This window comes from Triticum aestivum, chromosome 1A (genome assembly GCF_018294505.1).
Source record: "Triticum aestivum cultivar Chinese Spring chromosome 1A, IWGSC CS RefSeq v2.1, whole genome shotgun sequence".
Taxonomy (NCBI): Eukaryota; Viridiplantae; Streptophyta; class Magnoliopsida; order Poales; family Poaceae; genus Triticum; species Triticum aestivum.
The window spans coordinates 507,760,333-507,831,831 of NC_057794.1; the positions used below are offsets into that span (position 1 = coordinate 507,760,333).

Here is a 71,499-nt window from a genome sequence, read left to right on the forward strand (position 1 = left end):
CAAGCATTTGTTTAAAGATTATCTCATCTATTTTGTTTCTTTCATTTATATGCATATCATTTTGATGGTCTAGCAAATATTGTTCTAATGGATCAGTAAGAGGCATGAGAATAGAAGCAAGACCAATAATTTCATCCTTACTAGATAATTCTTTATAATGAGGTTGTCTACAAAATTTAGAGAAATTAAACTCATGAGACACATCACAAAAGCTTACACTAACAATTTCTTTCTCACAATCTATCTAAGCATTAATAGTGTTCAGGAAAGGTTTACCAAATATAATGGGACAAAAATCATCTTATGGGGAACCAAGAATGAGAAAATCAGTAGAGTATTTTATTTCTGGGATAATTGATTTTATGCCCCTAGTTGGGTCACACTCGGCTGGTTTACCCCTAGTATCCGAAAACATGTGTTCCTGCCCTAATCACTTTGCTCGTCTTATACTTTTGCCCTTTGAGCATTTGACCGTCATTTTGAAAATTTCATAACAAATTAGAATTAAATCAGAAAAATGCAAATAATATATCAAAATGTTCAGAACAACATCACCTATATGTTCATGACATTTATATTCATAAGAAAAGTGTTGGAAAGTCCCCATCACAATTTTAGCTTATGTAGGTGATGGGACTTTTCAACACTTTTATCGTGAATGCAAATTGCATGCACATATAGGTGGTGTTTTTTGAACATTTTGATATCTTATTTAAATTTTTTCGAGTTAGTATGAATTCTTTATGAAGTTTTAAAAGTAATGGTCAAACAGTCAAAGGGCAAAAGCATAAGACGGGCAAAGTGGTCTGGACAGGAACGCGTATTTTGAAAACTAGATGTAAGCGTCTGAGTGTGACCCAATTAGGGACATAAAACAAATTATTCCTTGAATAAAAGGAGCAGACGCTGGGAGGGGGGGGGGGGGGCAGACGCTCGAACAAAGAAGCTGCAAGTTTCAGCGGCAGCAAACTTAACGACGATTCGTGTGTGTTGTTTATTATGGTCGTACTAAGAGCCAGGGCACACGCACGGCCCGTTTCAGTGTCACATCAGTGGAGCTTTTCCTTATCGTGGTATACATGGATGCCATACCGTGTCATGTCAACTTTAGAATTGCATTCCTTGGACCGCACAGTGATGGTTCTACCTGGTCATGTGCTCGATCAGACATGACTTGCAGCAGCCTGATTTCAAAATGGTGGCGCCAACTGTTGGATTGCATCAGAATGAGCACAAAAAGCTCAATAACGGAGTGCTTGGTCACAACTACACACTGCTAGATTAAACCTTCTCAAGGTGAGATGTTCATCAGACCCCCACTAACTAACTAACTAGATTAGCCGAGGGCGGCAATAATTAGAGTGTGATGCACGTGCGGGGAAGAATAATGGAGGAGTGTGTCCAATATCCAGTGAACAAAGGTCACAACTCGGTAAAGCCACGGAGACGCGGACCGCCGGTACCGGTTCACTCGGTCGTTGCTATTCTCAAGATGAAGCACAAACAAGTTGGCATCCACTTTCGTGTACTGTAGTCTGTAGTAAAAATGTACTGTGCCTTCAAAAAAAAATGTACTGTATCAATCAACGGAAACGAGAGTGTACTGCCATCAGACTTTCTTTTTCCACCGGCTGCTAACGGAGAGGGCCTATCCTGGTTGGCAGGGAGGGAGGAAGCTGCTGGCCTGCCGCTCATGCACCACGCATCAGCGTAAGCCATTAGGTGCCAAATGACCTCGGCCGACACAATCGTTTAAAAAAGAATACTCCTGCCACCAACGGCCGGAGATCACACTGCCGGCAGCACGCACAAGCTAGTACTAGTACAGCTACGTCCGTCTCGCACGCACTGGAGGCACGCACATGGGCCCCGGCCGGCGGCGCGGTGGCATAGTGGGCGGATCAGGCAGCCGCGGATCTGGTCGCGGGCGCGGCGCGGAATAATTCGCGCGAGCCGTGGCCGGTGGGGACCCGGCCGGAGAGGGACAGCCAGCGGTCGACCGGCCGCCCCTGCGATCACGATTCACAGGCGCACGTACTACCTACTACGTACGACGACTACGTGCCCGCCTCCCGCCCCGTGGTCGCTGTCCGCATTTCCGCCCGCCGCCGGGCCCCCACGCGGAGAGGGACTTCTGAGGTGCCGGCGCCGCGCCCGTGGTTTGATTTATTCCATCCACCTTCCCGGCCACCTCCAGCATCCAGCGAGTCAGTGGCACGTCGCCGTATGCCCGCCCGCCGGGTCGCCGTCGTCGTCGGCGCCGAGCTCCAGCAAAAGTCGCCCGGTCCTTCTCTCCACGCCGCGCCCGTCGTTTGATGGATTCGTTTTACTTTCTCTTTCGTTTTCCTGCCACGCGCTGCGGCTGCTGATGGATTCGCCGGATCGTCTACGCTACGCGTGCAGCCGTGGCAGCGCCAGCGGCAGCGGCAGCTGGAGTTTCTCCTGGGTTGCATGTTCGTGCACGCGCAGATTCCGTTTCGGGAGGCCTGGTTGGTCAGCGACACCGTGTGCTCTCGAGGTCAGTTTTATCTTTGTTTAATCGATCACGATCAGCCCGGCGTACGCACGCGTCGTGTCAGTCCAGGGGAAGGAGAACGCTCCAAGAATCACACATGTCAGCGAGTAGTGCCGGTGGTGGTAGTCTCGTGACTCTCGTTGACCGACCGCGGGCACGATGCTTCGCCGGTCTGCTACTCCGCGTAGTAGCAGTGGTAGGTGGAATCTGCGTCAGTCGTCGCGTGGACGCAGCCATGCAGGTGCGGCGCCCAAGCTTTATCGTTGTTTATTACGAGTACAGTTACAATTACTTGGACGAGCCATGGCCTGGAGTCGTGTCCGGACATATCCGGAGATGCAGGCGGCCACATCCGTTTGCCCCATCCTATCCGTTAGGGCCAAAAATGCTCATATTTTCATCAAAACTAGTTTTCCAACCCAAATATTTGTCTAAAAATTAAAATAATTTTACAATTCAATTGAAATTGTCTTTAATAAAATAGTTTTACAACCAAATCGAAATTGTCTTGACTGAACATAAAATGAACCAATACATATATTGGTTGCCAATGTGATCCCACGCGTGCTCAACCAAGACATTTTGAAGATTCAAATAACTGTGCCAATCACGCATCTCACGGTGGAATTGGGCAAATTGTTCAAATGTGGCCGGGTCTTGGTGCAGGGGCTCAATATTTTCACCTTGATAATTAAATCCTTGGTCGAAGATACTCTCATCACGCTCGTCCTCGACGATCATGTTGTGCATGATCACACAAGTAGTCATTACCTCCCAAAGCTTCCTTTCATCCCATGACAATGCAGGGTTTCGAACGATACCCCACCGGGATTGAAGCACACCAAAAGCATGTTCCACATCCTTTCTAACACTCTCTTGCATTTAGGCAAATCTCTTTCTCTTCTCACCTTGGGGTTTCGAAATTGTCTTCACAAAAGTTGACCACTGAGAATATATACCATCTACTAGATAGTATCCCTTGTTGTACTGGTGGCCGTTGATCTCAAAGTTGACAGGTGGGGAGTGGCCTTCTGCAAGCCTCGCAAAGACTGGAGAACGCTACAGCACGTTGATATCATTGTGAGAACCTGCCATGCCGAAGAAAGAATGCCATATCCAAAAATCCTGCGATGCCACCGCTTCTAATATGACAATGCACCCGTTGACATGCCCCTTTACTGGCCCTGCCAAGGAAATGGACAGTTTTTCCACTCCCGGTGCATACAATCTATGTTGTCAAGCATGCCTGGAAAGCCTATAGCTGCGTTGGTCGCCAACAATCTCTCTGTATCAGCGGCAGTTGGCTGCCTCAAGTACTCTGGGCCAAACACCTCGATCACAGTCTCGCAAAACTTGCATTTCTGGTAAGAGGAGAATCCAAACTTGCCAAGGGCATCCGTCTTGCACTCGAAGTATCGATCATGAGCAACCACTCCCTCTCGGATACGATTGAACACATGCCTTGCCATTCGAAAACGGCGAGGGATTTATCCGGCTTGAAGAGCGGGGTGTTGGCAAAGTAATCAGCAGAGAGTAGGGCGTGGCCTCTCTCCCTGTTGCGGTTCAGGTTGGGAGCACGGCCAGGGACTGACCCCCTGTATCGAGGAAGGTGCCGTTGAATGTGGTCGTGAACGACCAGTGCAACAACCACAAGATCTTCATCATCCGACAATGAATCGTCCGATGAACAAATGAAGTGATGGAAGAAAAACTCGTCTCCACTGTCCATACCTTTGTGGGCAAAATGTCGAACACCTTGCGGTCGTGGTAGCGAAGAGGCCGCGATGATTACCTCGACGCAGCAGGGGTGGTTGCCGGCCGGCTACTGGCCGCTCTGGAGCTCTCCTCGGAAGCTGCCGAGGCCGCCGTGGTGCGTCGCCGGCGGTCCTGTCCCCTATGTGGCCGGCAAAGACGGCGACGGCCAAACCTCCGATCGATGGCCAAAACTACGGCCAAAGCACGGGCGTGGTGGCGGCCATGTCGAGAAGTGGTTTGGTAGGGTCGGCCGGAGGCTGCGCGGTGAGGAGGCGGCCGGAGAATAGCGGCGGCGGCGGCGACGGGGCGAGGCGGGAGAGAGTGGGTGGAAGCGTTGGGAGCGGAGGGACTGCGAGTGTCCCCGACAGGCGGGCCACGGGGGGGACAAGGGCGTGCGCCCAGGCCGTCCGCGCGAGTCCGTTTCACCTCAAACCGAGCGCAAGTTTGGGCCAAGGATGGATCAAAAACGGATAGAATCCGAACATTTGTCTGTTTAAGGCGCGCGCCGGGCCGCGCTATTTGTCCGTTTTATTTCAAATGAACAGGGTCAAATAGGATAGGGTCGCGCGGTGGAGTTGGCGTGATGGCCAACTACTGTCGACCGACTGCGACGGTGAGGTGAGCGAGCCGCGTGATGGGCCGTGGGGACGGGCGGACGTACTGCCACTCCACGCACGATCGCGGGCGGCGGGTGAGGTAAGCTGGATTTGGATGTGTCCCCTCCGGCGGTGTGACGGCTCGTGCTCGTGGGCCTCCCGCGCCCGACGCGGTCCAGTGACGTTTCAGATTTCGGCGGATACGATGCGATGCCCTCTTTCTCTCTACGTGCGCACCGCGGTCGATCGTCCGCGGCTTCCGCGACCGCAACGCGCCGTGTGGTTCTCCGGTGGTGGTTGGTCGTGAAATCTGGAGGAGCGGCGCGTGATTTGCTGTCTGCGTGGTGAGCTCTGGAGAGGAAAGTGGCTCTGAGCTCCTGATCAGTTGTCTGCCAGTGGTGTGTTAGCTTGCTCTGCATTGACCAGACCGGAGATGCCGCGTGAGCAAGCAAGCAACATCCTGCCTGCCCCCTCCGGAAAAGCACACACGCAGACACGCTCCACGCTCAATTTTCAGCAAGACGAACATAGATAACCGGGAAACCGAAATAAGGACCGACCGTGCCGTATCGGCCGGCGGAGCAATGGGAATCAAGCCCCTACTGGTGTAAGCACACTACTAGCTAGTAGTAGTAGCTAGGATTAACATGGAGCGTGCTCCTTTTCTTCTCGCTCACTGCTGCCACTGATGGAGGGGGACTGGGACTGCTCCTCTGGTCTTGGAGAGAAGCCGGGTTCAGCAAATTCAGAGCGGCAACGAGGCTGCATCCCTTGCACAGGGAAAAAAGAAAGAATGACGGAAAATCCTTGCCCGAACTGGAATATTCTGTCGTGTGCAGCTAGTAATAGTATGCATGTCATCTCATCACTGATCCAAGGGTTGCAGTCCACACGGAATTGACTTGAAGCACTATTTTTCTTTTCTTTTCTGTTTTTGTTTTCTTTTGCCAGAACGGCTGCATTCACGGAACAAAAAAATAAATAAAAGAAGAAGAAGAAGAACCGGGTGACAGGTGAAGTCTTCACTCTTCACTGCAGCTCGCGCATGGAGACCGCAACAACGTAAGGATGGCCCGGTGCCCATGACATGATTACGAGGTTTCTGGACAGTTTCTGCTGCAGTTCATGTCCCCGGTGTGCCTTTTGCGCGGTTGCGCATGTGCTGCAGCTGTGGTTTAGTTTGGCTGGTAGGCGCGTTTGGATTATTAGTAAGGAGCGATGCCTGTTTGATGTCTGTTTTTTTTTTCTCAACCAAGAATCATAGACAATCGTACTATGATAAAATTATATGGATGTGTCTAGATCTCTGTTGACTGAGACTTAATCAGTCTAGTGATATAATATGTAAGAAAAAAAAAGAAAAACATGAATGAAATTTTTGCATGATTCGCCTGTTAAACGTAGCATTGTAGAAATAGACTAGGGATAGATGTTTAAATGGTTTCGGTGGATATAACCGAATCCTTCCTCTCTCTTATCCCTTCTTCTCCAAGCAATGTAATCTTAACAAACTCTTGTATGCGCTGTTATCCAAGGAGGTGCGCCCCTACCATATAAACATACAACGCGTCCCTCCAACGAGGTAAGACGCTTCCCGCATATCGCATATGGTAATCAGAGCCCTTCCTCTCTCCATCTAGCTATCCCAATTCCATCTAGTACCATAGCCATGTCTTCATCCGGCGCCTCCCAACCTAGCCTCAATGGCCAGGTCACCGAGAAGCTCAACCGCACGAATTACGTGCTCTGGCGCACGTAGGTCACACCCCACCTGCGGGGCGCCGGTGTCTTCGGCTACATCGACGGCACCTCGCCTGAACCGGCCAGACTCCACGTCACCAAGGACAAAGACGACAAGGAGACTTCGGAGCCCAACCCTCTCCACCCGCTTTGGGTCAAGGAGGACCAACAGGTGCTCGGCTATTTGCTGAGTACGCTGTCCAGGGAGGTCTTGGTCGCGGTCACCGCGATCACCACGGCGCGTGAACTTTGGTTGGCTCTGGCGGGCATGTTCTCGTCCCAATCCCTCAGCCGCGTCAACAACATCCGAACTGCGCTTATCAACGCGCAGAAGGGCAACCAGTCTGTTGCCTCCTACTTCGCCTCCCTCCGCGGCCTCGCTGATGAGCTCGCCGCCACCGGCAAACCCACCCAGGACGACGAGTTGATCTCGTACATCCTCCATGGGCTGGACGTCGACTACCAGCCGCTCGTCTCCGCCCTCGACGCCCGCGTCACGCCTGTCACCCTCGATGAGCTCTATGCCATGCTGAGCAACTTCGATCAGCGCATGGCTCAATTTCATGGCTCCTCCGGCGGCTACAAGTCCTCGGCCAACGCCGCATCTCGCGGTCGTGGTCGCGGTCGTGGCTCTCCCCGCACCAAAGGGCAGCCTGGCGGCACCATCAACGGTGGTGGCTCCTCCAACTCCCGCGGCGGCCGCTCCCCCAACTCCAAACCTCGCCGTGGCGACAGCTCCGCCAGGTCTCGTCCGGATGCCCCTCGCTGTCAGATCTGTGGCAAGCTTGGGCACACGGCCAAAGACTGCTGGTACCGCTACGATAAAGATGACAATGACTCCCAAGACGAGGACAAAGTTGCTGCAGCTGCGGACGGCTCCTACGGCGTCGACACAAATTGGTACGTCGACAGCAGGGCCACTGAACACATCACCAGCGAGCTTGAGAAGGTGACCACACGGGAGAAATACCGCGGCAAGGACCAGATCCACACTGCCAATGGTGCAGGTATGAGGATTCGTCACGTTGGTCATATGGTTATTAAAACTCCCCATCGCAACCTTCATCTAAATAAAATCTTGCATGTCCCTAGTGCTAGTATGAATCTTCTCTCCGTTCATAGAATTGCCATTGATAATCATGTCTTTCTCGAGTTTCATCCTTCTTTCTTTTTGATCAAGGATCAGGCAACGAAGAAAGTGCTTTATCGAGGTAGATGCGTTCGAGAGCTCTACCCATTGCTTCCGGAGTGTCAAAGATTAAATAAACGAGCCTACAGTGTTGCCAAGCTTTCGTCAACCCGATGGCACGATCGATTAGGCCATGCCTATTTTTCTTTAGTTGAAAGATTGCTTAGGAAAAATAAGCTCCCGTTTGTTGGTGAGCGCAATATTGAAACAGTTTGTCATTCATGTCAACGTGCTAAGAGTCATCAGTTACCCTATCCTTTATCAACTAGTGTGTCTAAAAAACCATTGCAATTAATCTTTTCTGATGTCTGGGGTCCTGCCCCTAGCTCTGTTGGTCGACACACTTACTATGTAAGCTTTATAGATGACTACAGCAAATATTCCTGGATCTATCTTCTTAAGAAATGATCCGACGTCTTTCAAGTCTTTCAAAACTTTCAAGCTCTCGTTGAGCGCAAGTTTGACAGCAAGATTATTACTGTTCAATCAGACTGGGGGGGAGAGTACGAAAAGTTGAACTCTTTCTTCCAAAATCTTGGTATTTCTCACCATGTATCATGCCCTCACGCTCACCAACAAAACGGCTCTGCAGAACATAAACACCGACACATTGTTGAGGTAGGACTAGCCCTCTTAGCCGGCGCCTTCATGCCCCTCAAGTTTTGGGATGAGGCTTTCCTAACGGCTGTCCACATCATCAACATGCTTTCTAGTCGTGTTATCAATAATGAGACTCCAGTAGAGAGGCTTCTTCATGTAAAACCTGACTACAAGTCACTTCGTGTGTTTGGCTGTGCGTGTTGGCCCAATCTTCGTCCCTACAATAATCGTAAGCTCATGTTCCGCTCAAAGCAATGTGCGTTTCTTGGCTATAGTCCACTTCATAAAGGTGTCAAGTGCCTTGACATCTCCACCGGCCGTGTCTATATCTCTAGAGATGTGGTCTTTGATGAAACCAAATTTCCTTTTGCTGATCTTCATCCTAATGTCGGCGCTAGACTCCGTCAAGAAATACTTCTTTTGCCACCTCATCTATCCGGCCTTGATCACGGGGGAGAAAATAATTGTGATGATCCAATGATGACTAACCCTCCTGACCATGCACATGAGCTTTGTGATGATGCAGGAGAAAACGGAAGTGAAAACAGAGAAGAAAATGATGCACAGATTACTCCCCAAGTGTCATATTTCATGTGTCACGATGGGGGGAGCAAATCTGCCTCGGAGTGCGCTGGATCCGCCTCGGGATCGTCGCAGGAGCAGCAGAACAGGCAATCTTCGCCGGGAACTGCGCACGCTGACGCGCCATAACCGACAGCGGGTCCGCCCGCCCGTGCGACCGGCAGCGACTCCGCGCGTGCCACGCGCCCGTCCGCAGCTGGAGTTGACCCCGCGCGTGCCCCGCACCACTCAGCACCCGGCAACTGGCAGCATCCGGGTGGTCGAAGCGGCGCGCGTTTTCCGGACGAATCGCGCTGCTACAAGCGGCGCGTTGAGGTGCGACTGACAGGCGCTAAATCCGGTGCAGATTCGAGCAGGCCCGTGCAATCGCGTGCGCCTGACGAGTCGGTCGGGAGGCCGGGATCTTCTACGGCGCATACAGCACCTGGTTCACGGGCCGAAGCCACAGAAGATCCGGGGCGAGCACGAGGCGAATCTGCCTCGGAGTCTGCAGCGCCCAGATCTCCTGCAGTGTCCGGAACTCCTGTTCCTGGCCCAGGATTTTCTGTGGCTGCCGATTCTGCTGCACCGTTACAACGACAAACATGACTACGACAAGGTGTGATCAAACCTGTTGATTATAAGCATATAACAAAATATGGCCTAGTTTGTTCTACAGGTGAACCAAGTGAGCCAACTACACTTGAGCAAGCACTTGATGATGAAAAGTGGAAAAAGGCAATGAAGGAAGAATATTTGGCACTTGAGAAAAATAAGACGTGGCATCTAGTCCCTCCACACCAAGGTAAAAACCTTATTGATTGTAAATGAGTCTTCAGGATAAAAAGGAAATCTGATGGAACCATAGACCGGTACAAGGCAAGACTTGTTGCCAAAGGTTTTAAACAACGGTATGGAATAGACTATGAGGACACCTTTAGTCCCGTTGTTAAAGCTGCAACCATACGCTTTGTTTTGTCCATTGCTGTTTCTAGGGGCTGGAGTCTCAGGCAGCTAGACGTTCAGAATGCGTTTCTGCATGGCGTTCTGAAAGAGGAGGTCTATATGAAACAACCTCCTGGGTTTGAAGATGAAAAAGCACCCTCATTTGTATGCAAACTTGACAAAGCACTTTATGGGCTAAAGCAAGCACCAAGGGCATGGTACTCACGCCTCTGTCATAAGATGCAGACGCTTGGCTTTGTTCCTTCCAAGTCTGTCACGTCACTGTTCATTTACAATAAACTGAACACGTCCATATTTGTTCTCATTTATGTTGATGACATTACTGTTACAAGTTCATCTGATGAACACTAACTGCATTGTTGAAGGATTTGAGTACAGATTTTGCTCTTAAGGATCTTGGAGATATTCATTATTTCCTAGGGATTGAAGTGAAGAAACACGATGATGGACTTCATCTCTCTCAGGAAAAATATGCCACTGATTTGGTAAAAAAGGCTGGCTTGCAAGGTTGTAAACCCTCACCCACTCCTTTGTCAAGTTCTGAAAAACTGTCTCTTACAGAAGGTACATCTCTCAGCAAAGAGGACAACACTAAATACAGGAGCTTAGTTGGTGCATTACAGTACTTAACTTTGACACGACCTGACATCTCTTTTGCTGTCAACAAAGTATGCCAGTTTCTTCATGCACCCACCACTGTTCACTGGACTGCTGCTAAACGTATAGTTCGATATGTCAAAAATACTTTGAGCATTGGTCTTAATTTCAGCAAGTCACCATCTACCTTGGTTAGTGTCTTCTCTGATTCTGACTGGGCAGGCAGCCTGGATGATAGGCGTTCCACTGGTGGATTTGCAGTGTTTTTTGGTCCCAACTTCATCTCATGGAGTGCAAGGAAACAGGCAACTGTGTCTAGATACAGAGGCAGAATATAAAGCATTGGCAAATGCAACAGCAGAAATTATATAGGTTCAATCTATTCTTAAGGAACTTGGTGTGAAAAATACCAAAGCTCCATGTTTGTGGTGTGATAACCTTGGTGCTACCTATCTGTCTACCAATCATGTGTTTCATGCCAGAACAAAACATATAGAGATAGATTTCCATTTTGTCAGAGAAAGGGTTGCTAACAAGCAACTTGACATTCGGTTTGTTCACTCTAGAGATCAAGTTGACGATGGATTCACCAAGGCTTTGCCCACATGGAGTTTCGAAGATTTCAAGCATAATCTCAACTTGATGAAGTTGTGATTACGGGAGGGTGTTAAACGTAGCATTGTAGAGATAGACTAGGGATAGATGTTTAAATGGTTTTGGTGGATATAACCGAATCCTTCCTCTCTCTTATCCCTTCTTCTCCAAGCAATGTAATCTTAACAAACTCTTGTATGCGTTGTTATCCAGGGAGGTGCGCCCCTGCCATATAAACATGCAACGCGTCCCTCCAACGAGGTAAGACGCTTCCCGCATATCACACATCTCCATGTAAAATCCCATAAATATAGCATCGACTGAGACTTGGTTAATTCTCACTCGAGTGAGATTTAGCAATCCCATAACTATATATTAATAATAAAAAGGTACAAATGAACAAGTGCTACAAAACAGCCCACAAACAACTCTAGCCAATACAAGTTGTTGGAAAACAGTTGGAAATCATTAGAAATCAATTAAGATTTTGTTCAATCCAGGCAGAGTAATTCTCCTGATGCTTGAGCTTGTTTGATCATGAGAAGATTAACCCTTAACTGTCTTTCCCATGCATTGATTGAAATGGCAGGGCATTAGCTTGATCTGCCATTTGATCATGAGAAGATCAACCCAATGTCACCGCCGCTTGACTCCTCCCCGATCCTCTACCTCACATGTCGTCCTCCGCCACGGCCACCGCGGTGCCCTAGTGTGTGGCTCCCTGTGGCGCACCTCCGCTGGTGCCGGGGTCTGGCAGGCCAACGACATGGCCTCCTCCACCGCATGGTTCCTCTAGAATGACCACAGACGCCGGCACGGTGCTCGTGCATCTGTATGGCGTCGACAACTCCATCCATCCCCTATTTGTCAATTTTACCTTGTTTTTTTTGTATTGGATGAGTACTTGTTGTAGATTTGATAATTTTGAGAATATAAGAATGATTTTATCTTGATGAGTAATTGTCACATGATTTTTCCTGTGCATGTTCAAATTTATTCACATGTGTAAGGATTTTGCTTGATAGAAAAATAGTGACAATTTCGATGGAAGGTGGTCATTCATGTTCAATATGATCATTGAGAGTCTCGGCTTGAGGGAGATTGAACTCTCTGGTAGACAATTCACGTGGGCTAATTCCTTACCAATTCCTACGTATGAGAAATTGGACATGGTCCTTACTACTGTTGAGAGGGAACAGAAATTTCCACTTGTAACGATTCGTGCTCTACAGAGAGCCATTTCGGACCATACCCCTTTGCTGGTTGATTCTGGGGAATCGACCCATGTGGTCAATAGAAATACGTTCTCTTTCAAACTAGGATGGTTCAAGAGGGAGGGATTCCTAAATCTTATTGCCACAGAGTGGGCCAGGGAGTCTGGCGGGACTTCTCATGTGGAAATATGGCAAAACAAAATTAGACATTTGCGCCAATACTTGAGGGGATGGGCCAAAAATCAAAGTGGTATTTACAAAATTGAAAAGCAGAGGCTAACACAAATTATTAATGAACTTGATGTGAAAGCGGAATCCACCCTTCTTAATATGTCAGAGCAAGATATTAAGAATGAGGCCGAGAAGAAGTTACAAGCCCTTATGAGAGAGGAGGAAATGAAATGGGCGTTTAGAGCAAATGTGTCTAAGATCGTCCAAGGAGATGATAATACAAGGTTTTTTCATATGATAGCTAATGGGAAACATAGAAAGAAGAAGATAATACAGCTCGAACAAGATGAGGGTACAATTGTAGGACATGAGAACCTAAAATTGTACATCTCTGAATATTATAAGAAGCTTTTTGGAGCGCCAGAAGAAAGTTTCGTAGCTCTAGATGAGAGTTTGATCGGGGACATACCTCAGCTTAACTTAGAGGAGAATTAGTTGTTGTCTGCTCCGTTCACTGAGAAAGAGGTGTTTGATGCAATAATGCAAATGAAGCATAATAAAGCCCCTGGACCGTACGGGTTACTGGTGGAATTTTATCAGAAATGTTGGCATATCATAAAGGGAGATCTTATGCCTATGTTCCATGATTTGTTCGATGGCCACTTAAACCTCTTTCACCTCAATCTTGGAACAATCACGTTGTTGCCAAAGAGGGTTGAGGCTATTTGCATTGAGCAATTCAGACCGATCTGTCTTCTCAATGTAAGCTTTAAGATTTTTACAAAGGTTGGCACGAATAGGTTGACACAGATAGCCCATTCGGTTGTGCAACCAACACAAACTGCTTTCATGCCAGGACGACACATCCATGAAGGGATTGTGGTCTTACATGAAACACTACATGAAATCCATACGAAGAAATTAGATGGTGTTATCTTCAAAGTGGATTTTGAAAAAGTGCACGATAAGGTCAAATGGCCCTTTTTGCAGCAAGCCTTATGTATGAAGGGGTTTGATGAGTCTTGGAGATATATGGTGGATTCATTCATACAAAAAGGTAGTGTCATAATAAAAGTCAACGACGATACATGACATTTTTTCAGACACGGAAGGGGTTACGACAGGGAGATTCCATGTCTCCAGTGTTGTTTAACATTGTAGCAAATATGTTGGCAGTACTAATTGGCCGAGCCAAAGAGAGTGGCCAAGTAGGAGGACTCGTCCCACACCTAGTAGAGGGGGGAGTCTCCGTCCTACAATACGCGGATGACACAATTATATTCAAAAGCTAGGAATATGAAGCTTGTATTGTGTCTTTTTGAGCAACTGTCTGGGCTCAAAATCAATTTCAATAAAAGTGAATTGTTCTGTTTTGGGAGAGCCAAAGAGGAACAAGATGACTATAGAAATTTGTTCGGTTGTGAAATGGGATCCTTACCTTTTAGTTATCTAGAGATCCCAATTCATCATAGACGTTTAACGAATAAGGAATGAAAATGTATAGAAGATCGATTTGAAAAGAAACTGAGCTGCTGAAAGGGTAAGCTCATGTCATACGGAGGTCGGTTGGTTTTGATAAATTCGGTTTTGATGAGCCTGCCGATGTTCCTTCTATCCTTCTTTGAGGTACCGATATGGGTACGAAAAAAACTTGACTTTAATAGATCCCGATTCATTTGGCAAAGTGATGAGGCCAAGAAGAAGTACAAGTTGGCTAGATAGGATATTATTTACAGACCAAACGACCAGGGCGGGTTAGGGATCGAAAATTTAGAGGTCAAAAATAGATGTCTGCTTAGCAAGTGGCTATACAAAATATCTAATGCGACCGAGGGTATGTGGATACAAATCTTGCGAAATAAAAACTTACACTCTAAGACTTTGGCCCAAGTTACCGTTAGGCCAACGGACTCACCCTTCTGGATGGGATTAATGAGGACGAAAGCAACTTTCTTCCAACGAGTGAAATTCCTAGTTGGTAATGGTAATACTACTAGATTTTGGGAGGATACATGGCTTGAGGAGACGCCTTTGGCTTTGTAATATCCATCCTTATATAATATTGTGCAACGTAAGGGGGATTATGTTGCCACAATATTAAACTCGATACTGCTTAATATCCAATTCAGGAGATCCCTAGTAGGGGAACGTTGGAATGCTTGGTTGCACCTGGTTCGTAGGTTGATGGAAGTTCACCTATCTGATCAGGCGGATACAATTCGCTGAAAGTTAACCACGAATGGAATCTTCTCAGTGAAATTCATGTATTCAGACCTAATTGATTCCGGGCCATTGTCGAGGTCGTTACATATCTGGAAGATTAAAGTCCCGCTTCGTATTAAAATATTTATGTGGTTTGTCCATAAAGAGGTTATTCTAACCAATGATAACTTGACAAAAAGGAATTGGGTTGGTAACTCTAGGTGATGTTTTTGTGATCAAAATGAAAAGATTAAACACCTCTTTTTCGAATGTCCTCTTGCACAATTATTATGGCGATCAATTCATGTAGCCTTTAACGTTCAACCTCCAAGGAGCATACACACGTTATTTGGAACGTGGCTTAATGGAATGGACATACATTTAGCTAAACATATTCGGATGGGAGTATGTGCATTGTTTTGGGCTATATGGAACAGTAGAAATGATATGATTTTTAATGGGACACAATTCACCAATTTTTTGCAGGTTATCTACAAAGCTACGGTTTGGATCCGTATATGGTCCTTACTCACTCATGCGGACTTCAAAAAGCCTCTGGTTATTGGGTACAACCGTTGGGAGACGGTAGCACGGGCTACCTTCAGCCGATTTGGGTGGCGAGCGAATAATAGGTTAGGTGTGTAGGCATTGTAGCTTATTATTCTATCGCCGGATGTGGCACTTTTTTAGTTCTATATCACCGGGTGTGGTGCTTTTCAGATTTATTTGCTTTCGACTACTGCTGAGTTATGAGTTTTTTGGGACCTTATGACCTTGTTACATTTTTATTTAATAATATGGCTGCATGCATCGATTGATGAAGAGGCCGGGGGTATTCCTCCTTTTCGAAAAAGAAAAAAAAAGATGTTTGCAATAATGCTTATGGGGGCAAGTGTTTACAAATTGTAGTTAGAATTTTCTCATTCATATGTGTGTGGTTGGAACGACGTATGAGTTGCAAGTTGTTCGTATTAGACGTGAAAATAACCAACTGCTAACAGTCCAACACTCGATTCTAATTTAGAGGTGTTACAGACATTTCAGCACACAACTCATACGACAATCACAGGTTGAAATCACAGAAAAAAACTGGACATATGAATCTGTAGGTAGACGATTCTGTGGGCAGTTTGTTAAAATCAGATTCTGGAAAATCATGAGGCGAAAAGAACTGGCCATAGTCGATGCTCGTACAAAGAGCAACGCACACGTGCGGCGCGTTTCATCAGCGGAACTTTTCTGCATCGTGGCATACATGGATGCCATACCGTGTCCTGTCAACTTTAGAATTGTAATCCTTGGACCGCACAGCAATGGTTCTATCTGTTCGTGTGCTCCATCAGATGCATGACTCTCAGCAGTGCGGTTTTTTAATGGCGGATGCCAACCGTTGCTGTTGGATTGCATCAGAACGAATCAAAGGGTCAGTAAAGGTGTGCTTGATCACAATTATATACCACTGCTACGTGCTAGATTAAACTTTGTCAAGGTGAGATGTTGGTCAGACCCCACTGGTAACGGACTAGATTAGCCGAGAGCGCCACAATTAGAAGTGTGATGCACGTGTGGTGAAGGATAAGGGAGGGTATCCAATATCCATCCAGTGAAGAAAGGTCACATCTCGGTAAAGCCACGACCGGAGACGCGGGCCGCCGGCTCGGGCATCTGAATTCTTTCCTGAAGAACATGTACTGTAGATGGGGCATACTAATATACCGCAGTACTGAAGAACATGTACAAGTTGGCATCCACGTTCGTGTATTACTGTAATATATACTGTACGTATCAACCAACGGAAACGAGAGTGTACTGCTGTCAGAGTATTTTTTTCCTCCACCGGCTGCTAACGGAGAGGGCCTCTCCTGGCAGGGAGGGAGGAGGAAGCTGCCGGCCTGCCGCTCATGCACCACGCATCAGCTCGCCGCCTCTTAAAAATAATATCCATGTATCCCCTAATTCGCTCCCGGATCAGGTTAGATTAGGCGCCAAATAACCTGGGTCGACACAATCGTTTAAAAAGAATACTCCTGCCACCAACGGCCGGAGATCACACTGCCGGCAGCACACACAAGCTACTAGTACCACGTCCGTCTCGCACGCAGCAGTCACGCACATGGGTCCCGGCGGGCGGCTTGGTGGCATCATAGTTGGCGGATGGCGGATCACGCAGCCAGGGATCTGGTCGCGGTTGGGCGCGGAATAATTCGCGCGAGCCGTGGACCCGCCCGGAAAGGGACAGCCAGCCACCGGTCGACCGGCCGCCCCTGCCTGGGGTACGTACGTAGTACGACGACTACGTGCCCGCCTCCCGTCCCGTTGTCGCTGTCCGCATTTCCGCCCGCCGCCGGGCCCGTGCCGCCCCCCCGACGCGGAGAGCGACTTTTGAGGCGCCGGCGCCGCGCGCGCCCGTGGTTTGGTATATTCCCTCCGCTCCACCTTCACGGCGGGTCAGTGGCACGTCGACGTATGCCCGCCCGCCCGCCGGGTCGCCGTCGCCTTTCCGTCGGCGGCGGTGAGCTCCAGCAGAGTCGCGGATTCGTTTCACTTTCCCTTTCATTTTCCTGCCGCCCGTGGATCGCATGACCCCGGATCCGCCGGATCGTCTACGCTACGCGTGCAGCTGGAATTTCTGCAGGGTTGGGTTGCACGTTCCTGCGCATTCAGATTCCGTTGGAAGGCGTGTCCGGTCAGCGACACCGTGTGCTCTCAAAGTCACTCTTATCTTTGTTTAATCATATCGTATCTATCAATCACGATTAGCCATACCTGCGCGTCGTCTCACTCGTCAGGGAGATGGATCCTGCACACATGTCAGCGAGCACGGGCGCTGGTAGTAGTGGTAGTCTCGTGACTTTCGTTGACCCACCGCGGGCACGATGCTTCGCCGGTCTGCTGCTGTCTGCACGCAGTAGCGGTAGTAGGTGGAGTCTGCGTCAGTCATGGTGTGGAGGACGAAATTACTGTTTTGATCTTTTTCCTAACTTAATCAAGAATTGACCCGGTTTGCAAAAGAACTTTGAATCTGAACTTTTTTAGTCACGCCAACATCCCTAACGTTTGGCTTGCACGGAAGACGCCATGAAGGCTGGCGTTTGGGCCTGACCCACATTTGTCCAGCTGGCGCCGAAGTCACAGAGCCAAACGCCATAGAGCTCGGCGTCTGGAGCAAACGCCACAAGGCTTGGCGATTTGAGCCCTTCCATCGGGAGTAAACAAGAAAAGCCTACTGAGCCCGTTTGATTATTCTGGTTTGGTGTTCGTTAGTGTGGCTGATTAACTATGTGAGGAGCTGGAAAGCCAAAGTATTATGCCGTGCTTTTTCTTCCCTGACTGTTTTCTTTTAAGAAATACATGCAGTTCGGATGGATTAATCCCGTGTTAAGTGGCCGTGTAACTAACTTATTTAGCACAGCCCAATAAGCAACAGTGTAACCATATCTATTTGGATGGTTTCATATGTTCTAGAATGAAAGCGTACTACTGATGTTTTTTGCTAAATGAAACATACTACTAATTCTTTTTAGTTCCTTTTTTTTGAACCAATTCTTTTCAGTCCCCTGATAAGACTAATTAACCTACTACCAATTCGTTCTAAGTTTGAATTGACATAAAAAAAATAAAGTTCATGCGTTTTTTAGAAAATAATATGGCTCTATATCCACCACAAAATGTTATGCTAAATCGTCGGAGAAGAGAGCGTCAGTGCCCTGTTCTAGACGGAGACGATCTTAACATCAGATTTGGACCTGTGCATATATTGATCCAACATCAAATAAAAATCATGAGCTAGCTCATGCTCCAAATTTAGCTTTGTGTACAAATCTAATATAATATACGAACAACATAAATATGTGGTTATTCTTTATTAGGGGGGGGGGGGGGGAGGGGGGATGTGTGGCTGTTAATATATGTGTTTTTAGAAAGCACATTAATCATTAGTTCACATAATACATATGATTAAAAATATTATACCGCATATTTTTATATTTAGCATAACATTTTGTGGTGGACATGGAGCCATATTATTTTCTAAAATAGACATGAACTTTAAATTTGCTTCTATGTCAATACCTTCATCTTTGGTGTAGGCAAGTCCTAGCCAACAAATCAATCCATGCGCGCCCACAGCAAACCGGAAAAGTAGGATCTAGGCGATCAAGGAGGCGAAGAGGGATCCCTTGCGCGCCGCCGGTGACGCCACCGGTTCCCTCTCTCTCCGTCGGTCGCTCCGGCGGCGGGAGGGAGAGGGAACCTCGGGTCTGTTCGCTAGGTGGGTATGTGGTAGGGTTAGGGTTGAGGGAGACGCTGCCGAGGCCGTTGCGGTGGTGTCGTGTCGGAATAAATTTCTCCGGGCTCCGTTCGCGGTCGGGCGAGGCTTTTGCCTTCGTCTAGGAGCCAGCGGTGTTGGGAATCCCCGGATCTCGTCGAGGTCGCGGGCTATGGTGCTTGGAGATCCATCGACACTAGCTGTTTGGATCCTCAGATAAGGCATGGGTTTGGTTTATTCCCTCCGCTCCACCTTCCCGGCGGGTCGGTGGCACGTCGACGTATGCCCGCCAGCCCGCGGGGTCGCCGTCGCCTTTCCATCGGCGGCGGTGAGCTCCAGCAGAGTCGCCCGGTCCCTCTCTCCACGCCGTGTGATGAGGTGCACCGATCGACTTGATTCGTTTTACTTTCCCTTCATTTTCCTTCCACGCGCTGCCGCTGCCCCCGCATGACTCCGGATTCGCCGGATCGTCTACGCTACACCTGCAGCTGGAATTTCTGCAGGGTTGGGTTGGGTTGCACATTCGTGCGCATCCAGATTCCGTTGGAGGTGGAAGAGAGTGTCTGGTCAGCGACACCGTGTGCTCTCAAAGTCAGTCTCATCTTTGTTTGAGCTATCTATCTATCAACCACGATTAGCCGTACCTGCGCGTCGACTCACTCGTCAGGGAGATGAATCACACATGTCAGCGAGCGGTGCTGGTTGTAGTGGTGGTAGTCTCGTGACTTTCGTTGACCGACCGCGGGCACGATGCTTCGCCGGTCTGCTGCTGCCTGCACGCAGTAGCGGTAGTAGGTGGAGTCTGCGTCAGTCATGTGTGGACGCAGCCATGCAGGTGCGGCGCCCAAGCTTTATCGTTGTTTATTACGAGTACAGTTAATAGTACATGGACGAGCCATGGCCTGATGGCCGGCCACTGTCGACCGACTGCGACGGCGGGCGGGCGAGCGGCGTGATGGGCCGTGGGGACGCACGATCGCGGCAGGTGAGGTGGATTTGGATGTGTCCTCTCCGGCGGTGACGCCTCGTGCTCGTGGGCCTCCCGCGCCCGACGCGGTCCTGTCACGCTTCGGATTTCGGCGGATACGATGCGATGCTTTCTCTCGCCCTCGACGTGCACACGGGCGGCGCCTCGGCGGCCGATCGTCCGCGGCTTCGGCGACCGCAACGCGCCGTGTGGCCGGCTTTATTTTTCCTCTCTGCTTTCCGGTGATGGGAAGATTGGGTATCGTACGGTTCTCCGGTGGTGGTTGGTCTGTGGCTTCTTTTTCCTCTTCTGTCCTGCGAGATGTGTGCGCAGCCCGGGCTCCGATCTCCTGATTTGCTGTTCTCCGAATCATTTATCGCACGTACGAATGTATCTAGATATATTTTAGTTATAGATATATTTATTTATGTAACGAGTAATTTGAAACGGGGGGAGTAGCAGTGTTTATGCTAGCTTGTTCGGCACTGACCAGACCGGAGATGGCCGCGTGAGCAAGCAACATTCTGCCTGCCTCCTCCGGAAAAGAACACACGCTCCACGCTCAATTTTATTCAGGACGAACATAAATGACCGGGAAAACAAAATAAGGACCGACCGTGCCGTATAAGCCGGAGGAGCAATGGAATCAGGCCGTATCGGCCGTACTCGTAAGCACACTAGTAGCTAGGATTAACGTGGAGCGTGCGTGCTCCTTTTCTTCTCGCTCACTGCTGCCGACCCGAGTTCAGCAATTTCAGAGCGGCAACGAGCTGCATCCATTTTCAGAGGGGGAAAAATGAGAGTGAACGGGTGACAGGTGAAGTCTTCACTGCAGCTCGCGGATGGAGACGGCAACAGCTTAAGCCTTGTTCGGTTGACAGGGATCTAGGAGGGGTTTGGCAGGGATTGAGGTGGATATAATCTCCCACAAGTCAAAATCCACTCAAATCCTCTCCAATCCTCTTGAGAAGAGGTGTAACCAAACAAGGCCTAAGGAGCAGTGTCGAGGCTGCCTGATTGTATCGTTTTACACCAGTTTGAGGGCGTCTGAATGTATCGGTTTTCGCCGGGTTTTTCACGGTCAGCGGAATAGCAATGTTGCCCTGGTTTCGGAAAACAAAATAAACCCGAGCTCAGTGCAAAACTGGCCAAGGAAAGGAAAATGTTGCCATGCTGGCCTCCATCCCTCTGCACGTGTAGCATCCATTCAAGTTTACTCCAATAAGCAACCCGCAAAAAAAAAGTTTACTCCAATAAGCAGATAGCTGCCGCCGGACCAATCAAGAGGCAAGACATGTTGCCATGCTGGCCTCCATCCCTCTGCAAATCAAGAGGCAAGATCATACAGCTTCAGTGCGCAGTGCCGCCATATCTTCAGCCTACCTGGACCTTGATATTATGCATACAAATAAGGAAGATAGGAATTGATGTATGTGTTCTGATTTATTTGGGTGTCCATGATATGAAGCTCCACAAATATAATAATAAGCAAAATAGAAGAACATGTCCTGAATCCTCATAATAACTATATAGAGATAATGAACAGTTTGACCACAAAAGTTCTGCAAGGAGAAAGGAGCGATAGGATGTCTTTTACTTATCCTGAACCAACACAGCTCGTCGCCCTTCAAACCCCTTAACCTCGAAAAAAAAATCAAGAAACACAAACATGGGATTATTTCCCTGCATAAAGAGATGAACAGCTTCATGAGGCCTAGGTCCTCCTTCCCAAGAAGAAAACCCTGCTAAATCACACATTTACAGTTACAAATAAAGATGCCAGTCAGGTCGGGTTCCAGTCTACTCCATCTACAAAATTACCTATAAATAACTCCAATCTCGTAAGCATTTTGAGATGGAGCAGTGCCTCTGGGAAGTGATATACCAACAAGATAATCATGGAGATCAAGGAAGATAAAAGCATCTGACCTTTGGGTAGTAATACATTATTACAATCAAATTGATTGAATCAATAGAGTATTCAAGTTCAAAAATAAAATAAAACCACCAACACCAAATCCAGACTCTTACAAAAATGGTGGTGGACTGATAGGCACTGTAACTGGAAACAAACAGGCATCAGATGGCTCTTATTCACCGAGAAAACCAGAGAACCACACCAAAGAACAGCATATCGCAACGAATCAATTAAGGCAGAGCTTCCACTGGTAAGCAAATAAGAAGCCAAGATTACGGCATCTTATCATAATCTTGACGAGGCAAGACACGTCGTTCGCCACTGTGTTTAACATGGGGCGACAGTTCTACAAACATGCTCATTGTAGAAATAGGAAATGGGCGGTTAACAGCAGCCATAGTATATTAAGCTCTGCACAATAGCGCAGCTGCAAACTAAAATCAGGCACATCAGATTGGTAATGCAGAAACGGGTTATTTCCAACTGTAAATAAACAGACAATAATTTCTCAGGTTATTCATCCGGTACTCCCTCCCACACCCCCTGTTTCTGGTAGATCAAATATTCACATGGTTATAAAATGATGGAGATTGAGGAAGAAAAACAACACTGAAATTTCTGACCCTCAGGTAGAAATACATTACTAGAGAATTCAACATGGGGCAATCGTGGAGTAACCTGGCATCCATACTACAGACTTGGTAATCTGGCAGCTCCAACAGCTCACAAACAGACTGCCAGGCATCAGACTGGACTAGTGCATCAAGCTCTGCACCGAGGAGCAGCTGCAAGTGAGTAAGCAAATGACACGAACGACATATGGGTGATATTGACACCGGGCTATTTCCATGTACGTATAACGATAGAGTATGATTTCTCAGATTATTCAGCTGGTACTATTTCTTGGGATTCAGACATGGATGCGCCGGCAGCAGCAGCTTCATGAGGCCTTGAGCGTCTGCAAGGAGGTGGATCTTCGCTCCCAGGTATCTGGTAGATCACATATTCACACTGTTATAATACCTCCAAACTTTCATTGAAGAACAATATAAGACTAGAAAACCATGGAGATAACAGGAACATCACAGAACAAAAAACATAAAAACCTTCCATGGCTAAGCAAATAAGCGTAAAATTGAAATGCAGAGTAGAAATGGTATCCATAAGCACCATTTAAAAAAAAGGTTTCGCCAGTGACAATGGTGACCTGGGAAGTCGATGGAGGGGCACCGGCATTTCCTTCACTTGAAAGCTCCATCCTCTGCAGCCTCTCCGGCAAGGTCTCCATCCCTATGTGTGATAGCAGCAGCCAGACATAAGTGAGGAGCTCAGGGCCAGTGCCCAGGCTCTTTCCGTGTAGGTATCCTCAGCACCTACTGGCTGAGAAGCAGAGCATCTCCACCCACACACCTTCGATCACTTCCCATGTCTTGTTCTCATCACCCAAAGACAACAGCGCTTCAGAAATCTTACAGGCATCACGGATAAAACAACCTTCCTGTGCAGTTGGATATTTCTTTGCACCAGGTGGCGAATGTGTGTGTTCAACAACTTGTTCTTGGCATTGTGTGGGCTGCACCTTGCCAATTATTCTCTGCGTAAATTCTCTTTCGATTTCATCGAGCAATGGCTTTCTGCCTGTGAAGAACTTCAGAAATGGCTTACTGCATCCGAGGATCTCCATGAGCGAAGGCTTGTCACCCTTGATGATCTTCTCGAGCGACAGATCTTCATCCTTGAGAATCTCCTCCAGTTCGGCATTAGCGGTGATGAGCAGATTCCGCCTAGAACCCGAGAGTAGCATCTCAGGGTTAACAAATACTCCCTCCATTCCACAATGTAGTGCTTCCTCTATCCACGTGCTTCAACTTTGACCGTAAATTTAACTACCAAGACCAATTGTGGCGGGAGCAAAAATTATATCAGTGAATTCGTATTCGAAAGAAGTTTTCAATTATATAATTTTTTCTCCCGCCGCAGTTGGTCTCGTTGGTTAAATTTATGGTCAAAGTTGGACCTCGGGAAGCGCGGGCTCACTATATTTTGGAATGGAGGGAGTAGTAGGTACATCAAGTAGTTGGACATCTCCCGGCACCCGGACGGCTCTACCGTGATGATGAGATCTTTCACACCAAACAGCACAACCATGGCCTTCACCTGATGCATCTTCAATACACTGAGCAGTGGCACATTGGTGATCTGCTGATGCGCCCAAGTGGTAGAAGCAGAAATCCGTGGCGATGTGCCAGAGAAGGACGCTCTCGTCAAATGGACTCCTTAAGCTCCAACCCAGGTCTTGATCGCACTTGTTAGCCTCAAGAGTCCATTGCCCCCTGCGGTCATTGAACTTCCAGTAACTGCCAACATCTTTTATCTGATCTTCCCACCCTTTCTTTACATACTTGAGGACTAACTCTGTTATTGCAAAGGAAGAGTTGCAGGGCTTCATGAACCAATGTTGGTGAAAGAAGTCGTTGCAATTCAAAAAACTCAGGATGCTGGTCATCTTGGTGTGCTTTTTGTTGTGGACAAAGAACCCTACAAGAGCATATTGGCCTACGAGGCTATCTTTGAGTGCACCAATGCTCATGATATTTATTAGCTCACTGATGGACAGGGCATCCTTCTTTCTTGCCCACTGAAGCTTGTACAGGATGGTCCTTTGCCACTGGAACGGGGGAACTGCACTCCCTCGCCGTTGGGCATTCTCTAGCTTTATCCTTGCAACTTGGTCAAGCGCCCATGTTACCAATTGTACTGCCCAATCCCCATCAGGCGTCCTAGAACTCGAATGGACTTGCCTTTGAGCCTTTGAAGAAATATGACTAGTTGAGAAAAACCTGCAGAAGTACTCCAACACTGCGGTACAGCAGAACAAGACATATGTAACCTTGACGTCGTTATCATCATAACCTTCTCTGTGGCTATTGTGGAAGAGGGCGAGGGCTGCCCATGGCAGTATCATAGCTGGTAGACGTATGAACAAAGCACCAGGATTCATATCTGGTTGTTCCCCCGTTTCGTCACACAGCTCGATCATCTTCTTTTTCGGGTATAAAAGATTAAACGTATTGGATAGCCTATTTTGCAACAAAACATATGCTTGCTTCTCATGAAGCAACCCAAAGGATTTTAGGATGCCAAGTCGATCAGGATAGGGCGATGCAAGGTCCACAAATAGCTTATAGACCTCAAGGTCCACATTATAGTCATCAACTTGGGCTCTACTTGTCCGTGTGCTTTGCGTCTGAGATCCATGGTCGGGCTCAAGATCCACCACATCATCTTCTCCTTGTGCTTGATCAGGAAGATGGTTGTTGGCCTCAAGGTCCACCATCCCTGGTCCTTGCGTGATATCTCCAGATCTCACTCAATCATCAGTGAAGTCATGCACGCACAAAAGTGAGAGTCCGATTCGTTGCAACCTAATAACTACGGCGTTGTCCACATGTTTTATATTGTACCACTTGACTCTGTGGGCTTGTCTGATCTTGTGATTTGCATCTAATGGCCACTATTTATTTATTTCTATGACTGACTTCAGGCCGGCCCATCAAACCTATCGAATCCTTGTGTTGGTTATTCTAGTCCACTCTGCCCTCTAAGATATTCATGGGTGGGAGAACTGAAGTCTCAGTTCTGTTTCTTGTCTTGGCCACACCTCGATACCACGAAGGAAGCATCCAAGTAGGCGAGTCCAAGCAAAGCAAAGCGAAGCGTGGCGAGTGGTTGGTCACTAGTAGGGGTGGTGGAACGGATGGGGAATAAACACAAGCACCTGGCGGGCGGACGAAATCTGATCTGGTGCCGGCGGCGCTCCCGGCGGGCGTCCACCGTGCCCTTCTGTGATGCATTTCGCCTGGCACACGAGGCCGGCGATCCGCCGCTTGGCAGCTGCGGGTTGGCGTCGACGAGGCCATCTTCTCCGGCTGGAGTCTCCATACATACGACCGCCGCGCGGTGAGCAGAAGAGGGAGGAAGAACGGGTTGATTAACGGTGATGGTGGGTCTTTGCCGGTCTGACTGCAAAAACCTTGAACCAGCTCTTTGCCCAATAACCAACTAGACTAGTAATACTTCATGATTTGTTAATGATTTAGATTCCATATTATGCATATTAATTTGATGTGAGGTCAAATTTTTGAATATTCTGGTTTTTTTATCGCAAATGGACCAATGAACCGACAGTCCGACCAATAAAAACCTAAACCGACAACCTCGCCTGTTTGGTGTTTTAAATTCAATAATGCCACACCTACATAATTGGTGTACGAAACTTACGTAAATCCATTCATCGCTAATTAAACGCCCCCCCCCCTCAATTTTCAGGATGGGCCCGTGCGTGCAAGTAATTACCAATAAAAAACTGCCAGATCGGACAGTACGTAAGATACATAAAAAGAGTTACGTAGGTGTAAATTGCAGGGCCTCCTATATGGGCACCCGCCCCTAAGGCCAACTCCACCGCACGATCTTAAATATATACCTATTTTGTTCGGATTTTGTCTGTATGGGATAGAAATAGGGAGAACAAACGCCGGACAGAGGCCGCACAAACTCGCTACACGCATCACTACTACCCCATTTTCACCCCATACGTCGTGGTCGTTGATGCACGTGGTGGGCCATGTACAGAAAAGGAGAGAGTGACATGTGGGGTCGAGGCGGACACAGACAGACGACGAGGACGCGAAGACGTTCGCTTTCTGTCCGCTTTGGCCCCAAACCGAGAGCAACTTTGGTCTGGAAATGGCAAAAGCGGACACGGACCAAACAAAGCGTCCGTATGCTCCCATGCGCTGGGTCGTTTGATTTGCCCGTTTTACCCCAAACGGACACAAACGGACGATTTGGGGTAGAAATGAGTCACGCGGTGAAGTTGGCCTAATGACAGCGGACGGAAAATGCCATGTCAGAACTAGCCGGAAAAATCACATACTAGAGCGACCTGATACAGTTGATGTTAGGCAATAAATACCAATTGCTCATGAAAATATTGGGTTGCATCAACATAGGGCCTGTTCGGGAGCCCTCCACTCCACAGCTCTGCTCCTGGAGCAGCAGGAGCGGCACCGAACAGATCAGCTCAGCGATTTCCTCGTTCCGGAGCGGAGTGGCCAGTAGACCATTTTCTGGGAGTCGCTAAAGTGGCGCTCCGCCCGCTCCGCATGTCTCACTGTACGAGATTGTCCCTGGAGTTCAAAGTTTTCTACCCACCTTTGCCACAACTTACCGGTTCGACAACCCAACAGCACACTGACGGACGACTCTCACTTTAACTCCTGCCGGTTCCTTCAATAGAAAATACAGGTGAGGAGTTGGAGTTGGCTGCCGAACATGTTGCCAAATTCTAAAATTTGCTAATGGAGCTGGGAGTTGGGAATCGAGGAGTGGAGTTGAGAATTCAGAGGAGTGGATGGTTGCCGAACAGGCTCATAATGTAGCAATTCGGCAAACGAAAACTAAGCCTGATGGGACACAGTTAAAAAAAGTTCATTTGCATTTCACCCTTTTGGATACTTTGTGCTGGCTGTAAAAGTATCCATAAAAAACAGTGAAATGCTCATCAGTACTCTACATTTTGAGACCCTGTAAGAACAAGCAATATTACGGGCAATTCATTTGATAGGCACATATATACCTTTCTGAACAAGCCACAACTTCTTTTATTCAGAAAACTAGAAGCAAAGTGAGAGCCGCCATCAGCTCTGCACCTAGCAGGAGACATCACGAAGCAGCAAACTTCAGCAACTTTCGAGGGAGACTACAAAGTTTGCATGAAATAGAAAAACCAACACTACTGAAGAGTACAGCAGTAACTTGCAAGAGTGAAATAAAACGGTAATCAACGTAACAACCGTACTATCTGCATCCGTATCTCGCATCCCTAACTAGCTAAACCCGTGAGCAAAAATGTTCGACATAGAACATGTCCTTGGCTCACAGGGTTGGCAGAACCGTGAGATCCTAAATAATTTCTGCCTGATTTTCAGCGTGACTATCGTGCTAGTACCAATCAAAAACATCCAGGTCAACATCATCAGCATTTCCAGCTGCAACATCCTCCCCTTCTTTGACCTCAGATTGGTGCGTGCCCATTTCTTCATCTGACAAATTCGAAACATTCTCAACACTGAACGTGTTAGTTTCAGAAATAACATCATTTCCAGTGTTCCCTTCAGTTGATGCAACCTCTTGTTTTTGTGTAATGTTGATGTCTTTGAGCGAATCTTCAATGTTGAGCTGTTTCATTACTTGTTTTAAATACAAGTTATCTGTATACAGTTGTAAGACAGAAGAGTTAGGTTAAGCAAAATCAGAAATCAGAAATCAAAATATATGGGCTGGACCAGGTATGAAGCAACCGCTGACCTCTCGAGCGATGAAGTATAGCATCGTGGACTTGCATTGGATGCTTTTTGTCCTCACTTTTAAACTTTTGCCGTACCTGATCACGGGACTTATCTGGGAATAGTTGCTGTATCATTGCAAAATCACTACCAAATTGTTGAAGACCCTGGACCAGAACAGATAAAAAAGTTGAAGTTTCCCATAGGCAAGCCAAAACGTCAGCATGACAGTGTCAAAAAACATCTTATACTATTAAGTTATAGAGGGTGTAGTTGATTTCCAAATACCTGGTAAAACAAGTCAGTGTCAGATTTTGTCCATTTGGCCCGTGTCTTTTTGTCCATATACGAATGGTAATTCAGTTTAGTAGCACTTTCTAGCGCCTGATTCTCTGTTCTGTCATTGTCATAGTTATCTCCAAAAGGATCAAAATCGTCAGTATCTCCAAAACGGGAGCTGCTGTGAAAAGACATCAACAAAGAACATGACAGGCGAAAGTCAGTGAAATCATGGTTAAAGCAGCATACCAACTCATCAAATTTAAGAATACAAATTTAGATGCTGGAATAAAAACTGCAGCAGCAACGCCAACTTCAAATACCCTATCTGAAAAAGTGAAGTATCTATATGATAAAATAGAAAGCTTGCAAATAGAACTGTAGCATTGTTGTCAATGACTGGTTATTTTACTACACTTTAGGTAAAAATATCCAAACAGAAAATGCAGAATGGTAGTTAAACAAGATACAGAGAAAATATTCATAAATAATATTTTAAGTTGGGAAAAGAGCCTACCTTTGATTAGAGGATGATGGTCCTGACGGTGTTTTACTCTAGGAAAGGCCAAAACAAAAATCATGAGCAACAGCATAATACTCCAATAAAGAAGGTAGACCCAGCAAACGTGCACAACTCACCTGAATACGCTCTCTGGCCTCTTGTAACAACCTGAGATGCGTCACACTTAGCTTCATGCGATCTATCTCATGATCAGGTTTTTGAAGTAACGTTTGCACTTCTATAAAACAACAAAGGCCAAAAATACAAGAGTCAAGAGCTCATAGCATGTTAAATTGATGCTTTGTTATTTGGGTACCGTTGTTATTTTAGCCAGATACCTTGAGCTCTTTTTTGACGAATTCTGTGAGTAAGATTCTTCTCAGGCTGTTCTGTCATTGTATCTTTCAAGGCTCTCTTACAACCGCGTGACGATACTTCACTTTTATTTTTCTGCTGGTTCGGCTGTGATTTTTCCGAAGTGGATTTCGTCGAGGTGCGCTTGGAACCCCTCAAAGGTTCTTTATTTGGATCTTTCTTCCTTGACTTTCTTGGTGCCTTCTGCTTTCCTCCAGCAGTGTTCTCGTCGCTACTATCATTATTTTGTTCGGCTGCTGAAGGTTCAACAAAATCTTCATCAAGATGATCGTCAACAATATGCTCAGATAACCCAACCTTCTGAATCTCTGTCCTGCTTCTTAACTTCATTGATAATTCTTGTTTTCCAACATCCAATTTGGATTGTTGTTCAACACCATGATCTGATCGCTCCCCCTCATAGTACTGGCTCTCCCTATCAGTATATTCCTGATCGTCTGAATGTTCTTCAGTAAGACAATGCTGCAAAAATTACCAATGAGACAAGGACTTACCTTTTGAGGTGCTAAGAAAATTCTAATCACAAGTGTAGACTTCAGCAAGGACTTACCTTTTGAGGTGCTTGCTGAGGCAAGGTGTTCAAATTTTCATCAGATCCTATGTCATTATGGTTGGTATCTGTTGCAGCGACCCCCTCATAATCATCTGGTAGAACAAATGTTACTGATTTGCCTTTGCTCTTTTTCTTTCCAAGATCAAGTAGAAATGTAGCAGCAGCTTCAGCTGTACCAGAAATATGTTTGCTCATTATGAGTAAATAAGCAGGAAAGCTAGACGAAGCAATATAAAGTGATAAGTGCAGCCAACAACTCATGACATACTGTATGGTCAGAATGAGCGTTATGCCAGATGTGCATGGAAAAGAAGTTCCACAAGTAAATCAAACACGCACCTGAGGGTTCTCCAAAGATCGGTTGAGTATCATCAGTATGAGGATTTATCAGCCCATCTTGAGAGTCTATATCAACACTAGCATTGATATCCTAAAAGCAATCAAAAGCAGAGCATCAGCATATCATATTTGTGAACTTAGTTAAATTTCTAACAGATTTCAACCCTGACCTTTAGATTAGCTGCTGCATAATCATCACTAGTCCCAACAGCCTTGGATGAAGCCCTGCCAGGTTTTCTTTGTGATTTAGGGCATAACTTTGCAGCCGTTTCCTCTGGACCAGGCTCTTCAAGGATGCGGTTGTGGTTAACAAAATTGTCAACTGTACCATCATCAGTTCCCAAGGGTGGCTGAGAATCTGAGGTCTGTACATGTTCTTCATGTTGAGCTTGTACCTGCTCATCGTTGCATCCTCTGACATCATCGTTACCATCCTCTTTATTTTGTGAGACCACGTCTACAGTTGAAGCTGCCTTCTTTTGGCCAGTCTTTCGGGACTTGGATGCTGCCTTGCTGAGTTTCACCTTAATTTTTAGCTTGGACTTTGCAGCGTTTTCCTCTTCAGAATGTGTGTCAAATAGTTCCCCAAAGTCAGCTAAATCATCAACTGTCTTGCTAGTTGGATGGGTGGATGATGCTTGGGTATCTGAAACAACCAAGCTTTCTTGGAGCGTAACTACTTCAGATGGATCATCATGAGGATCGTCATTTTGTGAAACCCTATCTACAGAAGAAACTGCCAGCACATCATCAGAAGGTGTGTAAATAGTGCCCCCACAAACTTCCGCACCACCAATCGTTTCACTACCATGAACGGCCGAAGATGCTATTTCTTGATTCGTAGCAAGTCCTTGAGACAAATTATCTTGACTTAAAGCTAGAGCCTTCTCATCACTTGTTTCCACTGTACGATTGGGTACAACAGATCTTGATGGCACAGATTTCTTCCGAAGCTTGCCCCGCAGCTTATTAGGATGAAACTTTGCAGCAGCTTCCGCTTCTGCAGGGGCATCAGTGATGTCGCCAAAGTTAGCCTCATCATCAATCATGTCCAAACCCCCTTTGAGGCCTCCAGGAAGTTGTTTCGACCTGCCAAAGTCACTTTAGGAAATATTGCAGGTTCAGACAGCAGCAGCAGCAAGCGAAGCATGTTATATAAGAAAGAAATGGACAATATATTATCTCACATAGAGATAACAAAATAAAAGGAAACGGAAATCCTTGTTGGCACTATTTTTCTAAGGCCCCATAACATCTTATAGGCCCATCTTGCCGTGCAAAAGAAACTTATGGAGACCAACCATATTTTCCAGGTTCTAACTGGCATCACCAACACAACTGCATTCAATTGTTGCAAGATTAAATGATCATACAAATTTAGCAAATGGCACAAGAAAAGGCAGTACCGCGTCAACCAAACGAGGAGCTAACACAAGCGCATAGGACACGAGGTATGGACATTAGCTACCAAACGAACAGTTAAAATTAAATCTGACTATTTGATTTAGTTCACAAGAAAGCATCAGGCATGCATCAACGACCGAATTTCTAAGACGTTTCAACAATTGTATATATACGGTTCATCAACAAGAAATAGACAACACGCCAAACATTCTGTGCAGAACAACAGAAATCAAATAGTGACGTGGAGCATTAAATCTTTACCTGGTGACGCCACGAAGGTGCTTCCCCGGTGACGGCGAGGATGAACCTTTTGGCCCCTCCTTGAAGAGGCCGAGGTTGCCTGCGGCGCGGTTGAGAGGAGGGGGGCAGCGGCGGAGAAGCACGGACTGGGTAGGGCGGCGGTGTCGGGGGACGCACGGAATCCGTAGCCGGTGGCGGCAGGGAGGCGGCGAGGTGGGGAGGCGCCCGCGGGGGAGAGAAGGGCACGGAGAGGCCGGCGGCGGCAGGGGAGCCGAGGGCGGAGAGGCGGCGCGGCGGTTGCCTTCCCCCCAGTTCGCACGCCCTCGCCGCCTACGGAGACAGGAGTCCAGACCCCTGACGAGGCCTTCAGCAGGGGCGAATCCTAACGCGCGGAATAGTCGCCCCCTCTGTGGGCCGAATCCTAACTAGGCCATCTCTTGATTTTGTTAGGGCCCTTTACTTCCGGCCCTTTTGTATTCAGTTCTCGCAGGCCATTTCGTGGTATTTTTTGCCTATCATAATCTACCTGTGGGTCGCAGGTTTTGGTATTTCCCTTTCTACGTGTCCCCCATAGGCCATAGTTGATCCTGCTGTTTTTACATGGATTTTTTTCACCTATATATGCTTGCTTTCTAGGGCATAGTGATGTCGTAGCTGTTTTCGTTATGCTAGATCTGTCGATTCCAGACTACTGCCAATATCTCACTTTTTTTACCTATGCTTGTCTGTGCAGGTTTCGATTGAGTAGGGGAGGAGCGTTATTCAACATTTTAGTTTCTTTTCAGAGGTGTAGGCAAACCGGTTGCTAACTCTCTCCTCTTTCCATCATCGTTTTTTTCCTTCTGATTTACTACCATCTGATTTCATGTACGAAGAAAGATGAAGATAAAAATGTTTGAGAATTTGAAAAGGTGTTCATGAATTTGAAAAATATCCATATCTTTTAAATGTATATGAATTGAAATTATGCTTATGAACTTGAATAATTCTAGTGAATTCAGAAACTGTTCATATATTTGCAAAATTATCTGTGAATTCAAAAATATGTTTGCCATGTTTAAAAATGTTCCTAAATTTCAAAGGATTTACGAGTCTATAAAATGTTCGTGAATTATAAAAAAACCTTGAATTTAAAAAACTTGATAAATGAGTGCTAAAATGAAAATGTTCATAAATTAAAAAAGATTTTCTGGTATTAAGATTTGTGAATTCAAAAAATGTTGATGAACTCAAAAACTGTTCGTGAATTAAAAAATGTCTGCAAAATTGAAAAAATGTTTGTGAATACAAAATTGTTCATGAAATTGAAAAAATGATCGCCCAACTTGAAAATGCTCCTGAATCTGAAAATTATTCGTGATTCAAAAAAGTAATTGTGGGTTTGAAAAAATGGTCATGAATTTAAAAAAGTTCATAAATTCAAAAAAATACTCAAATTTGAATATTATTGAATTTGATTTTTAACAAATTCAAACATGTTCGCGAGTTCAAAAATTGTTTATTAATGTCCGTTTGGTAATCCGTGTTGGAAATGCCCTTAATGCATACAGAATAAAGGAAGTGAGACAGTAACTGAAGTGCGCATCTTGGATTTCTGAGTATTCATGATAATCTTTGAACCTGGATGTTTCTTTATCAGCTAGCATCTCTGACGGACTAGGAGCACACTCTCCAACTTAAGAAACATAACTGGAAAAGAAACACTCTCCGGCTACAAAAATATAACTGGAAAAGAAACTCCGTCAGAGATGGCATAAACGTGATATAATTCACATCCACCAAGAAGCTATAGAAATAAAATCACTATTTCTATAGCTTCTTTTCAGTTTCTACTATATAATTCACATCCATCAAGAAGCTATAGAAATAAAATCACTACATCAGATCATGGCATAAACGTGGCTGCAATTTTTTTTTTACATAAACGTGGCTACAACAGTTAGTACTACTACTATTACAATTTTGTTAGCTGATGAAAAGAGAATCCGCAGCGCTACAGTACATAGTCTTAGATGTTGACGAAGGGAGCGCCGGTAATGAACTCGGTGGCGGCGAGCGCGACGAGGCCGAGCATAGCGAAGCGGCCGTTCCAGAGCTCTGCGTCGGCGCTCCAGATTCCGCTCGACTTGCTCTCGACAGTCTGGCCCTGCAGTAGCGGCACCAACGATGCCGCGGAGAACACCCCCGCGGTCACCAGGAACCAGCCCAGCCCGGCGCCGCTGCCGGCCTGGTCGAGGAGCCCGCCGCCGCGTGCCGCCTCGACGGAGAGCGCCGCCACGAAGCCCACCATGGCCAGCCGGCCATTGATGCGCTCCGGCGCCGGGCCGCTGAAGGCGAGCGCGTCCCAGACCGAGGGGTTAGCCTTCTTGGTCATGGGCTTGGGTGCCGCCGGGATCGGGGTCGGGGTCGAGCTCGTGCTCGGGGAGGAGGAGGTCGATGCGCTCGTCGTCTCCTTGGTTGAGTCCATGCCAGGCTGCACATACACTGTTAGACTATGTATAACTTCTGTACCTATGTACGTATTGTAACACAACCATTATCTATAATAAGATAAGCCATCCCTAGAGGGTTGTACTGGTTCCCAAAACTTATTGTCTTACATGGTATCACGCTAGGTTATGATCGCTTTCGCTTCTAAACCCTAATACCCGCACCGCCGCCGCAGCCACCGCCGCCTTCACCGCCGCCGCCGCGCCACCGATCGCGCCGCCGCCATGTCGAGCGCCGCCACCACCGGTTCCACTGCTGCGGGCTTCCTCCCGGCCTCTCTTGCGGCTCTGCTCAACCTCCCGCTCGATGCCGTCTCCGTTCCGGCTCCGATCGGGACAAGGAGCATCGGCTCCGTCTTCTCCACGCCGCCGGCGCCCTCGCTCGGGCGTGACCTCATGGTCCACACCGCGGCGCCGCCGTCCGCTGCGGATTCCGCAGGCGTCGTCCCGCCGCTCCTGCCGCGAGCGGATCACACCGCCCCGCTGGCGGGGTTGGCGGCGCCCGCCCCGGCCGCGGGCCTTGCGGCGTCCGCACCGGCCGTGAGCTTTGCGGCGCCCGCCCTGGCTGCGGTCCCGCCTCCTCCCGCATCGGCTTCGGTGCCTCCGGCTGCCTCCATGGTGTTTGCACCCCAGGCAGCCTCCTCGATGGGATCGTCTTCGCCGCCGCCGTTTCACTTCGGTCATCTCATCACCATCATGCTCTCCGCAGACAACTACATCTTCTGGCGTGCGCAGGTTCTCCCGCTCTTGGGGAGTCACTACCTTCTAGGCTACGTCGACGGATCGCTTCCCTGCCCACCCGCGCTGGTAGACAGCGTGCATGGTCCGGTCTACAATCCGGCCCATCGCGTCTGGACGGGGCAGGACCAGGCGAACCTCTCCTCCATCCAGGGGTCGCTCTCGCCGGCAGTTGCCGGCCTTGTTGTCTTCGCGAAGACGTCTCATGAGGCCTGGACCATCCTTGAGCGCACCTTTGCAGCGCAGTCCCAGGCTCGTGTCTCTGCACTCCGTCGTCAGCTTGGAGAGTGTCAGAAGCTTGACTCCACGGCCACTGAGTTCTACAACAAGGTCAAGGGCCTTGCCGACACATTGGCCTCCATTGGACAGCCCCTCACCGACTCCGAGTTCAACTCGTTTATTGTCAATGGTCTTGATGAGGAGTATGATGCCTTAGTCGAGATCATCAACGAGCGGGGTAACTCGACACCCATGTTGGCACACGAGGTTTTCTCTCGGCTTCTTCTCACTGAGCAACGGGTCGAGACTCGCCGCACCAGGGGCACTGGCTCTCTCTCGGCCAACGTCGCCACCAAGGGTGGCCGCTCTTCTTCATCACCCCCGGTCTCCCTTGGGGCTGCCACCGTCGCCCGCGTCGGCCCCCCCACCTACTGCGACCTTACCGGGGCTGGCGGTCCACGTGTGTGTCAGCTTTGTGGCCGCGATGGGCACTGGGCCTCCAAGTGTCATAAGCGCTTCCAGCGAAGCTTCCTTGGTCTTGGCAATGACGGCAAAGATACACGCAACAATGCCCGTCAGGTCGCCATGGCTGATCGTCCCGCGCCGCAGAAGCACCAGGGACACACTCAGTCCTACTCCATCGATCCACACTGGTACATGGACTCTGGGGCGACAAAGCATCTGACCAGCGAGATGGGGAAGCTTCACACTCATGAACCCTATCATGGCTCCGACAAGATCCACACCGCCAATGGAGCAGGTATGCACATCTCTCATATTGGTCAAGCATCTCTTCTCACTAGACATGCCAATAGGAGTCTTCAGCTTCGCAATGTTCTTCGCGTTCCATCTGTGACCCGCAATCTTCTTTCAGTTCCTAAACTCACACGTGATAATAATGTGCTTTGTGAATTTCACCCTTTTGATCTTTTTATTAAGGATCGGGGCACGAGGGACATTCTTCTTAGTGGGCGGTTGTGCCAGGGTCTCTACCGTCTGGAGCATCCTGGCGTCGCTCGCGTTTTCAGTGGAGTTCGGGTCTCTCCGTCACAGTGGCATGCTCGTCTTGGTCACCCGGCCACACCTATTGTCCGTCATATTTTGCGTCGTCATGAGCTTCCTAGTTTGTCTAGTAATAAAGATGTAGCAGTGTGTGATGCTTGTCAGCAGGGGAAGAGTCATCAACTTCCTTTTTCGGAGTCCAGTCGTGGGGTGAAACATCCGTTAGAACTTGTGTTTTCAGATGTATGGGGTCCTGCTCAGACTTCTGTCAGTGGTCATAATTACTATATCAGTTTCGTTGATGCTTATAGTCGATTTACCTGGCTTTACCTTATTAAACGCAAATCTGATGTGTTTGATATTTTTGTTCAGTTTCAAAAACATGTTGAACGTCTTCTCAAGCACAAAATTGTTCATGTCCAGTCGGACTGGGGGGGGGGGGGCGAGTATCGCAACCTCAACTCCTTCTTTCAGTCGCTTGGGATAGCTCATCGTTTAGCATGTCCACATACACATCAGCAGAATGGTTCAGTCGAACGTAAGCATCGTCATATTGTTGAAGCTGGTCTTACTCTTTTGGCCCATGCATCTGTTCCGTTTCGATTTTGGAGTGATGCTTTCACCACTGCATGCTTTCTCATCAATCGTACTCCTACTCGTGTTTTAAACATGAAGACTCCCATTGAGGTTCTCCTTAATGAACAACCTGATTATACCTTTCTCAAGGTATTTGGGTGTGCTTGCTGGCCGCATCTTCGTCCATATAACAAGCGCAAGCTTGAGTTTCGTTCTAAGAAGTGTGTTTTTCTTGGCTATAACTCTCTTCATAAAGGTTACAAATGTCTTCATGTTCCCACTAATCGTGTCTATATATCTCGGGACGTCGTGTTTGATGAGCATGTTTTTTCCTTTGCCAACCTTCCTGTGTCCACTGTCGAACCACCATCCCTGCATTCATCCTCTGTTGCTTCTGACCAATTTGATGATGTTGCATACTCTCCTTTGCTGTTACCTAACCATGGTGCAGGAACCGGACGTGGAGCTCGTTTGGAGCTGTTGGAGGATTCACCATCATCATCGTCGTCTTCTGGTGGGCATGTCGATCGCCCTCTGTTGCATGGCATCGATTCGCGTGCCCATGCATGGTCACCCGACGAGCCCGTCGCGCCGAGCATCTCCACTGCTCGGTCTGCTACGCCAGTGATCGCCGAGTCTCCAGCGGCTCGGCCTTTTTCGCCAGCGGCCGCCGAGTCGCCCGTGGCTCGGCCCGTCACGCCGTCTTCGCCCGCGGCTCGGGTCCTCACGTCGCCTTCATCAGCGGATCGGCCCGCGACACCGGCCGCGCCACGGCCCACTATGCCGAGCTCGCCATCGGCCCGGTCTGGGATGCCGGAGTCGCCAGCTGCTTCGTCTGCTCTGCCGGTTTCGCCGGTGGGCCGGCCTTCTTCGCCGACTGAGTCCGAGGCTACCGTGCCTGGCTCCTCGTCACCGGCTGACTCGTCAACGTCGCCGTCCTCCAGCCCGTTGCAGGCTGCTCCGTCGACCTCGGTGGTTCCTGTGTCTCGACCACATACACGCAGTCGCAGTGGCATTTTCAAACCTAAGGAACGTACGGATGGTACGGTTGCTTGGTTGGCTGCTTGTTTGGCTGCTGCTGTTGCGGATCCATCTTCTGAGCCTCGCTCATATCAGGCTGCCCTGCGCATTCCACATTGGCGAGAGGCTATGGAGCAGGAGTTTCATGCTCTTCTTCGTAACAAGACATGGACTCTCGTTCCTCCACCACCACGGGTAAATGTTATTGACTCAAAATGGGTATTCAAAGTGAAGAAGCATTCGGATGGATCTATTGAGCGTTACAAAGCGCGACTTGTTGCTCGCGGTTTTCGGCAGCGTCATGGTCTTGACTATGAGGACACCTTCAGTCCTGTCGTCAAGCCTACCACTATTCGGCTTCTTCTCTCCATTGCTGTTTCTCGTGGTTGGTCCCTTCGTCAACTTGATGTGCAGAATGCTTTTCTACATGGATTTTTGGAGGAAGAGGTTTATATGAAACAGCCGCCTGGTTTTCTCTGATCCTGATCGTCCTGACTATATCTGTCGTCTTTCCAAAGCACTATATGGTTTGAAGCAAGCTCCTCGTGCCTGGCATGCCCGCCTTGCCTCTGCCCTTCGTGCTCATGGGTTTGTGCCGTCCACTGCTGACACTTCATTATTTCTTCTACAGAAGCCAGAAGTCACTATGTATCTTTTGGTATATGTCGATGATATTATCCTTGTCAGCTCTTCTCAGTATGCTGCTGATGCTCTTGTCTGCTCTCTTGGTGCTGATTTTGCGGTCAAAGATCTTGGGAAGCTTCACTACTTTCTTGGAGTTGAGGTCACTTCTCGTGCTACTGGTCTTGTCCTTACGCAGAAGAAGTACTCCTTGGAGTTGTTACAAAAAGCCGGCATGCTGAAGTGCAAACCGACCACCACACCCATGTCGTCTACCGACAAGATAACAGCTGTTGATGGTGAGCTTTTGTCTCCTGCGGATGCCACAGAGTACAGAAGCATTGTTGGTGGACTTCAGTACTTGACGATCACGAGACCAGATATCTCTTATGCTGTTAACAGGGTTTGTCAGTATCTTCAGGCTCCCAGAGATACTCATTGGGCTGCTGTTAAACGCATTCTTCGTTATGTTCAGTTCACCCTGACTTTTGGTATGCATATTCGGCCGACTTCCTCTCGGGTCCTTTCGGCCTTCTCTGATGCAGATTGGGCTGGTAGCCCAGATGACAGGCGATCCACGGGGGGTTATGCAGTATTCTTTGGCTCTAATTTGATCGCCTGGAGTGCTCGGAAACAGGCTACTGTGTCACGTAGCAGTACTGAAGCTGAGTACAAGGCTGTGGCTAATGCTACTGCAGAGATTATTTGGGTGCAGTCTTTGCTTCAGGAGTTGGGTTTGTCTCAACCACAACCTCCTATTCTTTGGTGTGATAACATCGTTGCTACATACCTTTCTGCAAATCCAGTATTTCATGCCCGAACGAAACACATTGAAGTTGACTATCACTTTGTACGGGAACATGTATCACAGAAGCAACTTCAGATCAAGTTTATCTCGTCTAAGGATCAACTTGCAGATATCTTCACTAAGCCTTTACCACTGCCACAGTTTGAGGCTTGTAGGCGCAATCTTACTCTTCTCAGTTCTTTAGAAAGTGACTAAGATTGAGGGAGGGTGTTAGACTATGTATAACTTCTGTACCTATGTACGTATTGTAACACAACCATTATATATAATGAGATAAGCCACCCCTAGAGGGTTGTGCTGGTTCCCAAAACTTATTGTCTTACATACACAAACAATCTCACGTCGAGGTCGAGTCTCCAACTAGCCAACATGCGATGCAGTCAAGTGTGTGACGTGAAAGCTCACCTCGGTCTGGGCCCTGACGACGAGGGTCCTCCGGCGCGGGGCCGCCACTGGAGAGCGGGCGGCGGACCGGCTGACGACGGTGAAGGAACTCAAAGCCACCATGGTCGCCATTACTCAAGGCACGAAGAGAACTGAGAAGTTAGTGCTGGCTTAATGGATGGACGATGTCACTTGGCTGATGCTGCTTTGCTGTGTCTCTGTGAGCGAGTAGCTGATGCACTTTTATAGCGGCCGTGAGGAGGTCGCCGGTGGACGCGGCCGTGGCCACGTGAACGAGGTGCAAGAGCTGTACGTGGACGGAGGGAGGCGGCGGGCTCACATGCATCGACGTGTACACCTAGGGCGCCATAACTCGCTCTCGCCAAAAAGTGAACCCAGCGTGTACGCGGCGCCCCTATTTCACGCTTTCAGCGAGACTAGGTTCTTACTCGCTCAAGGGGGGCGACCAAGATGGACCAGCCCATGCTCGCGGGAGGCGACAGCCTCTTTTCTGTTTCTTTATGTTTTCTGTTTCTTTTTTGCTTTATTTTTCTACCTTTGTTTATACATCAGAAAATTCTAAATATATATACTATAAAAAACCCTATACAATTTTTCTTGGAAAATGTTGAACAAATATTTGAAAAATGTCGAACAAGTATTTGAAAAAATATTGATCAAGCATTCAGAAAAATATTGAACATGAATTAAAAATATGTTAATCAAGCTTTTAGAAAATGTTGAACATGTTTAGAAATATTGTTGATCCTGTATTAGAAAAATGACGAATTTTTTTGATCATGTATTTTAAAATGTTAATCAAGAATTTGAATAAAAATGTTGAACAAATATTCAAGGAACGCTATTCAAGCATTTGGGAAATTTTAAATGTGTATAGAAAAAATGTTGATCATGTATTAAAAAATTGATGAAAAAATTTAATCATATATGTATAAGTGTTAATAAAGCATTTGAAAAAATGTTCAACAAGTGTTTGAATAATGTTAATCAAGCATTTGGAATATGTTAAATGTGTGTAGAAAAAATGTTGACCATGTATTCGAAAAAATGTTAATCTTTTTATTTGGTAACTGTTAATCAAGACTTTTTTAAAATGTAAAGAAAAAATGTTAACCATGTATTAAAAATGTTAATCTTGTATATGCAAAATGTTAATCAAGAATTTGAAAAAATATTAAAAAATGTGTATAGAAACAATGTTGATCATATATTAAAAAATGTTAAATTTGTATTGGAAAAACCTTAAACGAGTATTAGAAAAATGTTGTTGACATATGCAAAAATGGACAATTAAAACCAAGAGAAATAAAAAGAACTAAAATAATTAAAAACCGAAAAAGAAAACAAAATAAACCAAATAAAAAATAAAACCGAAGATGCATATGTAAAAAGAATGAAAAAACAGAGAAGAAAAGGGAAAAAACAAAATAAAACAAAAAAGAGAAGAAAAACAAAAAAACCATAGAAAATCGGCTCTTTTACCTTAAAGGAGGTCGTGCCTTCAGTACATCCAGGAGACGAGTGTTCGAATCCTGGTTTCAGTCACTTTTTCTCCCCCTTTCCTTTCATTAAGCGGGCCGACCCAGTTGCTACAGTAGAGAAAAGAATCCTTCAGCGAGAAGTACTACTGTCTCGCTTAATGCGAGACATAGCTCTCTTGTGTATGCGCACGATGTACTGCAGGCGAGAGCGCGCCGCATGGGGCCACCGGCGGCAATGGCCCAAGCCTGAACTTCTGAAGAACTTGTCAGCTGATCGAAGTTTAGTTAAATTCAAATATGACGTCGCTCTCGTCGGTGTTTGTGTTGTGTTTTCTTGACTTTTTGATGTTTTTATATGGCTTATTGTACCTTAGATTATTTTCACTGAGTTGAAACCAAATTATTTCTGTGATAAAAAACATCTTAGTTGGTGGGCAGGTTCACCAAATACATACACTTCATTTCTATGATGAAACACCCAATAATTATAAACACCATCGCTAAAGCTTTCGCTGAGAATATTTTTAGTCCTCGCTTGGAATATTGGGTGCAAAACTTTACACCTGTATTTATTTTATAGGTGTAAATTATAGGTCAACTTTTGATTCCTGCATGGGATGAAAACGATGGGAGAGGGTCTGTATCCTAAACCAGCCAGAAAACGAGCTGAAACGCTAATCCAAACGGAGCCTCAAGCTGTATGGTATTCCAACTGTGACCGGCTGACAGGGATAGAATCTTCACGTGCCACCTTTGGCAAGAAAAATGTGAGTTAATTTGCACTTTATCAAGCAATATCAATATTCTCAGACTTAAATTAAGAAACATAAACTTTTTGAGGATTAAATAAACGATCAAACAGGCTGGTTACAATCTTTTTTTTGAAGGAAACGCAGGAGAGCTGCGATTTCATTATAAGATGAAAACGGCGAAGGAACGCCAACTGTACAAACGCGAGCGAGCTCGCAGAAAAAACGAAAAAAGAAAAAAAAGAGAGAAAGGGCGCCTAGGTCCTACTCTCGCGGCATCAAGTGCTTCCCGCCTGCCCACGTCCAGGTTGTGATCTCATCACCAATGGAGTCCAGCGCTCTCTCGACAGACCGCTCTTGGCCTCTGAAAATCCGGTTGTTTCTCTCGCCCCAGATCGTCCAAGCTATGAGCAGAGAGATGGACCTGGCCTTCTTGGCGTGTGCTGCGTTGATCGTCAATCCCAGGAGCCATTCTGTTGTGTCAGTCGTCGTACTCCAGTTATCTGGGTGGCATGAGGGTAACTGAAAGCGGTCAGCCCCCATCGCCCATAGACGTCTCGTCCATGTACATTCTTGGAACAGATGCATGTTGGTCTCCAGGTTGCGCATGTAGAGAGGGCAAAAGTAGCAATTTGGCCATTTCCTCGCCATCAGCCTGTCCGCTCTAAGGAGCCGGTTGATGGCAAGAAGCCAGGCGAACAGCTTGATCTTTGCTGGCGCCCATGCCTTCCACACTGCCGCCATGAGAGGTGATCTCGTGGATCCCAAGAATTGCATGTGGTACACCGAGCTTGTGGAGAAGATGCCTGATTCCGTCAGTTTCCAAGAGAAGACATCCTGTCCTGTCGACAGTTGGCCAGTTACCGTCACCCTCGTCCAGAGGTTGACAAATTGAGGCAGCAGCCCCGTGGTCACCCGCCCCTGCACATCACGCACCCAGCTGTTGTCTCGGAGCGCCGCATGTACCGTCTTGTTTTTTCGGCGCGCCAACTGGAAGATGTTAGGTGCTACTAGGAAGGGTGATTCCCCTTGCATCCAGCTGTCGTACCAAAAGGACGCCGTCTTCCCGTCTCTGACTTGCGTCGTCGTTGCGGCCGCAAACAGAACTCTCTCTTGTAGGGTGCAAGGGACAGGCAAACCTATCCATGGCCTTTCCAGTGCCGTCCGTTCAAGCCACAGCCAACGTATATAGCCTCAAGGCATGTCCGAACCGCACTAGATCCAAGATCCCGAGGCCGCCTAGCTCCTTCGGCCTACAGATCCTCCCCCAAGCAACCTTGCAGTGACCACCATGGCATTCCTCTTGCCCACGCCACAGCCAAGCTCTTCTGGCCTTGTCAATTTGGCGGCGCACCCACGCTGGCATGTCTTGGACAGATAACCAGTAGGTGGTGAAGGCGGTCAGGACCGAGTTGAGGAGCACCAACCTGCCTGCTGCCGCGAAAAGTTTAAGTTTCGAGCAAGCCAGTCGTGCCAGCAGCTTGTCGAGCAGGGGTTGGAGGTCAACCTTGCGCCATTTTCTGAGAGACAATGGTAGTCCGAGGAATTTGCATGGAAAGGCCGCACAGGGGCCCCCCAAAGGTTCAGTGACATGCTGAACATCAAAAAGTTCACCCTAGATTGGCAGAATTGTGCTCTTCTGGAAGTTCACCTTGAGGCCGGTGACCTCCCGGAATGCATGCAGGATCTGGTGCAGCGTTTCCACTTCTGTTCAGATGGGGTTGACGAAGATTGCCACGTCGTCCGCATACATAGAGGTGCGGAAGGCAGGAACTTGCCCACACAACCGGCTCAGTGTCCCATCATGGACTGCTTGCACCAACAGTTGCTGCAGCGGCTCCATCGCTAGGATGAACAGGAATGGTGATAGCGGGTCACCTTGACGGAGGCCATGCTGGTGCCGAATCGGCCACCCCGCTACTCCATTGACGAGCACCCGGGAGGAGGCCGAGGCCAGACACAAGGCAATCCAATCACACCATCGCTGTCCGAAACCCCTGGCCCTCAGCATGTCGAGGAGGTATGTCCATGATACCGTATCAAATACTTTGGCAATGTCGAGCTTGATCAGTAGCATCGGCTTCTTTGTGCGGTGGAAGTGGCGTGCCATCCCTTGCACAAAAAGAAAGTTGTCTTGTATGCACCTGCCTGGTTACAATCTTTGAGCAGAGTCTTTCTAAGCTCATCCGGCATTGCGGCCAACAGAAAGAAGTCGCCCGTCCTAGAAGCCAAAGCAGCAAGGCCATGGGTGAGCTTGTTCCGGTCCCTCTTCGCGCAACCAATCAGGTGAGACGCAAACTTTTTTTCCAAGGAATACTTTATCCACAACAAAAGGGAATGGATTTTGTGGCAGTCTGCATTACATGTGATCTCCTACAAGGCGCCCTTGCAATAGGAGAGAATTATTACTAAATAATATAACAGACTAATCAACATGAAGCCTCATGAATTGTGAAGCCCGGATAATTGAACTACAGTAATTTCCTGCTAATGATGTCATGTCATCATGATTACTGTTATTAAACTCGCGATGTTTCAAACCCACCTTTTTTTCAAAATTCAAAATCAAGTCAAACAAATAAAGTTTTTAAATGTCAAAACTAAAATGTTCAGAGTGTGAAAAATATTCCATAACTAAATATTGGTGATGAACCAACTTTTTATAAAGTGGTTTATTGCCCTAAAATAAATGAAACAGAAGCAGGAAAATAAAAAGGGAAAAGGGCTAAAGCAAAAAAAGAAGGCCCCAACCCCTCCTGGGCCTAACCCCCTGCGCGGCCCACCTGAGCTGGCCTAGCTCCTCCGCTGTTGCCTTCCCTTTCCCTGTTCAGCCGACCGACGCCCGCGTCGTGCGTTGCCGCTGATGTCTACTACACAACCTTCTTCTTGTAGACGTTGTTGGGCTTCCAAGTGTAGAGGTTTGTAGGACAGTAGCAAATTTCCCTCAAGTGGATGACCTAAGGTTTATCAATCCGTGGGAGGCGTAGGATGAAAATGGTTTCTCTCAAACAACCCTAGAACCAAATAACAAAGAGTCTCTTGTGTCCGCAACACACCCAATACAATGGTAAATTGTATAGGTGCACTAGTTCGGCGAAGAGATGGTGATACAAGTGCAATATGGATGGTAGATATAGGTTTTTGTAATCTGAAAATATAAAAACAGTAAGGTAATTAATGATAAAAGTGAGCACAAACGGTATTGCAATGCGTTGAAACAAGGCCTAGGGTTCATACTTTCACTAGTGCAAGTTCTCTCAACAAGGATAACATAATTGGATCATATAACAATCCCTCAACATGCAACAGAAAGTCACTCCAAAGTCACTAATAGCGGAGAACAAACGAAGAGATTATTGTAGGGTACGAAACCACCTCAAAGTTATTCTTTCCGATCAATCCATTAGGCTATTCCTATAAGTGTCACAAACAGCCCTAGAGTTCGTAGTAAAATAACACCTTAAGACACAAATCAACCAAAACCCTAATGTCACCTAGATACTCCAATGTCACCTCAATATCCGCGGGTATGATTATACGATATGCATCACACAATCTTAGATTCATCTATTCAACCAACACAAAGAACTTCAAAGAGTGCCCCAAAGTTTCTATTGGAGAGTCAAGACGAAAACGTGTGCCAACCCCTATGCATAAGTTCACAAGGTCACTGAACCCGCAAGTTGATCACCAAAACATACATCAAATGTTCTCAAATCCTTAAAGACTTAATCTGATAAGATAACTTCAAAGGGAAAACTCAATTCATCACAAGAAGATAGAGGGGAGATCCAACTATAATAGCAAAGCTCGCGGTACATCAAGATCGTGCCATATCAAGAACACGGAAGAGAGAGAGAGAGAGAGAGAGAGATCAAACACATAGCTACTGGTACATACCCTCAGCCCCGAGGGTGAAATACTCCCTCCTCCTCATGGGGAGCGCCGGGATGATGAAGATGGCCACCGGTGATGGATCCCCCCTCCAGCAGGGTGCCGGAACAGGGTTCCGATTGGTTTTTGGTGGCTATAGAGGCTTGCGGCGGCGGAACTCCCGATCTAGGTTTCTTTTCGGGGGTTTCTGTATTTATAGGAATTTTTTGGCGTCGGTCTCACGTCGGGGGGGGGGGGGGGGGTCTCCGAGCCATCCACGAGATAGGGGGCGAGCCCAGGGGGTAGGGCGCGCCCTCCACTCTCGTGGATGGCTCGGGACTCTTCTGACCCAACTCTTTTACTCTGGGGGATTCTTTTGGTCCGTAAAAAATCATCAAAAATTGGCACGTTAATTGGACTCCGTTTGGTATTCCTTTTTTGTAAAACTCAAAAACAAGGAAAAAACAGAAACTAGCACTGGGCTCTAGGTTAATAGGTTAGTCCCGAAAATCATATAAAATATCATATAAATGCATATAAAACATCCAAGATAGATAATATAATAGCATGGAACAATCAAAAATTATAGATACGTTGGAGACGTATCAAGCATCCCCAAGCTTAATTCCTGCTCGTCCTCGAGTAGGTAAATGATAAAAACAGAATTTTTGATGTGGAATGGTACCTAACATATTTATCTATGTAATTCTCTTTATTGTGGCATGAATGTTCAGATCCGAAAGATTCAAGACAAAAGTTTAATATTGACATAACAACAATAATACTTCAAGCATACTAATAAAGCAATCATGTCTTCTCAAAATAATATGGCCAAAGAAAGCTTATCCCTACAAAATCATATAGTCTGGCTATACTCCATCTTCATCACACAAAATATTCAAATCATGCACAACCCCGATGACAAGCCAAGCAATTGTTTCATACTTTTGATGTTCTCAAACTTTTTCAACTTTCACGCAATACATGAGCGTGAGCCATGGACATAGCACTATAGGTGGAATAGACGGTGGTTGTGGAGAAGACAAAAAGAGGGAGATGGTCTCACATCAACTAGGCGTATCAACGGGCTATGGAGATGCCCATCAATAGATATCAATGTTAGTGAGTAGGGATTGTCATACAACGGATGCACCAGAGCTATAAGTGTATGAAAGCTCAAAAAGAAAAACTAAGTGGGTGTGCATCCAACTTGCTTGCTCATAAAGACCTAGGGCATTTGAGGAAGCCCATCATTTGAGATGCCTATCTATAATAAAAAATTCCCACTAGTATACGAAAGTGACAACATAGGAGACTCTCTATCATGAAGATCATGGTGCTACTTTGAAGCACAAGTGTGGTAAAAGGATAGTAGCATTGCCCTTCTCTTTTTTTTCTCTTGGGCCTTCTCTTTTTTTTTTCACATGGGACAATGCTCTAATAATGAAGATCACCACACTTTTATTTACTTACAACTCAAGAATTAAAATTTGATACTTAGAACAAAATATGACTCTATATGAATGCCTCCAGCGGTGTACCGGGATGTGCAATGAATCAAGAGTGACATGTATGAAAGAATTATGATTGGTGGCTTTGGCACAAATACAATGTCAACTACATGACCATGCAAAGCAATATGACAATGATAAAGTGTGTGAAGAAAATATGCCCTAGAGGCAATAATAAAGTTATTATTTATTTCTTTATTTCATGATAAATGTTTATTATTCATGCTAGAATTGTATTAACCGGAAACATAATACTTGTGTGAATACATAGACAAACTAAACGTCACTAGTATGCCTCTACTTGACTAGCTCGTTGATCGAAGATGGTTATGTTTCCTAACCATAGACATGTGTTGTCATTTGATTAACGGGATCACATCATTAGGAGAATGATGTGATTGACATGACCCATTCCATTACCTTAGCACCCGATCGTTTAGTATGTTGCTATTGCTTTCTTCATGACTTATACATGTTCCTATTACTATGAGATTATGCAACTCCCGTTTACCGGAGGAACACTTTGTGTGCTACCAAACGTCACAATGTAACTGGGTGATTATAAAGGTACTCTACAGGTGTCTCCAAAGGTACTTGTTGGGTTGGCGTATTTCGAGATTAGGATTTGTCACTCTGATTGTCGGAGAGGTATCTCTGGGCCCTCTCGGTAATGCACATCACATAAGCCTTGCAAGCATTGCAACTAATAAGTTAGTTCCGGGATGATGTATTACGGAACGAGTAAAGAGACTTGCCGGTAACGAGATTGAACTAGGTATTGAGATATCGACGATCGAATCTCGGATAAGTAACATACCGATGACAAAGGGAACAACGTATGTTGTTATGCGGTCTGACCGATAAAGATCTTCGTAGAATATGTGGGAGCCAATATGAGCATCCAGGTTCCGCTATTGGTTATTGACCGGAGACGTGTCCCGGTCATGTCTACATTGTTCTCGAACCCGTAGGGTCCGCACGCTTAAGGTTTCGATGACAGTTATATTATGAGTTTATGAGTTTTGATGTACCGAAGGAGTTCGGAGTCCCGGATGAGATCGGGGACATGACGAGGAGTCTCGAAATGGTCGAGACGTAAAGATCGATATATTGGACGACTATATTCGGACATCGGAAAGGTTCCGAGTGGTTCGGGTATTTTTTGGAGTACCGGGGAGTTACGGGAATACGGGGGAAGAAGTATATGGGCCTTATTGGGCTTTAGGGGAGAGGGAGAGGCAGGCCGCGCGCCCCCATTGACTAGTCCGAATTGGACTAGGGGGAGGGGCGGCGCCCCCTCCTTCCTTCTCTTCCCTCTTCCCCTTCCTTGTCTCCTACTCCTACTACTTGGAAGGACTCCTAGTTGTACTAGGAAAGGAGGAAATCCTACTCCCTGTGGGAGTAGGACTCCCCTAGGGCGCGCCATAGAGAGGGCCGTCCCTCCCCTCCTCCACTCCTTTATATACGGGGGCAGGGGGCACCCCATAGACACACAAGTTGATCTTCGTGACCGTTCTCTTAGCCGTGTGCGGTTCCCCCCTCCACCATACTCCTCGATAATATTGTAGCGGTGCTTAGGCGAAGCCCTGCGACGGTAGAACATCAAGATCGTCACCACGCCGTCATGTTGACGGAACTCTTCCCCGACACTTTGCTGGATCGGAGTCCGGGGATCGTCATCGAGATGAACGTGTGCTAGAACTCGGAGGTGCCGTAGTTTCGGTGCTTGATCGGTCGGGCCGTGAAGACGTACGACTACATCAACCGCGTTGTCATAACGCTTCCACTTTCGATCTACGAGGGTACGTAGACAACACTCTCCCCTCTCGTTGCTATGCATCACCATGATCTTGCGTGTGCATAGGAATTTTTTTTGAAATTACTACGTTCCCCAATAGTGTGTCATAATAAACGAAACGGTGGAAAGTTGCATGGCAATATATCTCGGAATGGCTATGAAAATGCCATAATAGGTAGGTATGGTGGTTGTTTTGAGGAAGTTATATGGTGGGTGTATGGTGCCGGCAAAAGTTGCGCGCCACAAGAGATGCTAGCAAGGGTGGAAGGATGAGAGTGCGTATAATCCATGGACTCAACAATAGTCATAAAGAACTCACATACTTATTGCAAAAATCTATTAGTTATCGAAACGAAGTACTATGCGCATGCTCCTAGGGGATAAATTGGTAGGAAAAGACCATCGCTCGTCCCCGACTGCCACTCATAAGGAAGACAATCAAAAAATATCTCATGCTCCAACTTCGTTACATAACGGTTCACCATACGTGCATGCTACGAGACTTGCAAACCTCAATACAAGTATTTCTCAAATTCACAATTAATTTACTAGCATGACTCTAATATCACCATCCTCATGTCTCAAAACAATCATCAAGCATCAAACTTCTCATAGTATTCAATGCACTTTATATGAAAGTTTTTATTATATCCCTCTTGAATACCTATCATATTAGGGCTAAATTTATAACCAAAGCAAATTACCATGCTGTTTAAGACTCTCAAAATAGTATAAGTGAAGCATGAGAGTTCATCTATTTCTTCAAAATAAAACCACCGCCGTGCTCTAAAAGATATACGTGAAGCACTAGAGCAAATAACAAACTACTCCAAAAGATATAAGTGAAGATCAATGAGTAGTCGAATAATTATGTAACTATGTGAAGACTCTCTAACATTTAAAAATTTCAGATCTTGGTATTTTATTCAAACAGCAAGCAAAACAAAATAAAGTTACATTGCAAGGATAGCACATATCATGTGAACAAGCAAAAACTTAGGCTCTTTCCACTCCTTATTCCATAGTCCATCAAATCTTTACCCAAAACTTGAAAACTTCACAACACAAAACTTAACAGAAAATTCGTAAGCTCCGTTAGTATAAGAAAGTAAATCACCACTTAGGTACTGCCAAGACAAAATTCATAATTTTTCTCACATGAAGCCTACTGTACCCTATCATTTCTACAATTTATATTAAACAATATAAGCCACGGAAATTAGAAAACAAGCAAACTATGCATCGAAAACAGAATCTGTCAAAAACAGGACAGTTTGTAGTAATCTGTAACTCTCGAATACTTCTGTAACTCCAAAAATCCTGAGAAATCAGGAAGTCCTAGGCAATTTTTTTATTAATCCTCTGCAAAAAGAATTAGTATTTTATCGCGCTTCTGTTAAAAATTAAAACTAATCTCCTGGGCGCAAAAGTTTCTGTTTTTCAGCAAAATCAAATCAACTATCACCGTAAGCCATCCCAAAGGTCTTAATTGACACTTTATTGAAACAAAAGCTATAAAACATGATTACTACAGTAGCATAATCATGTGAACACACAAAAACAATAGATATAAATGTTGGGTTGTCTTCCAACAAGCATTTTTCTTTAATGCCTTTCTAGCTAGGCATGATGATTTCAATGATGCTCACAGAAAAGATAAGAATTGAAACATAAAAAGAACATCATGAATGATATGACTAGCACATTTAATTCACCGACACAACTGCATTCAATTTGTTGCAAGATTAAATGATCATACAAATTTAGCAAATGGCACAAGAAAAGGTAGTACCACGTCAACCAAACGAGGAGCTAACACAAGCGCATGGGACACGAGGTATGGACATTAGCTACCAAACGAACAGTTAAAATTAAATCTGACTATTTGATTTAGTTCGCAAGAAAGCATCAGTCCATCAAGGACTGAATTTCTAACATGTTTCTACAATTGTATATACGTTTCATCAACTAGAAATAGACAACACGCCAAACATTCGTGCAGAACAACAAAAATCAAATAGTGGCGTGGAGCATTAAATCTTTACCTGGTGAAGCCACGAAGGTGCTTCCCCGGTGACGGCGAGGATGAACCTTTTGGCCCCTCCTTGAAGAGGCCGAGGTTGCCTGCTGCGCGGTGGAGAGGAGGGGGGCAGCGGCGGAGAAGCACAGACTGGGTAGGGCGGCGGTGTCGGGGGACGCACGGAATCCGTAGTCAGTGGCGGCAGGGAGGCGGCGAGGTGGGGAGGCGGCGAGGTGGGGAGGCGCCCGCGGGGGAGAGAAGGGCACGAAAAGGCCGGCGGCGGCAGGGGAGCCGAGGGCGGAGAGGCAACGCGGCGGTTGCCTTCCCCCCAGTTCGCACGCCCTCGCCGCCTACGGAGACAGGAGTCCAGATCCCTGATGAGGCCTTCAGCAGGGGCGAATCCTAACGCACGGAATAGTCGCCCCCTCTGTGGGCCGAATCCTAACTAGGCCATCCATTGATTTTGTTAGGGCCCTTTACTTCCGGCCCTTTTGCATTCAGTTCGCGCAGGCCATTTCGTGGTATTTTTTGCCTATCATAATCTAGCTAGGGAAATATCAGGTGCTCCCATCCTTGAGGTGCTCCCTATACTCCAAGTCTAAAACATCAATTTCAAATGTTTCAAAAATTCTGAAAAAAAAGTGTGAATGTTCAAAAGCAATGTGACTACACCCTCAAATAATTTCAGGTCCAAACTCGGAATGTATATTGAGAAACAAAAAAGACAAATTTAGATGTGAATAGTGTCAACTGTTGGTTTTGTCTTTTTATGACACTATTCATGCTAGGTTTCACATTTTTGTTCCTCAATGTGCATTTAGAGTTTGGACCTGAAATTTTTAGGAGTTGTAGTCACATTCCTTGTAAACATGCATATTTTTTCCAGAATTTTTTAAAACATTTAAAATTAATTTATTTGAAGTTGGAGCATGGGGAGCACCTCAAGGATGGAAGTACTAGATATTTCGACCTGTGGGTCGCAGGTTTGGGTATTTCCCTTTCTACGTGTCCCATAGGCCATAGTTGATCCTGATGTTTTTCCATGGATTATTTTTCACCTATAATACTTGATTTCTAGGGCATAGTGATGTCGTACTTGTTTTCGTTATGATAGATATGTCTATTCCAGACTACCTATATCTCACTTTTTTTGTACCTCTGCTTGTCTGTGCAGGTTTCGATTGAGTAGGGGAGGAGCGTTATTCAATATTTTAGTTTCTTTTCAGGGGTGTAGGCAAACCGGTTGCTAACTCTCTCCTCTTTCCATCATCGTTTTTTTCCTTCTGATTTACTACCATCTGATTTCATGTACGAAGAAAGATAAAGATAAAAATGTTTGAGAATTTTAAAAGGTGTTCATGAATTTGAAAAATATTCATATTTTTTAGATGTATATGGATTCAAATTATGCTTCTGAACTTGAATAATTCTAGTGAATTCAGAAACTGTTCATGTATTTGCAAAATTATCTGTGAATTCAAAAATATGTTTGCCTTGTTTAAAAATGTCCCCAAATTTCAAAATATTCACGAGTCTATAAAATGTTCGTGAATTCTAAAAAGACCTTGAATTAAAAAAACTTGATAAATGAGTGCTAAAATGAAAAATGTTCATAAATTTAAAAAAGATTTTCTGGTATTAAGATTTGTGAATTCAAAAAATGTCGATGAACTCAAAAATTGTTCGTGAATTCAAAAATGTCTGCAAAATTTAAAAAATGTTTGTGAATACAAAATTGTTCATAAAATTGAAAAAATGATCGCCCAACTTGAAAATGCTCCTGAATCTGAAAATTATTTGTGATTCAAAAAGTAATTGTGGGTTTGAAAAAATGGTCATGAATTAAAAAAAGTTCATAAATTCGAAAAAGTACTCAAATTTGAATATTATTGAATTTGATTTTTAACAAATTCAAACATGTTCGCGAGTTCAAAAATTGTTTATTAATGTCCGTTTGGTAATCTGTGTTGGAAATGCCCTTAATGCATACAAAATAAAGGAAGTGAGACAGTAACTGAAGTGCGCATCTTGGATTTCTGAGTATTCATGATAATCTTTGAACCTGGATGTTTCTTTATCAGCTAGCATCTCTGACGGACTAGGAGCACACTCTCCAACTTAAGAAACATAACTGGAAAAGAAACACTCTCCGGCTACAAAAATATAACTGGAAAAGAAACTCCGTCAGAGATGGCATAAACGTGATATAATTCACATCCACCAAGAAGCTATAGAAATAAAATCACTATTTCTATAGCTTCTTTTCAGTTTCTACTATATAATTCACATCCATCAAGAAGCTATAGAAATAAAATCACTACATCAGATCATGGCATAAACGTGGCTGCAATTTTTTTTTACATAAACGTGGCTACAACAGTTAGTACTACTACTATTACAATTTTGTTAGCTGATGAAAAGAGAATCCGCAGCGCTACAGTACATAGTCTTAGATGTTGACGAAGGGAGCGCCGGTAATGAACTCGGTGGCGGCGAGCGCGACGAGGCCGAGCATAGCGAAGCGGCCGTTCCAGAGCTCTGCGTCGGCGCTCCAGATTCCGCTCGACTTGCTCTCGACAGTCTGGCCCTGCAGTAGCGGCACCAACGATGCCGCGGAGAACACCCCCGCGGTCACCAGGAACCAGCCCAGCCCGGCGCCGCTGCCGGCCTGGTCGAGGAGCCCGCCGCCGCGTGCCGCCTCGACGGAGAGTGCCGCCACGAAGCCCACCATGGCCAGCCGGCCGTTGATGCGCTCCGGCGCCGGGCCGCTGAAGGCGAGCGTGTCCCAGACCGAGGGGTTCGCCTTCTTGGTCATGGGCTTGGGTGCCGCCGGGATCGGGGTCGGGCTCGTGCTCGGGGAGGAGGAGGTCGATGCGCTCGTCGTCTCCTTGGTTGAGTCCATGCCAGGCTGCACATACACAAACAATCTCACGTTGAGGTCGAGTCTCCAACTAGCCAACATGCGATGCAGTCAAGTGTGTGACGTGAAAGCTCACCTCAGACTGGGCCCTGACGACGAGGGTCCTCCGGCGCGGGCCCGCCACTGGAGAGCGGGCGGCGGACCGGCCGACGACGGCGAAGGAACTCAAAGCCACCATGGTCGCCATTACTCAAGGCACGAAGAGAACTGAGAAGTTAGTGCTGGCTTAATGGATGGACCATGTCACTTGGCTGGTGTTGTTTTGCTGTGTCTCTGTGAGCGAGTAGCTGATGCACTTTATAGCGGCCGTGGGGAGGTCGCCGGTGGACGCGGCCATGGCCACGTGAACGAGGTCCAAAAGGCTGTACGTGGAGGGAGGGAGGCGGCGGGCTCACATGCATCGACGTGGACCCTGAGGGTGCCATAACTCGCTCTCGCCAAAAAGTGAACGCAGCATGTACGCGCGGGTACCCCTATTTCACGCCTTTGGTCAGACATTAATATTTCTATATACATGATTAAATTTTTTTCATCATTTTTTATTACATGATCAACATTTTCTCTATACACATTTTAGTTCTGACTCGCTGAAGGGGGCCAGCAAGATGGACCAGCCCACGCGCGCGGGAGGCCACAGCCTCTTTTCTAATAATATATTTTTTATGTTTTATGTTTCTTTTTTGCTTTTGTTTATACTTTAAAAATTATATATATATATATATATATATATATTATTAAAAAACCTATACAATGTTTTTTGGAAAATGTTGAACAATTATTTCAAAAATGTTAATCTAGCATTCAGAAAGTGTTGAACAAGTATTTAAAAACTGTTGAACAAATATTTGAAAAAATGTTGATCAAGCATTCAGAAAAATACTTTACATGTATTTGAAAATGTTAATCAAGCATTTAGAAAATGTTGAACATGTTTATAAATATTATTGATCGAGTATTAAAAAATGATGAAATTTTTTATCATGTATTTAAAATTTTTAATCAAGAATTTGAATAAAAATGTTGAACAAATATTTGAAAAATGCTAATCAAGAATTTGGGAAATGTTAAATGTGTATATAAAAATGTTGATCATGTATTAAAAAATTGATGAAAAAAATTATTCATGTATGTAAAAATGTTAATTAAGCATTTGAAGGAATGTTGAACAAGTGTTTGAATAATGTTAATCAAGCATTTGGAAAATTTTACATGTCTATAGAAAAAATGTTGACCATATATTAAAAAAATGTAATCTTTTTATTTCAAAACTATTAATTAAGCCTTTTTTAGAATGTATATAAAAAATATTGACCATGTATAATTTTTTTAATCTTGTATATGGAAAATATTAATAAATATTTTTAAAACACCTATATTAAAAAATGCTAAATTTAGAAAAACCTTCAACAAATATTAGAAAAATATTGTCAATATATACAAAAAATGGAGAATAAAAACCAAGAGAAATAAAAGGAACTAAAATAATAAAAAACTGAAAAGGATAACAAAATAAACCAAAGGAAAAAGAAAACAAAAAATAAAACCGAAGGAACAAATGCAAAAAGAATGGAAAACGGGAGAAGAAAAAGGAAAAAAAGCAAAAGAAAACAAAAATAAAAAATGTGGAAAATCGGCTCTTCGAAAAAAGTTTGTCTAGGAATTTTTGTACGTGGGCTGCACATAGGGTCCACCGCATGGGCTGGGCATCCTCCGTATTTGTTTCCGCCGACAAGGAGCAACGAAAAGTATATGCACGTAAGTGAATCCCACCTCGCTCTTTTATTGTAAATTCTATCACTTTTTATATGCCCGCGAGTTGACTCAGAGCAGTAGAGAGCGACAAAGATCTCAAGAAGAGAAAAGGGGCGCGAGCTCTAGCAGCTGACCATCACGCCGAGTGGCTAGCGAGGGGAGGTCTCCGGAACAGAGGAGGTGCTTCTGCAACAACTCATGTATTCTTCTCTCTAATCTCCCGCTGTTGCTCCTCACGCCCTCCTCTCTAGAAAGTGGAATCTCCCTTTGCTCAGTTTCGTACTTGTGAATAAAATGACATGTTTTGTGTGTTAAAAAAAAGCAATGTATATGTTAAGAAAGAGAAATATGGGATTTATGAGCATGTCAAGTTCTGCAGCTATATTGGACCTATCAGGATGCACACATGTGGGCGAGGGGTTGCCCCTGTTTGAATTTCGCATGGCAAGTTCAGCGGCTATATGGGATTTGTTCATGACCATCAGCATGGATGTTCAGGTACGGATTTCTTCAGGACGATCAACATGTTGGGGATCGTAGCAGAAATTAAAAAAATTTCTACGCATCACCAAGATCAATCTATGGAGTATTCTAGCAACGAGGGGAATAAGAGTGCATCTACATACCCTTGTAGATCGCGAGCGGAAGCGTTCAAGTGAACGGGGATGATGGAGTCGTACCGTGATCCAAATCACCGATGACCAAGTGCTGAACGGACAGCACCTCCGCGTTCAACACACATACGGTTGGGAAGACGTCTCCGCGTTCAACACACGTACGGTTGGGAAGACGTCTCCTCCTTCTTGATCCAGCAAGGGGGAAGGAGAGGTGGTGCGGCTGCCCTCCCTCCCTTCCACTATATATAGGGGCTAGGGGGCGCATGCCCCCTTGGAGATCCCATCTAAAGGGGGGGGGGGCCCTGGGGGCAACGGCCCCCTTAGGGTTTCCAACCAGGGGGGCGCATGCAACGCCCCCCTAGGGTAAACCCTAGGCGCCTTGGGCCCTTGGGTGGGGCGCACCAGCCCATCAGGGGAAGGAGAGGTGGTGCGGCTGCCCTCCCTCCCTTCCACTATATATAGGGGCTAGGGGGCGCATGCCCCCTTGGAGATCCCATCTAAAGGGGGGGGGGCCCTGGGGGCAACGGCCCCCTTAGGGTTTCCAACCAGGGGGGCGCATGCCCCGGGGCAACGACCCCCTAGGGTAAACCCTAGGCGCCTTGGGCCCTTGGGTGGGGCGCACCAGCCCATCAGGGGCTGGTTTCCACGCCACTTCAGCCCATGGGGCCCTCCGAAATAGGTGGCCCCATCCGGTGGACCCCCAGGACCCTTCCGGTGGTCCCGGTACAATACCGGTAACCCCCGAAACCTTCCCGCTGGCCGAAACTGGACTTCCTATATATAAATCTTTACCTCCGGACCATTCCGGAACTCCTCGTGACGTCCGGGATCTCATCCGGGACTCCGAACAACTTTCGGGTTACTGCATACTAATATCTCTACAACCCTAGCGTCACCGAACCTTAAGTGTGTAGACCCTACGGGTTCGGGAGACACGCAGACATGACCGAGACGCCTCTCCGGTCAATAACCAACAACGGGATCTGGATACCCATGTTGGCTCCCACATGCTCCTCGATGATCTCATCGGATGAACCACGATGTCGAGGACTTAATCAATCCCATATTCAATTCCCTTTGTCAATCGGTACGTTACTTGCCCGAGACTCGATCGTCGGTATCCCAATACCTTGTTCAATATCGTTACCGGCAAGTCACTTTACTCGTACCGTAATGCATGATCCCGTGACCAACCCTTTGGTCACATTGAGCTCATTATGATGATGCATTACCGAGTGGGCCTAGAGATACCTCTCCGTCATACGGAGTGACAAATCCCAGTCTCGATTCGTGCCAACCCAACAGACACTTTTGGAGATACCTGTAATGTACCTTTATAGTCACCCAGTTATGTTGTGATGTTTGGCACACCCAAGGTACTCCTACGGTATCCGGGAGTTGCACAATCTCATGGTCTAAGGAAATGATACTTGACATTCAGAAAAGCTACAACAAATGAACTACACGATCTTTGAGCTAAGCTTAGGATTGGGTCTTGTCCATCACATCATTCTCCTAATGATGTGATCCTGTTATCAATGACATCTAATGTCCATAGTCAGGAAACCATGACTATCTTTTGATCAACGAGCTAGTCAACTAGAGGCTCACTAGGGACGTGTTGTGGTCTATGTATTCACACATGTATTACGATTTCCCGGATAACACAATTATAGCATGAACAATAGACAATTATCATGAACAAAGAAATAATAATAACCATTTTATTATTGCCTCTAGGGCATATTTCCAACAGTCTCCCACTTGCACTAGAGTCAATATTCTAGTTACATTGTGATGAATCGAACACCCATGCAGTTCTGGTGTTGATCATGTTTTGCTCTAGGGAGAGGTTTAGTCAACGGATCTGCTACATTCAGGTCCGTATGTACTTTACAAATTTCTATGTCTCCATTTTGAACACTTTCACGAATGGAGTTGAAGCGACGCTTGATATGCCTGGTCTTCCTGTGAAATCTGGGCTCCTTGGCAAGGGCAATAGCTCCAGTGTTGTCACAGAAGAGAGTCATCAGCCCCGACGCATTGGGTATGACTCCTAGGTCGGTGATGAACTCCTTCACCCAGATTGCTTCTTGTGCTGCCTCCGAGGCTGCCATGTATTCTGCTTCACATGTAGATCCCGCCACGACGCTTTGCTTGCAACTACACCAGCTTACTGCCCCACCATTTAAAATATACACGTATCCGGTTTGTGACTTAGAGTCATCCAGATCTGTGTCGAAGCTAGCGTCGACGCAACCCTTTACGACGAGCTCTTCACCACCTCCTTAAACGAGAAACATATCCTTGGTCCTTTTCAGGTACTTCAGGATGTTTTTGACCGCTGTCTAGTGTTCCTTGCCGGGATTACTTTGGTACCTACCTACCAAACGTACGGCAAGGTTTACATCAGGTCTGGTACACAGCATGGCATATATAATAGACCCTATGGCTGAGGCATAGGGGATGACACTCATCTCTTCTATATCTTCTGCCGTGGTCGGGCATTGAGCCGTGCTCAATCGCACACCTTGCAATACAGGCAAGGACCCCTTCTTGGACTGATCCATATTGAACTTCTTCAATATCTTGTCAAGGTACGTACTTTGTGAAAGACCGACGAGGCGTCTCGATCTATCTCTATAGATCTTGATGCCTAATATATAAGCAGCTTCTCCAAGGTCCTTCATTGAAAAACACTTGTTCAAATAGGCCTTTATGCTTTCCAAGAATTCTATATCATTTCCCATCAACAGTATGTCATCCACATATAATATGAGAAATGCTATAGAGCTCCCACTCACTTTCTTGTAAACGCATGCTTTTCCATAAGTCTGCATAAACCCAAACGCTTTGATCATCTCATCAAAGCGAATGTTCCAACTCCGAGATGCTTGCACCAGCCCATAGATTGAGCGTTGGAGCTTGCACACCTTGTTAGCATTCTTAGGATCGACAAAACCTTCCGGATGCATCATATACAATTCTTCCTTAAGAAAGCCGTTAAGGAATGCCGTTTTGACGTCCATTTGCCATATCTCATAATCATAGAATGCGGCAATTGCTAACATGATTCGGACAGACTTCAGCTTCGCTACGGGTGAGAAAGTCTCATCGTAGTCAACCCCTTGAACTTGTCGATAACCCTTAGCGACAAGTCGAGCCTTATAGATGGTCACATGACCATCCGCGTCTGTCTTCTTCTTAAAGATCCATTTATTTTCTATGGCTCGCCGATCTTTGGGCAAGTCAGTCAAAGTACATACTTTGTTTTCATACATGGATTCTATCTCGGATTTCATGGCTTCTAGCCATTTGTCGGAATCTAGGCCTGCCATCGCTTCTTCATAGTTTGAAGGTTCACCGTTGTCTAACAACATGTTTCCAAGACAGGGTTGCCGTACCACTCTGGTGCGGAACGTGTCCTTGTGGACCTACGAAGTTCAGTAGGAGCTTGATCCGAAGTATCTTGATCATCATCATTAACTTCCTCTCTAATCGGTGCAGGCACCACAGGAACATTTTCCTGAGCTGCGCTACTCTCTGCTTCAAGAGGCAGTACTTCATCAAACTCTACTTTCCTCCCACTTACTTCTTTCAAGAGAAACTCCTTCTCTAGAAAGGATCCATTCTTGGCAACGAAGATCTTGCCTTCAGATCTGAGGTAGAAGGTATACCCAATGGTTTCCTTAGGGTATCCTATGAAGACGCATTTTTCTGACTTGGGTTCGAGCTTTTCAGGTTGAAGTTTCTTGACATAAGCATCGCATCCCCAAACTTTTAGAAATGACAGCTTAGGTTTCTTCCCAAACCATAATTCATACGGTGTCGTCTCAACGGATTTCGACAGAGCCCTGCTTAAAGTGAATGCGGCAGTCTCTAGAGCATAGCCCCAAAATGATAGCGGTAAATCGGTAAGAGACATCATAGATCGCACCATATCTAATAGAGTGCGATTACGACGTTCAGACACACCATTACGCCGAGGTGTTCCAGGCGGCATGAGTTGTGAAACTATTCCACATTTTCTTAAGTGTGTGCCAAATTCCTGACTCAAGTATTCTCCCCCACGATCTGATCGCAAGAACTTGATTTTCCTGTCACGTTGATTCTCAACCTCACTCTGAAATTCCTTGAACTTTTCAAAGGTCTCAGACTTGTGTTTCATTAAGTAGACATACCCATATCTACTCAAGTCATCAGTGAGGGTGAGAACATAACGATAGCCACCACGAGCCTCAACACTCATTGGACCGCACACATCAGTATGTATGATTTCCAATAAGTTGGTTGCTCGCTCCATTGTTCCTGAGAACGGAGTCTTGGTCATCTTACCCATGAGGCATGGTTCACACGTGTCAAATGATTCGTAATCAAGAGACTCTAAAAGTCCATCTGCATGGAGCTTCTTCATGCGTTTGACACCTATGTGACCAAGGCGGCAGTGCCACAAGTATGTGGGACTATCATTATCAACCTTACATCTTTTGGTATTCACACTATGAATATGTGTAGCATTACGCTCGAGATTCATTAAGAATAAACCATTCACCATCGGAGCATGACCATAAAACATATCTCTCATATAAATAGAACAACCATTATTCTCGGATTTAAATGAGTAGCCATCTCGTATTAAACGAGATCCTGATACAATGTTCATGCTCAAAGCTAGCACTAAATAACAATTATTGAGGTTTAAAACTAATCCCGTAGGTAAATGTAGAGGTAGCGTGCCGACGGCGATCACATCGACCTTGGAACCATTCCCGACGCGCATCGTCACCTCGTCCTTCGCCAGTCTCCGTTTATTCCGCAGCTCCTGCTTTGAGTTACAAATGTGAGCAACCGCACCGGTATCAAATACCCAGGAGCTACTACGAGTACTGGTAAGGTACGCATCAATTACATGTATATCACATATACCTTTCGTGATGCCGGCCTTCTTGTTCGCTAAGTATTTGGGGCAGTTCCGCTTCCAGTGACCACTTCCCTTGCAATAAAAACACTCAATCTCGGGCTTGGGTCCATTCTTTGGCTTCTTCCCGGCAGCTTGCTTACCGGGCGCGGCAACTCCCTTCCCGTCCTTCTTGAAGTTCTTCTTACCCTTGCCTTTCTTGAACTTAGTGGTTTTATTCACCATCAACACTTGATGTTCCTTTTTGACTTCTACCTCTGCCGATTTCAGCATTGCAAATACTTCAGGAATGGTCTTTTCCATCCCCTGCATATTGAAGTTCATCACAAAGCTCTTGTAGCTCGGTGGAAGCGACTGAAGGATTCTGTCAATGACCGCGTCATCCGGGAGATTAACTCCCAGCTGAGTCAAGCGGTTATGCAACCCAGACATTTTGAGTATGTGCTCACTGACAGAACTATTTTCCTCCATCTTCCAGCTGAAGAACTTGTCAGAGACTTCATATCTCTCGACCCGGGCATGAGCTTGAAAAACCATTTTCAGCTCTTCGAACATCTCATATGCTTCGTGTCTCTCAAAACGCTTTTGGAGCCCCGGTTCTAAGCTGTAAAGCATGCCACACTGAACGAGGGAGTAATCATCAGCACGTGTCTGCCAAGCGTTCATAACGTCTTGGTTCTGTGGGACGGGTGCGTCACCTAGCGGTGCTTCTAGGACATAATCTTTCTTGGCAGCTATGAGGATGATGCTCAGGTTCCGGACCCAGTCCGTATAGTTGCTGCCATCGTCTTTCAGCTTGGTTTTCTCTAGGAACGCGTTGAAGTTGAGGACAACATGGGCCATTTGATCTACAAGACATATTGTAAAGATTTTAGACTAAGTTCATGATAATTAAGTTCATCTAATCAAATTATTAAATGAACTCCCACTCAGATAGACATCCCTCTAGTCATCTAAGTATAACATGATCCGAGTTAACTAGGCCGTGTCCGATCATCACGTGAGACAGACTAGTCAACATCGGTGAACATCTTCATGTTGATCATATCTTCTATACGACTCATGCTCGACCTTTCGGTCTTCTGTGTTCCGAGGCCATGTCTGTACATGCTAGGCTCGTCAAGTCAACCTAAGTGTATTGCGTGTGTAAATCTGGCTTACACCCGTTGTATTCGAATATTAAAATCTATCACACCCGATCATCACGTGGTGCTTCGAAACAACGAACCTTCGCAACGGTGCACAGTTAGGGGGAACACTTTCTTGAAATTATTACAAGGGATCATCTTATTTAAGCTACCGCCGTTCTAAGCAAATAAGATGTAAAACATGATAAACATCACATGCAATCAAATAGTGACATGATATGACCAATATCATTTGCTCCTTTGATCTCCATCTTCGGGGCTCCATGATCATCGTTGTCACCGACATGACACCATGATCTCCATCATCATGATCTCCATCACCGTGTCTTCTTGAAGTTGTCTCGTCATCTATTACTTCTACTATTATGGCTAACGCTTTAGCAATAAAGTAAAGTAATTACATGACGTTTATGTTGACACACAGGTCATAAATAAATAAAGACAACTCCTATGGGTCCTGCCGGTTGTCATACTCATCGACATGCAAGTCGTGATTCCTATTACAAGAACATGATCAATCTCATACATCACATATATCATTCATCATTCATCACAACCTTTGGCCATATCACATCACAAAACACTTGCTGCAAAAACAAGTTAGACGTCCTCTAATTGTTGTTGCAAGTTTTTACGTGGCTGCTATAGGTTTCTAGCAAGAACATTTCTTACCTACGCCAAAACCACAACGTGAATTGCCAATTTCTATTTACCCTTCATAAGGACCCTTTTCATCGAATCCGATCCGACTAAAGTGGGAGAGACAGACACCCGCCAGCCACCTTATGCAACTAGTGCATGTTAGTCGGTGGAACCGGTCTCACGTAAGCGTACGTGTAAGGTTGGTCCGGGCCGCTTCATCCCACGATGCCGCCGAATCAAGATAAGACTAGTAACGGCAAGCAAATTGACAATATCGACGCCCACAACTACTTTGTGTTCTACTCATGCATAGTAACTACGCATAGACCTAGCTCATGATGCCACTGTTGGGGATCGTAGCAGAAATTAAAAAAATTTCTACGCATCACCAAGATCAATCTATGGAGTATTCTAGCAACAAGGGGAATAGGAGTGCATCTACATACCCTTGTAGATCACGAGCGGAAGCGTTCAAGTGAACGGGGATGATGGAGTCGTACTCGCCGTGATCCAAATCACTGATGACCAAGTGCCGAACGGACAGCACCTCCGCGTTCAACACACGTACGGTTGGGAAGACGTCTCCTCCTTCTTGATCCATCAAGGGGGAAGGAGAGGTTGATGAAGATCCAGCAGCACGACGGCGTGGTGGTGGATGCAGCAGGATCCCGGCAGGGCTTCGCCAAGCACAAGCGGGGAGGAGAGGTGTTACAGAGGGAGAGGGAGGCGCCAAGAGCAAGGTGCGGCTGCCCTCCCTCCCTTCCACTATATATAGGGGCTAGGGGGGGCGCATGCCCCCTTGGAGATCCCATCTAAAAGGGGGGTGGGGGGTGGGCGGCCCCTGGGGGCAACGGCCCCCTTAGGGTTTCCAACCAGGGGGGCGCATGCCCCCTAGGGTTTCCAACCCTAGGTGCCTTGGGCCCTTGGGTGGGGCGCACCAGCCCATCAGGGGCTGGTTCCCACGCCACTTCAGCCCATGGGGCCCTCCGGAATAGGTGGCCCCATCCGGTGGACCCCCGGGACCCTTCCGGTGGTCCCGATACAATACCGGTAACCCCCGAAACCTTCCCGCTGGCAGAAATTGGACTTCCTATATATAAATCTTTACCTCCGGACCATTCCGGAACTCCTCGTGACGTTCGGGATCTCATCCGGGACTCCGAACAACTTTTGGGTTACTGCATACTAATATCTCTACAACCCTGCGTCACGGAACCTTAAGTGTGTAGACCCCACGAGTTCGGGAGTCACGCAGACATGACCGAGACGCCTCTCCGGTCAATAACCAACAGCGGGATCTGGATACCCATGTTGGCTCCCACATGCTCCTCGATGATCTCATCGTATGAACCACGATGTTGAGGACTTAATCAATCCCGTATTCAATTCCCTTTGTCAATCGGTACGTTACTTGCCCGAGACTCGATCGTCGGTATCCCAATACCTTGTTCAATCTCGTTACCGGCAAGTCACTTTACTCGTACCATAATGCATGATCCCGTGACCAACCCTTTGGTCACATTGAGCTCATTATGATGATGCATTACCGAGTGGGCCCAGAGATACCTCTCCGTCATACGGAGTGACAAATCCCAGTCTTGATTCGTGCCAACCCAACAGACACTTTTGGAGATACCTGTAATGTACCTTTATAGTCACCCAGTTACGTTGTGACGTTTGGCACACCCAAGGTACTCCTACGATACCCGGGAGTTGCACAATCTCATGGTCTAAGGAAATGATACTTGACATTCAGAAAAGCTACAGCAAATGAACTACACAATCTTTGAGCTAAGCTTAGGATTGGGTCTTGTCCATCACATCATTCTCCTAATGATGTGATCCTGTTATCAATGACATCTAATGTCCATAGTCAGGAAACCATGACTATTTTTTGATCAACGAGCTAGTCAACTAGAGGCTCACTAGGGACGTGTTGTGGTCTATGTATTCACACATGTATTACGATTTCCCGGATAACACAATTATGGCATGAACAATAGACAATTATCATGAACAAAGAAATATAATAATAACCATTTTATTATTGCCTCTAGGGCATATTTCCAACACAACACTCAGAACAATATGTATGCATGCAGAGAACAATTATACAAGGATGTGTGTGTCTATCATATTGTTCTACCACTACATGTATTTGTTTGTTTATGGATCATTTACAGTTCGCAAGTTTTTATAGTCTCTAGGCACGCTTAATGTAATTTCACATGAGACAATCATCATGCACAGACAGAAACAACAGGACAATGAATCTCACGTGATGTATTGCCTTAGTCAGAGCCGGTTACATATACACGGTGCTGCCCTACATGCAGGGCATGATTACAGGAGATGGCGCTAGACTAGGAAGGGTCCTGGAGACTAGGACTAATAGTTACAACATCAACAAGATATACATCACAGGTTTACAAGAGTAACGTGACAGTTCAACACCCCCCCACAGTCCGAACGACGCCAGGGAAGACGTTCAGACTGGAGCGAAAGTCACGAAAAACCGAAGACGGCAGCCCCTTGGTGAAGACATCGGCGAACTGGGACTCTATTGGAACATGCAGCACCTTGACCTCTCCAAGGGCCACACGGTCGCGCACAAAATGCAAATCAATCTCCACATGCTTGGTGCGCTGGTGCTGAACGGGGTTGGATGAGAGATACACGGCACTCACATTATCACAATACACAATGGTGGCTCGTCAAGGAGGGCGATGAAGCTCAGCAAGAAGTTGGCGAAGCCAACAGGACTCGGCGACGTAGTTGGCAACTGCGCGGTACTCAGCCTCAGCACTGGATCGGGACACAGTGTGCTGTCGCTTGGATGACCAAGAGACGAGGTTAGAGCCAAGAAACACACAAAACCCGGAGGTGGAACGATGGATGTCGGGGCAACCGGCCCAATCAACATCACTGTAGGCGAGAAGATCATGCGAGGAAGAGCGGTAGAGCTGGAGCCCATAGCGAGTGGTGCCATGGAGGTAGCGCAACACACGCTTGAGCAGCTGGTAGTGTCCCTCCATCGGTGCATTCATAACAAGACATAGCTGCTGCACTGCATAAGAGATGTCCGGGCGAGTGAGCGTGAGATACTGGAGTGCACCAGCGAGGCGACAGTAGTGTGTGGGATCACTGTAAGGGACACCGTCGGCACCAGAAATCTTGCTGCTAGTGTCAACAGGAGTAGAGATGGGCTTGCAGTTGAGCATCTGGGCGCGGTCGAGTATCTCAAGCGTGTACTGCTCCTGGGAGAGAAAGAGACCGGTGGTGGAGCGATGGGCGTTGATCCCAAGAAAATGGTGAATGTCATCAAGATCACTCATAGAAAACTCGCCAGTGAGAGCATGCACGAGCGACTCGAGGAGAGAGGTGGTGCTGGGGTGAGAATGATGTCATCAACATACAAGAGTAGATACACTAGAGAGGTGCCGCGCTGGAGGATGAAGAGCGAGGTGTCACACTTGGAAGACACAAAACCGAGGGAGTGCAGAAAACGGGTGAACCGGAGGAACCAAGTGCGAGGCGCCTGTTTAAGCCCATAGAGGGACTTGTTCAGACGGCAAACATGTGTGGGAGAGGTGGCATCGACGAAACCGGAGGGTTGCTGGCAATACACAACCTCGGCAAGATCACCGTGGAGAAAGGCATTCTTGACATCCATTTGTCAAATGGGCCAAGATTTGGCGGTCGCAATGCTGAGGACCACCCGGATCGTGGTCGGCTTGACCATAGGACTGAATGTCTCCACGTAGTCCACACCTGGCTGTTGGGTGAAACCACGCACCACCCAACATGCCTTGTATCATGCCAAAGAGCCGTCAGGATGGAGCTTGTGACGGAAAATCCACTTCCCGGTCACCACGTTGACACCTGCAGGACAAGGAACCAAAGACCACGTATCATTCTGAGTTAGCGCGTTATACTCATCGACCATCACGGCATGCCAGTGCGGGTCCTTAAGGGCTGAACGGTACGAGGAAGGGATAGGGGAAGGTACGTCGGCAACGTGGAGATCAAGGACTTGTTTGGGCATGGCATAGCCGGTTTTGCTCCTGGTACGCATCGGGTGTGGGTTGCTGGGCGGGGAAACATGGACGGCATGTGGCGGTAGCTGGGGTTTGGGAGAAGGCAGCGGGAGGCGTGGCGGCGTGGGACTGGGAAGGAAAGGAGACCGCACGGAACGCGAGTGTGATGCGCGGGGTGATACCGAGAGATGCGATGGGGTCAAACCCCCTGGCGGTGATCCCAAGGGTGGCGCGGTGCGAGGCGTGAGTGGTGGGGAGTCGGGCGGGGAGGACGGGGAACACGCGGGAGACGTGGGCGGGGTAGGTGGTGCATGGTTGGAGGGGCCCGCAGCTCGCGGCTGGTTGGCTGCATGGCGGGCGGGCCCAGCGGCGGGACTGGGAGGGGATGGTGGAGGCGCGGTGGTTGGGCCAGCTGGTGGTGCGGGAGGGGCGGGCTTGCCGGGCGGGAGATCTGGCAGGGTGCAGCGGTACGAGGTACGAGGAACGTGGGGGTTAGGATTTTCTGCGGCTGCGGATCTGGCGGAAACAGAGAAGGGAAAAACGCTTTCGTCAAAAATGACGTGCCGGGAAACGATAACCTTACGGGTGGCTAGGTCGAGACACCGGTAACCTTTCTGTTTTCGTGGATAGCCAAGAAAAATACAACGTGCAGAACGGGGCGAGAGCTTGTGTGGGGTTGTGGCGGAGAGGTTCGGGAAGTAGAGGCATCCGAACGTCCGGAGGTGGTCGTATGTAGGATGGACACCATATAAAAGGAAATATGGGGTGAAGTGATGAATGACACGAGAGGGTCGGATGTTGAGAAGCATGGTGGCGGTGTGTAGGGCCTCAACCCAGAAGGGAGGTGGTAGGGCGGCTTGGAGGAGCAGCGTGCGGATGACGTCATTAGTGGTGCGAATATGGCGTTCCGCTTTCCCGTTCTGCGAACAGATGTGAGGGCAGGTGAGACGGAACACAACACCATGGGAAGAAAAATAATCACGAAGAGACGTGGTGAGAAACTCGCCCCCGTTATCGCATTGCACACACCGAATGAGTACATCGAACTATGTAGAGATAAACTTGAAGAAGCGAAGAAGGGTGTCACATGTGTCAGACTTGGCACGTAGAGGGAAAGTCCATGAAAAATGCGTGTAATCATCAACAATAACCAGATAGTACTTGTAGCCAGAGTAACTAACAACAGGGGAGGTCCAAATATCACAATGGATTAATTGAAACGGGGCACAAGTATAAGAGGTGGATGTGGGAAAAGGTAGCCGAGTATGTTTGCCCATTTGACACGCATCACACAAGTGCGAGGAACGAGCCTCATTATTACATGCAGAAAGAAAATCTGAAGGAAAATGGGAAAACGTGGAGGAGCTAGGGTGCCCAAGCCGCCTATGCCAGAGATCAGTCGTGGAGATGACGAATGTAGTGGAGGTGGTAGCGCCATTATTGTCGGAGAAAGGATAAAGGTCCCCGTCACTGTTGACCCTCAGGAGCAGCGCCTTGGTGTCTAGGTCCTTCACAGAAAAACCATGAGAGTCAAATTCCACAGAACATAAATTGTCACGGGTGAACTTGCGTACGGAAATAAGATTTTTGACAATATTGGGAGAAAGAAGGATATGGCGCAAATAAAAGGGCTTGGGAGGGAGGTGAGCAATACCAACAGCAAGGACGGGAAGGCGAGAACCATTGCCAACGATGATGTGACGAGTATAAGGAGCTAAAACAGAATGATAAGAGGACAAGGTACCTGGATCCCCGGTGACATGGGAGGCGGCGCCGGTGTCCATGATCCACTCGGCGTTGGCGGGGAAGGCGGAGCCGTAGGTGGGGGCGGCATGGTACTGAAGGAAATATGCCCTAGAGGCAATAATAAAGTTATTATTTATTTCCTTATATCATGATAAATGCTTATTATTCATGCTAGAATTGTATTAACCGGAAACATAATACATGTGTGAATACATAGACAAACTTAGTGTCACTAGTATGCCTCTACTTGACTAGCTCGTTAATCAAAGATGGTTATGTTTCCTAACCATGAACAAAAGTGTTGTTATTTGATTAACGAGGTCACATCATTAGTTGAATGATCTGACATGACCCATTCCATTAGCTTAGCACCCGATCGTTTAGTATGTTGCTATTGCTTTCTTCATGACTTATACATGTTCCTATGACTATGAGATTATGCAACTCCCGTTTGCCGGAGGAACACTTTGTGTGCTACCAAACGTCACAACGTAACTGGGTGATTATAAAGGAGCTCTACAGGTGTCTCCAATGGTAGATGTTGGGTTGGCGTATTTCGAGAATAGGATTTGTCACTCCGATTGTCGGAGAGGTATCTCTGGGCCCTCTCGGTAATGCACATCACATAAGCCTTGCAAGCATTGCAACTAATGAGTTAGTTGCGGGATGGTGTATTACGGAACGAGTAAAGAGACTTGCCAGTAACGAGATTGAACTAGGTATTGGACATCGACGATCGAATCTCGGGCAAGTAACATACCGATGACAAAGGGAACAACGTATGTTGTTATGCGGTCTGACCGATAAAGATCTTCGTAGAATATGTAGGAGCCAATATGGGCATCCAGGTCCCGCTATTGGTTATTGACCGGAGGCGTGTCTCGGTCATGTCTACATTGTTCTTGAACCGTAGGGTCTGCACGCTTAACGTTACGATGACAGTTATTATGAGTTTATGCATTTTGATGTACCGAAGATTGTTCGGAGTCCCGGATGTGATCATGGACATGACGAGGAGTCTCGAAATGGTCGAGACATAAGGATTGATATATTGGAAGCCTATGTTTGGATATCGGAAGTGTTCCGGGTGAAAACGGGATTTTACCGGAGTACTGGGAGGTTACCGGAACCCCCCGGGAGCTATATGGGCCTTAGTGGGCTTTAGTGGAAAGGAGAAAGGGGCAGCCCAAGGTGGGCCGCGCGCCTCCCCCCTCCCCTAGTCCTATTAGGACAAGGAGAGGTGGCCGCCCCCCTCTCTCTCTTTCCCCCCTCAAGGAATCCTATTCCAACTAGGATTGGGGGGGAATCCTACTCCCAGAGGGAGTAGGACTCCCTTGGCGCGCCCTCCTTGGCCGGCTGCCCCCTCCCCCTTGGATCCTTTATATACGGAGGCAGGGGGCACCCTAGAACACACAAGTTGATCCTTGAGATCGTTCCTTAGCCGTGTGCGGTGCCCCCTGCCACCATATTCCACCTCGATCATATTGTAGCGGTGCTTAGGCGAAGCCCTGCGACAGTAGAACATCAAGATCGTCACCACGCCGTCGTGCTGACGGAAATCCTCCCCGACGCTTTGCTGGATCGGAGCTCGGGGATCGTCATCGAGCGGTACGTGTGCTAAGAACTCGGAGGTGCCAGAGTAACGGTGCTTGGATCGGTCGGATCGGGAAGACGTACGACTACTTCCTCTACGTTGCGTCAACGCTTCCGCAGTCGGTCTGCGTGGGTACGTAGACAACACTCTCCCCTCTTGTTGCTATGCATCACCATGATCTTGCGTGTGCGTAGGAAAATTTTGAAATTACTACGTTCCCCAACAGTGGCATCCGAGCCTGGTTTTATATGTTGATGCTATATGCACGAGTAGAACACAAGTGAGTTGTGGGCGATATAAGTCATACTGCCTACCAGCAAGTCATACTTTGGTTCAGCGGTATTGTTGGACGAGACGACCCGGACCAATATTACGCGTACGCTTACGCAAGACCGGTTCCCCCGACGTGCTTTGCACATAGGTGGCTAGCGGGCGACTGTCTCTCCAACTTTAGTTGAACCGAGTATGGCTATGCCCGGTCCTTGCGAAGGTTAAAACGGAGTCAAATTGACAAACTATCGTTGTGGTTTTTGATGCGTAGGTGAGATTGGTTCTTGGTTAAGCCCGTAGCAGCCACGTAAAACTTGCAACAACAAAGTAGAGGACGTCTAACTTGTTTTTGCAGGGCATGTTGTGATGTGATATGGTCAAGGCATGATGATGAATTTTATTGTATGAGATGATCATGTTTTGTAACCGAGTTATCGGCAACTGGCAGGAGCCATATGGTTGTCGCTTTATTGTATGCAATGCAATCGCGATGTAATGCTTTACTTTATCACTAAGCGGTAGCGATAGTCATAGAAGCATAAGATTGGCGAGACAACAACGATGCTACGATGGAGATCAAGGTGTCGCGCCGGTGACGATGGTGATCATGACGGTGCTTCGGAGATGGAGATCACAGGCACAAGATGATGA

General features: G+C 46.7%; 3 protein-coding genes, 1 long non-coding RNA gene and 1 pseudogene across 5 annotated transcripts; 1 reads left to right on the forward strand and 4 right to left on the reverse strand.

Moving 5' to 3' along the window:
- Positions 1-7,012: 7,012 nt before the first annotated feature.
- LOC123072752 (uncharacterized) lies at positions 7,013-7,151 on the forward strand (annotated as a pseudogene).
- A 14,713-nt stretch (positions 7,152-21,864) lies between these two features.
- LOC123163601 (uncharacterized) lies at positions 21,865-25,864 on the reverse strand. Its single transcript, XR_006481935.1, has 2 exons — positions 25,631-25,864; positions 21,865-22,842 (listed from the first exon to the last, which is right to left on the reverse strand). It is a non-coding gene; the product is annotated as an uncharacterized lncRNA (long non-coding RNA).
- A 1,626-nt stretch (positions 25,865-27,490) lies between these two features.
- On the reverse strand, positions 27,491-32,258 carry LOC123061116 (uncharacterized). Of its 2 annotated transcripts, none has more exons than XM_044484067.1 (10): positions 31,916-32,258; positions 30,421-31,339; positions 30,251-30,341; positions 29,909-30,081; positions 29,322-29,820; positions 29,121-29,221; positions 28,999-29,036; positions 28,491-28,662; positions 28,225-28,369; positions 27,491-28,127 (listed from the first exon to the last, which is right to left on the reverse strand). In XM_044484067.1, exons 2-10 carry the CDS (start codon positions 31,297-31,299, stop codon positions 27,859-27,861), a joined length of 2,367 nt encoding a protein of 788 aa, XP_044340002.1. In that variant the 5' UTR covers positions 31,300-31,339; positions 31,916-32,258; the 3' UTR covers positions 27,491-27,858. The 2 variants fall into 2 exon arrangements, with proteins under 2 accessions (XP_044340002.1, XP_044339992.1); XM_044484057.1 differs by having other exon boundaries at positions 30,421-31,351.
- A 1,495-nt stretch (positions 32,259-33,753) lies between these two features.
- LOC123163678 (high molecular mass early light-inducible protein HV58, chloroplastic-like) lies at positions 33,754-39,962 on the reverse strand. Its single transcript, XM_044581061.1, has 2 exons — positions 39,773-39,962; positions 33,754-34,367 (listed from the first exon to the last, which is right to left on the reverse strand). Exons 1-2 carry the CDS (start codon positions 39,881-39,883, stop codon positions 33,903-33,905), a joined length of 576 nt encoding a protein of 191 aa, XP_044436996.1. The 5' UTR covers positions 39,884-39,962; the 3' UTR covers positions 33,754-33,902.
- A 13,547-nt stretch (positions 39,963-53,509) lies between these two features.
- On the reverse strand, positions 53,510-54,390 carry LOC123163754 (high molecular mass early light-inducible protein HV58, chloroplastic). The gene is made up of 2 exons (XM_044581166.1): positions 54,201-54,390; positions 53,510-54,112 (listed from the first exon to the last, which is right to left on the reverse strand). Exons 1-2 carry the CDS (start codon positions 54,309-54,311, stop codon positions 53,654-53,656), a joined length of 570 nt encoding a protein of 189 aa, XP_044437101.1. The 5' UTR covers positions 54,312-54,390; the 3' UTR covers positions 53,510-53,653.
- Positions 54,391-71,499: the final 17,109 nt, after the last annotated feature.

What these genes read in the sequence shown, in the direction of transcription:
- LOC123061116 (XM_044484067.1), bottom strand. Translation starts at nt 31,299, where the DNA reads ATGATTGATGATGAGGCTAACTTTGGCGACATCACTGATGCCCCTGCA. An exon ending in ATGCAGCAGCTAATCTAAAG is followed by an intron (nt 30,342 to 30,420) that starts GTCAGGGTTGAA and finishes GATTGCTTTTAG; the next exon opens with GATATCAATGCTAGTGTTGA. An exon ending in TCGTCAAAAAAGAGCTCAAG is followed by an intron (nt 29,222 to 29,321) that starts GTATCTGGCTAA and finishes GTTGTTTTATAG; the next exon opens with AAGTGCAAACGTTACTTCAA.
- LOC123163678 (XM_044581061.1), bottom strand. Translation starts at nt 39,883, where the DNA reads ATGGCGACCATGGTGGCTTTGAGTTCCTTCACCGTCGTCAGCCGGTCC. An exon ending in TCGTCAGGGCCCAGACCGAG is followed by an intron (nt 34,368 to 39,772) that starts GTGAGCTTTCAC and finishes GTGTATGTGCAG; the next exon opens with CCTGGCATGGACTCAACCAA.
- LOC123163754 (XM_044581166.1), bottom strand. Translation starts at nt 54,311, where the DNA reads ATGGCGACCATGGTGGCTTTGAGTTCCTTCGCCGTCGTCGGCCGGTCC. An exon ending in TCGTCAGGGCCCAGTCTGAG is followed by an intron (nt 54,113 to 54,200) that starts GTGAGCTTTCAC and finishes GTGTATGTGCAG; the next exon opens with CCTGGCATGGACTCAACCAA.